The following is a 62,482-nucleotide window of genomic DNA, read 5'->3' as shown; positions in this document are numbered from 1 at the left end:
GTCAAGAAACATGTTAATCAGATTATTTATGTGGAGACTAACTTCAGACTAACATGTTGGTTTGAGCTACAGAAATAATGTACTGGAATGGTCCTTTAACAGCATGGAGAGTGCTCCCTGCCTGTAGAGGGCCAGGAATCCTTCAACTCAATGAAAACACTGCGATCACAGCTATGATAGGCACTTCCATCAATCCACAATCAGAGAGAAAATAGATCAGCTATGTCAGTCACCGGTCACCCGTCCCCCTCCTCAAACACACGGTGCAGATGTGTGTCGTCCTTCATGTTCGGCACAGCTCCCTCCGAGGCACAGAAAGGTCCAGAAGCCAGCGGTGAGAGGAGAACACAGCACTCCTCACGTCAGAATCAAGGAGAAACAATACTTGGACTGTGAAAAAATACACTATGAGCAATGTATACATGCCCACAACCACACATGGGCAACAGAAGGTGGCAGATCAGCCTGTGTTGCCTCTCATTGGTCCACTTTGAAATCCTCTTCCTCATCAGAGTCAATCAGGCTCCCATACAGGAAGCGTCTGAAAGTCACACAGTGTTACTGTGCTGAGGAGACGGCATCACAACTAGTGTGTCTGCAAAAAGGCTAGTGTGTGTGTGTGTGTGTGTGTGTGTGTGTGTGTGTGTATGTGTGGAAAGACATAGAGACCATCACTGTATTTCAATTAACCCCACTGTCTTGATACTGTCTGCTGTCAAATAAAGACAAAAAGGACAAATAAATAAATGAAGTGAACTAAAAGTAGCACAGCAGGGATGACATATTTGAACTGGCCAACCCTAAAGTTAGCATCGCTCTGCTTCCTTTCACAAAGGGGGGTTTTCAGTGGATTTTGGATCGGTGCAGAAACTAAACTCTAAACTAAACTATTTTCATAATAATCTATTAATCTGTAAATTATTATCTCCATTAACTGATTAGTTGTTTGGTCTATAAAATGTCAGAAAATGGTAAAAAATCAATAAGTGCTTCCCAAAGTCCAAGATAATGTTATCAGATGTCTTTTTTGTCCACAATGCAAAGATATTCAGTTTCATCAGAGAGGAGCAAAGAAACCAGAAAGAGAGCTCGACATTTTCCTATTAAAAATGATTAAAAATGATTAACTGATTATCAAAATAGATGTAGATTAATTTAATAATCGATTAATGATTGATTATATTGTTGCAACTCTGTTTTGTGGAAAACAAAAGCTTATGATTCAGACACCACTTTTCTGATTTTTTAAGGTAAATGCAATCACCTGAAGTAATGCTAAAGGTACTGTTAGCTTAAAAACAAGCTGCAGTACAGTCACATGACTTCACTTCACTACCACTATGTGACAAGTGTTTGGTGTGATGACGCTTAACATCCCCGAAAACCCCTCTTGTCTCATTGAACCACTTGTTAGCAATGGCCTTTTTAAAGACCTGTACAGTCTTCTCAGCCAACAAAGACTAGAGGACATGTCCTACCAGTAGAGCCTGCTCCTTCCCTTCCTGTGTCTGATGTGAGATATGACCTCTGGATATTCTTGCATGTACATTGTGCCGCTCACTGATTCCACTGACTGTTCTGTTTTGTTTCTCTCTCTTTAAATGTGAATATTTTCTGGTTTCTTTCTGGTTTCTGAGGATACTTTGGACTCTGGGAAACACTAAGTGACATTTTCACCATTTACTGACATTAGATTGACCAGACAACTAATCAATTTTTCAAGAAAATTATTGACAGATTAATTGATAATGGAAATAATTGTTACAGGAAAGACGTATGTCTGTGTGCTCTAGTAAATTTGGACGTATTTTACAAGTGACAAGATTGTGACAGGATTAAAAGGATAGTTCACCCATACATGAAAATTCAGTCATTCTCATGCGGATTGAAGGTTGGGGTTAGTTTTTTAGTTCCCAAAACACTGTTGGAGTTTCACAGGAAAACAGTTGCAGATTCTCTCAAATAATGGAACTGAATGGTGACCAGTTTTCAAATGTAAAAAAGAACTGGGAAAAAAACAGAAAATGCCTCCATACTGCTCCTCCGGTGTAATCCAAGTCTCCTAAAGCCCCGAAATGCTGTTTGCACACTGTCACACACACACACACACACACACACACACACACACACACACACACACACACACACACACACACACACACACACACACACACTTCAGACAGTGTGCATGTGATAGTGGCTCCAAGCTAAAGATCTACAGTGATGATTCAGGATAAAAACATGATGCAAATAAAACTTTTGTGATCAACTTGGCATGTTGGAGCTTTAGGAGACTTGGATTACACCAGATGAGCAGTATGGAGGCATTTTATGTTGTCATTCTGTTGTTTTCTTTACATTTGAAAATTGGTCACCATTCACTTCCATTGTTTGGGAGATTCTGCAACACTGTTTTCCTGTGAAACTCCAGCAGTGTTTTATGGATTAAAAACTAAACCTGACCTTCAATCAGCATGAGAATGAGTAGATAATGACTGAATTTTCATATTTGAGTTAACTATCCATTCAAATAATTGATTAATCAAGGAAATAATCAACAGATTAATTGACAATGAAAATAATTGTTAGTTGCAGTCCTAATTACATTTTGTGAAAAGTTAAGTCATGGACCAAGAAAAAAGTGATTTATTCTGGAGCAAATCTTTTCAAAATATTTCTTAATATTGTAAGTGCAAAGTGCATTTTTGTTATATTTTCAAGTAGTTGATATGAGCAGTTGAACACAGCAGTTGTTATCCTGTTTGAACTTACTATTATATGGTCGAATTATTTTCATTTGTCCTGTTTTAATCAGCCTGTCTCTATCTGTCTTTTACTGTGATGCATTCAGTTTCTAATCTTTTCACTTCAGTCATTCATGTAATTCATGACATTCAAACTCCAATACAATATGTACTAGGGCAGATATCTTTCCATGAACGTGTGTGTGTTCAGTGATGAGTGGTATGTATAAGTGGGTCAGTAGTATCTTCCAGGACCAGGTATTGGAGGATTTTTAGGCAAATGACTTCTCATTCCAAAAACTCTCTCCCCTGCCCTCTCTGCATCCATCACACACTACATGTGACTCTGTGTGTGTGTGTGTGTGTGTGTGTGTGTGTATTCCTTAGCTGTCCACCACCTGGTGTGGCAGAGTGACTGAGGAGCCGTTGATAAATGAGCCTTGTTTGTCTCTTCCCTTCAGAAAGTATGTGAGCAGTTCTCCTTTCCCCTTCACAAAGATGGGGCCCCTCCTCACGAAACGGAAGCCATACTCCTTCAGGATGTTGTAGCAGTCCTCCACCACCTGGGGGCAACACACACACACAGAGTGCAGGCTTTCAGACTGTTACTCAGAAAAAAAACGTGACATATTTGTTTAGATAGATTCAGGGCACCGAATCCAGATGTTTTCAGTGGGTGCAGCACCCTTCGCACAGCAAAATAGGAAAGAATAAGGAAATACAGGCAGAGGGCTGCAGGGACAGGGATACAGACAGCACACACTGACGGTGGGTCAGAGGTGATGATCAAAAGGGATAATGTTTATATGAGTCTATCCATTGTGTTTAAGGAAAATTTTAAGTTAGATAGTATGCCTAGTATGCCTAGTAGTGGCATTAGAAAAAGTAAAACTGTAATCTACGTGTTTTGGCATTGATATCTGTTGAAAAGTTTTTGGAATTCAGTTCATTCATTCACCAAATCAGTCCTTTAAAATAGAATTTAATTTAAATTCTTGTTTGTATTTATTAAATGATATGCCCGATTTCCAATTAGATTTAAAAAAATGCAGAATATGAATTACCTTAATATAATTAGCAAAGAAATGTATACTTTTATTTTGGAAAAATTAATCCTCTCATACTTTTCAGCTCTTCCCGGACCAGTAATCACAATTCCTACCATTAGAGAGACTCCAGAAAACAATAATTGGGGACATATCTTTCAAGAACTCTTGTCCCCACTGTTTTCTTACTTTTCAAGAGGAGATCAACAACAGACTCAGACATTTTCTGTACTTTTTTTTTAACCTGGACTTCATGGCCTAGAACCTTTATTTATCATTATATCATTATTATCATTATAGACAAGTTTACAGACTTTATAGCACAGCATAAAGTTAACAGGTATTATGAAAGCGATGCAATTACAGTTCCAAGCAGTTTCAAGCACTTTATCCAAAATCCAGACACAACATTAAAATTCAAGTCTGTTCAAGGATTTCTAGCCCCTGTACGCACCCTGTTTACTCCTGTATTTTTAATAGGACAGCTGAAGATATGACAGGACAGGGAGAGAGAGACGGGCGGGGGGATGACATGCAGCAAAGGGACTCAGACTCAGGGAGTCAAATTCATGTCTGCTGCTTTTTTAAACTTGGACTAAACTTGGACACGGTTTATCTGAAACATTATGCTTCACTAAAGCTTTAAAGCCACTCTCATCAGTATTCATTGTGGGGGCTCCCTGGTAGCTCAGCTGGTAGAGCGACCCTTTGCTGCATGTTGTCCCCTTACTAAAGCCCAGTGCTGTACCTGGATGTTTCCCATGACCCCTGTGGACTCCATGCGACTGGCCACGTTCACAGTGTTGCCCCAGATGTCGTAGTGGGGTTTTCTGGCACCGATCACTCCTGCTAACACTCCGCCCTTATTCAGACCTGGAGGAGAGTGTTGACACAAGTGACATGGAAGATTAAGACTACTGTATTACTGTAAGTGAAATTTATGCCTGTTGAGACCATAAATCAGACACACTGCACATATGGGTACTTTGCCAAAATGGAAAGCTGCTCCTTCTTTGGGGGATAAAAAAAAACAAAACAGGGATTCCAATGAAAACAATGCAATTTTACATGTTTTTGAATTACAATTTTGACAAGTTAATATAAATTCATGCTGTGTTAAACACACCTTTGCTTTATAGGCATGTCTAAGAATTATTCTGTGATCTTGCCTGAACCTGAGCGTTCATTATATTTTACAAAATTAAGGCTAACCAGTCAGCCGTCAGGCTGCTTCACTTTTCTCTATTCCAAGTGGATCAATGAGCCAAACACTGTTTATATTGAACTAACAGTTATTATTAGGTTTGAAGGGATAGTTCACCCAAAAATGAAAATCCAGTCATCATCATCATCAATCTACTCACCCTTATGCTGACTGAAGATCAGTTTTAGTTTTTTAGTCCACAAAACACTGGGAGATTGTGCAACACTGTTTTCCTGTGAAGCTCCAGCAAACAATGGAAGTAAATGGTGACCGGTTTTCAATAGTAAAAAAAACAACTGCAAAAAAACCAAACAAACCAAAAAAAAAAAAAACATACTCCATACTGCTCCTCTTGTGCAGTCCAAGTCTCCTGAAGCCCTGACATGCCAAGCTGACTAAAAAAAAATTTACAGATTGTTTTTATCCTCAATCTTCACTGTAGACTTTTAGCCTGGAGCCACAATCACATGCACATACACACTGTCTGAACTGTGTGTGCAAATGGCATGTTGGAACTTTAGGAGACTTGGATTACACCAGATGAGCAGTATGGAGGCATTTTATGTTTGGTTTTTTCATTTGTTTTTTATGTTTGAAAACCGGTCACCATTAACTTCCATTGTTTAGGAGATTCTGCAACACTGATTCCTGTGAAAGTCCAGCAGTGTTTTGTGGACTAACACTAAACCCGACCTACAATCAACATGAGGGTGAGTAAATATTGACTGCATTTACATTTTTGGGTGAACTATCCCTTCAAAGCTTTTTAATTTGTTTTCAAAGCAGTGTTCCTTTGTATTTAATAGTAATGACTTATTGATCACAAAGCAAAATGTGAAGACTAATCTTCCCATCTTCTTTTTAATGCCTCCTGAATCCTCATCTAATGCAGCTCTAAACCTTATTTCTTGTTTCTTATAGTTTTGTTCATCTTTCAGCTCCATTACACTCCGCGGCAGTCAGCAGTTTAACAGCTGAATTTTACAGCTGTGATCTGGAGAGGCAGTAACACCAGCAACCACTGCTTTAACACAAAGTCCACAGAGAAATTAAAGAAACCAAAGGATGTCTTTAACATTTATAAAAACAAATTATGAAGAGTAAAACTTAAGGCTTCAGATCCCAGAATTTCATGGTAAATAGGTGGTAATTACAAAGTAATATATCTGAAATTTCTAAAAAGTTGCCCACAAATGTCATGGTAGGTGTGTGATAATTTGCAAGTGTCATTTTCATACAATGTGGGTGGTAATTACCATTTAATCTCTTTGAACTTTCTTTGAAATTAACTGCAAATTTACCCCAACTTTCATGATAAATATGCAATGACAGCAAGTATAACAGAAATTTCTTTGAAATTATCCCACGTTTGTGAATTATCACATTCATTAAGTCAGTATAATACACATGATGCATTATATCAGATTTGATAAAGGAACTGCCAATTTACCTTGTCAGCTATTATATCATCTTTTTATGGAAACCCTTTTTTGCCACTGAAACAGAAAATATCCCCATGGTTAGTCATAATTATGAGATAAAAAGTTGAAATTATGACTCTTATCTCATGAATTTGACTTTTTTATCTCATAATTATGACTTACCATGGGGATATCTTGTCTTTCAGTGGCAGAAATGGGCTTCTTCACATATCTTTTACTGGGTCTTTTTTCAGGAAATTTAGGATACCTTAATAACACCAGTGGATTTTTACATAAAAATCGTTCAGAAAGCAGATTCAATTGTTGCTCTAATTTTAAAGTCCAAAAATCTAAGTTTAATTCAAACTGTGAAGTGAGTCAACATGCTGAACTAACTTCTGATGAACTGGCCTCACAAATCCTGCCCCATATTTCCATAACTATCAAGTTTTTTCTTTTGATTCTGACAAGTTAGCACATACCGATGCGCAGCATGAAGTTGTTGAATGACTGGTAGTTGATGTTCATGAGTGTGACCTTCATTGCCAGAGCAAAGTCTGCCAGGTCTGCCAGGTGCTGCCAGCGCTCTCTGTCAGACTGCTCCTCCTTCTGTTAATAAAACAAACTGTTCAAACTACACCTCAACACCACTATGATCACCACCCCAGGAAAAAACAGTCAGCCATTCAGACGATCATCTGAGAAAGATGAAGACTGTATTTTCTGGACAGATCATCTCATTCTACTATAATTTAAAATCAGCAGATCAATGCAGAACTATTTTCTTATAGGCTCATAACATTTTCAAATGAGTTTAGTTTAGTCAAATACACATGGTGAAGTCATGTGACCATGCTGACCTTCATGCAGGTGTAGCCGTTGCTGACGTCTGGGGTGACGCCTGATGCTGCCATGTAGGTGCTGCCAATGGTCTTGATTTTTGTGATGCAGCGGAACTGAGGCTCATCCAGCAGCTGACAGGAATACAGGAGAAAGGTTACGTTTACACAGACTGACAGACTCAAACTGTGAACACTTCAAACACAGTAGGTGTGGTGTTTGTCAAAGGGAGATCCTAACAGCCAGCAGACGTTTGACAGGCAGGATAATGAATGACACTGTAATCTGTAACACAAACACACATTACATGATTTTTACATCTGAATGAGTAGGAAACTGTCAAACATGTGGTGCTGTGTTCCGTTTACAGCCTCATGCTGCCCCCAGCGGCTGCAGCTACTGAAACACAGAGAAGGAGAAGAATGAGGAAGGCAGCTTACACTGTCAAAGTCTGAGATGATCTCATTGAGGAAGCGTAAGCACTCAATCCCTCCATTATTGATGCTCTCCTCTGTGTAGAAGTCAGAGAAGTTGGGGATTGAAGCAAACATGACTCCAATCTCATCATAGGACTGGCTGTACAGCTCCTGGAACAGATCAGATTAACAAGCTGTCAGATGAATGTTGATGAGATATTCCCTGAACATTACAGGAGATACTACAGTAGTCTTAGTGTAAGGCCAGTGTATGATAAGAATACTGCAGATATGACTATTTCAGCAGTGTAACAGAGACATGTTTAAACCGACTTGTAGGTTGAAACAAAACGACTGTTGGAATGAGTGATGATTGGTAGATTTCCTTCACACAGAGTGATGTCAGGACTGACCTGGTGTATATGAACGTGAGTATCTTACCTCGTCCCTTTTCTTGGAGCCCAGGAAGTGTCGAGCGACATGTTCAGGCAGCATGTTGGTCACCAGAGCTTCATTCCAGCGTCTCATCTCGTACACCTTCTCCTTCTGCTCGTGTACCTCAATCTTCCACAGGAACAGGGTGCGGGCAAGCTTCTCCACCTGCAGCCAATGACATAGACTGATGTTAACATGTGAACAGTATTTGGATCTAAAAGTGGTTATGGCTGAAATATTTTGTTGCTAATGATACTCTCGGTCCATTAGTCCATTGAGGCCCGATGTGGACAAAATTCTGTCTGAAACTGACCCGAAACCGACCCTCATTAGCATATTTCAACCTGAACCCAATTGCAACTGGACATTGTTCTTAACAAGCATCCCTCTATGTACCAGACAGTAGGAGTTTTCAGTGACAGGGACAATACACGCAGGGAATTGGAGTTGGCATTGACTAAATCCATTCAACCTCAGCAGGTTAAATGGAGTGGCATTTAAGATGCTGAGGCCTGGACTATGCAGGAAGCTCAACACAACCAGGCTTTCTCTTTGCATGAGCTGCTCGACAAAGCCTATAGCCCCAGTCAGAGGGAGTCACAGACTCTCTGCGTGCTCAAATAAAAAGGGTGCATCATTTGACTCTTCTTCTGCACAAAGTGAAGTGATTGTTAGCTGCCCACTTCAGTCAAAATGATCAAGTCGTTATAATGAAGAGCTGCAGAAAATATAAAAAATATATCATGGCAAAAAGCAACACTGTTGCTGCAAATACGGCAGGAGAAGAAGAATGCCGCCAGAAAATGACTGATCAACTGATTGTGATCTTAATACTGCTGTTTATTTCTAACATGACAACTGCACATTAAACAGTTAAACTTCATACAACAGATTTAAACATGATGCTGTCGGTCTGACACTGACCCATGATTACAGAGATGTACAGATCATTTCAGTTTTTAGCCAAATCAAAGTAAAATAAATGGAACTGATTGAAGATTTTCCCTGATCAATAGGTTACCACAGCAGCACGATGCAGACAGTTTGTGCTGATGTTAAATTACATAATGTTACATTTCTACATTATACAACTTTTCATTTTTAACGTCTTCTCTCGGTTTATAGTCTATGTCGCTCATAAAGAACTTTGTTAGGGAAAGACCTGGATAAAGAATGGCACTTTTTTACAGCCGATTTAATCTGAAACTCAGAACATAACCTGCTCCAGATTATGAGCTCAGCATCAGTTACCATGAAGATCTAGTCAGGTTAACCCATGTGACACTAAAAACTTTGACTTTAGACTCAACATACCTTACTAACACACTAATCCTGCTTTGTAGTACACCCCTCTGGTCTCCAGGGATAACTGTAATGCTCCAGAACATAACTGTGCATGAAGGGATCTTACGTGGGTCTTTTCTTTAAATTATACTTAAATTATACTTCACATAAAGCTCTGAATGAAACAGTGAGTTCATACACATATCAAAATACGAGAAAATTGGTGAATGCCACAAGTTCTCTTAAATCACTGTTTATACAAGTGGACAGGAGAGAGGCTCTGTGGTGCCCCGGGATGCACACTTTTTTATTCTTTCAGATTCTGTTAAAGCCTTTCTTCACCATCTGATGTGAAAACATCAGATTTCCCCACAGTCAGAAAAAATCAAAGTGTGTGTACTGTTCATAGGTCAGTTATAAAATCCCAGTGCACCACAGAGCTTCACTGCCGGGCTGCTGACAGTGCAGGTAAAATATGAGACTCACTGTGGGCTGATAGAGGAGTTTTATCACAAGTGGTCACTGAGACACATCTGGAGACACACTGTAAGGCCAGGTGTGAACTTGTACTGATGACACAGTATTGTCAGCTCTAATTTTATTTTGTGTAATAGCTTTGTGTACTTAAACTGCATACAAAATGATTACTTGTTTACCAGTGCAGTAATGGTGTTAAAGTACAGTAAACTTACATGTCGGGAGAAATAATAGAAGCTGACCATCATAATGAAGATCATAATGGTCATTGTGAACTTGGACGGCACCAGGTATGACCTGCAAAGAAGAGCATTGACATGTTGACTATATCTGCTGTGATTTCTGCGCATGATAACAGTAGTTGAGCATGCACCAGCTTTGTCCACCAGTTAGTCCTCAGCCTTTATCTGACATGCTCTACACAGATGACTCACCTGTAGTCCTGGAAGCGGGCCATGTCGTAGCGGTCGAAGATGTCCCTCCAACTGTAGATGTTAACAATGCCAGTGGCCACCGTGATGAGCAGCATCAATGTGAGCTTCACCATGTGACTGACCTGAACCAACATGGTGGTGGCCATCAGTGCCAGCACGGCGATGTAGCTGTAATATTTGGGGTTGTCCAGGCAACCGTCAGGGCCAGACCAGGAGGAGGAGGAGGAGGAGGAAGAGGAAGGAGCCACTGTGGGGCTGCCCGAGTCTGGGACTCGAGGCAGACAACTCAGCTAAACAATGGAGAGACACATGGTCATATTTGAGAATTGCTACAAATCAATATTTTTGTGTTTCAGAGTTCTCTTAATGTTAATCAAAGTACACATTTTTAAACCATAATTCTTATTTAGCTTTGATTTAGGACTGCAGAGTTGACATGTTATGGTTGAGACACATCTGATAGAAATATTATTGAATGAATTTGTCTAAAAATAGAAAGTTTATCAGTGCTTGAACAGTATTCCTGCCTTTTTTAAACCAGGAAGTGAGACAGGGGTCCTTGGGGTATAGCTAACTCTTTTTATGCCTGATTCAATCATGTTTTTGTGAAAATCTGATGGAGCTGATGGAAATCTGGGACACAACTTTAAAGGGCCAACATTTTCAGAAAAAAGATTTTGAAACAAAGATGATTATAACTTCACATATCAGTAGGTATTGTTGGTTTTAATAATAATAAAATTAATAATTTGAAGTTGTGAATTCTTGTCTGGGACAAGGCTGTTTTCTGACACATAGCATAACACATTTGGAAATTATGAAAATGAAAGAAAACCAAAACACGTTTCATGTACATATACAACATCAAGTATTCAGATCATTTTCAGTTTCAGTTTTCTAGCTGTGGTTGTGTGTCATACAGGTACCCTACAGCTGAAAACTACATTTTATTTTACAGACATTTACTCAGAATAAATACACTGATTTAGTATTTTTTTGCAGTTGTAGGGAAGCTCACCATATCCATGATGTCAGCCATGGTGAGGATGAGGATGGCTGCCATGGCCCACGTGTTACGAGCCCAGCGGGTGTGGTCAATCCAGGTGGAGAAAGACACCAGCTTCTTGGGAAAGACCTGACACAAACATTCCAATTAGGAAAACCAACCTGTCATAATTTCATGCCGTAGGTTTGATCACACATCACTGTGAGAAAAAAAAGACACCTGTTTTTTCAGCCTAAGTCAGAGATTTTTTGGAAATAGTACTATCAAACATGCCCGCACATTTGTTTTGTTTCATCTTTTCTAACAGGATTAAGACCATAGACATATTATACAGTGTGTAGACACTACACCGACTACTTCAGCTTGTTGCTACGTTGCAGCGACGTTATGCTGTATTTAACAGGGCAAGACTGAACAAGAACAAATCCATGTAAACAGGTAAGCTGTGGTTTTTCTGGATAAAAAGTAGGGATGCACTCTAAATTCAACAAATCACTGTTGCTCTTTCGTGCTACAAGTGTAACCATGGTTACTGTGCACATTACATTTTTAGGTTATTTGTAGTAAGTTACTTTACTGATTTTGTGGTCCTTATTAAGCTGTGCAGTTTACTGTGTATGTGATATTTCAGTATATATTTTTCACAACATTATTACGTACTTGCAGAATTAAGTTTACTATTATAAATGGTGTTATATATGATAATTATTTCATTATCATTTATGGCATTTTACCCAGTATTTGAATGTAACATTTACATGTGTAGTATTTAAGTTTCTTCTTCATGTCCCTATTGTCGAAGAGCTAATTAGTTCCTACCTGCCATTGTTTAGGGGGGGCAGGTATGAGTGTGGTGCCATGTGTGCATCAGTTTTGTTACCCTGCTGTGGACCACAAAGAGTGAAGACAGGTGTACTGTGCTATCAAGCTGTTTTGGTGGAGATTAAGTACAAAAAGAGAAGTTGTAGCAGCTATCCTTCTTCATCTTCGGATTAATTTACTGAAGCACTGAACTAGTTTACGCCCTCCATGGCCTTATTGAACAGCGGCTGGCTGCAGTCTGCATGTGCACTCTGTGTATTTATTTCAGTTTTACTTTTACTAACTTTATTACAGACAGTTTCCAAAGTCTCTGCGGTCATTAGTGGACAATGTTGAGGACAGTGAAACCCTCACTGATGATGACAGCGTGTCCAAAAAAAGAGGGTAACCATTGGCAAACAACTTGAACGTGTTGGTTCTTTAGATGTTTACTTGTATTGAGCTGCTGCTTTTCCTGATGTGGTATCAGGTATGGGATATCGCAGTAGTTTTACGAGTACAAGTATGAGTATATGAGGACAGTATCGGACCGATACCCATGCATTCCTAATAAAAAGCACTGTAACGATTATTTCTAAACCAATTTCAATGAGCTGTTTTTATATTCAAGGGTTCATGATCTACGTAGAGTGAGATACTTCACTCCACTTACTTCTTGAAGTAATAAATAAAGGAGCATGTAAGCAGGGGTGTTTCACAGCACTGATATGACCCACAAGGAGACTGGCGAGGTATTCCACAATTCAATGTTACGTCAGAATTGTTGCATGTGACATTCCTAAAGGATTTTTTAGAAGTTCCTTGAATTTTTGTGAGGCAATAATACCTAGATTCTTAAATTTGTCCTTCATATTCTTAAAAGGTGATGTGTGCAATAAGAATCTGCCCATTTTTTTGATATAGGCATAAGTTCATTCTTCCTCAGATTTATTTTGTAATGCTTCAGAATGTATTACTCAAATTCCATAGTCTTATGTTCCCAAGGTCTACGTGACAAGACTAAAAAGACATAACAAGACGAAAATGACATGACAAGACGAAAATGACATAACAAGATGAAAACGGCACAACAAGGCAAAAATTACATAAAAAACGATGAAAACAACATAAAAAGATGAAAAAAACACGATTACAAGACAAAAACGGCAAAACAAGATGAAAACAATGTAACAAAACAAAAACGACATAACAAGACGAAAACAACGTAACAAGACAAACACACAAAACAAGATGAAAAGAGCATAAGACAAAAACAAGGTAAAAGATGTATCAAGATGAAAACAAAGTAACAAGCCAAAAACAACTTAACAAGTTGAAAATAATGTAATAAGATGAAAACAACGTATAAGACTTCGCATGGAAACAGGCTGTAGAAATGACCTTCACAGGACAACTTTTTACTTTTACACTTTATGTACATTTCAGAGTCCTTTTTTGCAGGTGTCTGTACTTCTACTTGAGTAACAAATGTGTGTGGAGAAGTATGAAGAAACCGTAGACAAATGGCAAATAGCAAGGAAGCCTTACACCATTCAGAAGTGGGAAACCTAATTAGAATGCAGCCGTTTTACACCTGTACTTGTCCTGCTTTGACATGTCAAAATGTGGCTTACGAAGAAGCTCTGTGGCTGGTCACCTTGCACAGTGAGGATGATCACACTCACACATGTGCCTCTGTTAATGGACTGTGGTGTGTTCATGGACATGATGCCGTGGGCTTATTGCAATGTGATATTTGATGCGATATTGATGAGCACTGAAGAGCCCTGAGCTTTGTTTACAGCTGCTCTGCATTTTATCAGTGCATGGGATTGACTGCCTGACTGTGTGTGTTGCTGACTGACCTGATCTGAGTGCTGCCTGTGACAGCAGCAGTCGATACTGGCCTGCCTGCTGCTAATCAATACATCTGAATTTCCATGACGAGGTGGAATCAAACGTATTGCTACATTACAAACACACACACAGACACACACAGACTTCAAACTTGTCATTCATGACGGCATCACCCAAATGTGTCGAAACAAGTCAAAAACAGAGTGTAAGGTGAGTCCTTCTCCCCACAGCAGATCCAGATTCAGACTGTGCCAAGCAATAACTTAAGATATAGGAGGCTTTATTGCTACAATACTCATTCACACAGAATACGTGAGTTTAAGGGACAGTTCACCCTAAAATCAAATATATATACTTTTCCCCTGGCCTGTAGTGATACTTATCCATCTATACTGTTTTGGTGTGAGTTTCAGAGTTTTGGAGGCATCAGCCAAGGCAATGTCTGCCTTCTCGCCAATATATTTGGACTAAATGGCAATTGAATTGATATTGTGAATTCTTTTTAATAGTATAGTATAAATCTGCTATGCTGACAGTTCTAACAGGAGCACATGAAAGAAGATGAGGGGACTGATATGGAGCACAGGTTTACAGACAGTTTGTGAGTACAGGTTTTGGTTTGGTCTCTGTGGCACAGTGGCACCAAACCTGACAAACTGACTATGATGTCACGACGTGAAGAACACAGTCGTGTTTCCTGGCTCTCTGGAAGGAAACCCTGGAAGGTGCTGTTACCTGGTCCTAACAGGTGGGACCAGGTAAGAGGACAAAACACTGAAATATGAAGGTATAACAGTGTGCTGGGACTCACTCTGGGGAAGATGGCAGCCAGAGAACAGATTGTCAGGATGAGCAGCAGGACTTCTCCCACAGCAAAGGTGATGTAGTTTGCAATCAGCCTGTTCACACAGAAACACAGAGAAAAACATTCAGAGAAACATACAGCACTGCTAGCAGTCAACAAGTTTGGATTCTATGTCCAAGTCCAGACTCTCTAACATCCGTGTTAAGTCACTAACAGCTGTGTGTAGATGGAGAGGAAACAGCACAAGAGAGAACAATAACACAGTGAGCTGGGGTGTGTAGTTGCAGAAATCCAAAGAGTGGAGGATCCATCACGATACAGACTAAATAATTATGAGAATAGGATTATCTTTTGTCTGAGTGTTTCACAAATGAAAGCCTGTGAACTGACCAGGGGTCTATGAGCGCCTCCATGGCTGCGGTGAAGAGCAGGACCACACAGGAGCAGCAGAAGGCAGCTCCACTCTGCTTCTCCTTCTCCACAGAGTATCGAGTCTCAAGTTCTGGATCCACAAACCTCAGGGAGAGCCTGTTGGTGTGTTTCCCCTTCAGACTGATGAGACAGGCCAATATAGGCACTTACATCAGGTGTTAAATACTGACATGACATTCATTACAGTTTACCTGAGATTATAATACACTTTTCAGCAACTGGAAAAACACTTTTTGTCTTTCACAAAGTTATTTACGTAATCAGTATAATTTTGGTTTGGTATCATATCTGCACAATTTGAATTTGAACAATTTCCAACAATCTCCACCTCTCTTAAGTTTGTGGTTCATGAAAAAAATCATCAGAAAAATTTGATCCAAAACTTTTAACTTATGTAAAAGACAGAGAAATAGAAAAATTGCTCAGGAATCAATATGGTGGAGGGTTTTAATTAGGAACTAGAATTACCGCCTTGCAGTTTTATGCCTCAAATAATGCCGGTGACCTTGACCGTTAACCGTTTTGATCATGGTCTCATTTATTAGTGTATGCTGATGTGTCATGATTGACAACAGGGAGAGTGAATGATCCTGGATCAGTGAGTCAATGTGAGGTCCTCTGAGGACCACTAACATGACATCAGCTGATATGAGGACAGCAGTGTCATTATGGTTTCTTTGCATGTAGACAGAATCGCTGCTCTCTGGTTCAGTGAGGGGGTTCACTTACGCCTGCACCGTCTCTCTCTCCAGCAGAGCCTCGTTGAGCAGTTTGTTGAGTTCCTGTTCGTTCTCCTGAGCATCGATCACCCTTTCAGCCAGGTCCCGCAGCCGCAGCCTTCTGCGAGGGTTAGGGAAAGATGGATTCACCACCTGAAGTCCCACAGAGAAAAACATGCAGAATTGAACACCAACATATTTTGCCTCACAATAAGGAAACCTCCTTTCCAGATTTCCCTGATATCAGCTGTGGATGTTCCACTGGTGCTCCTGTCCATCCCAGATTTCTTCTCTATTCAAATCAAATATTTAAATCTAATCAACTAACCGCTCTGACATTTCCTGAGTGTATTGGTGCTCCTCAGAGGATGAACCCTTTCCATTTTGAGCTGCCAATTCATTATCATAGCCTCTAGTGAATAAAATGTTTCAGTGGGTAGTTATTAATCTTTCAGTCAGTCAATCAATCAATCAATCAATCAATCAATCAATCAATCAATCAATCAATCAATCATGCACACAAAAGGAAGGGATAGCTGGACAAACCAACATAAAACACTTATAGCCGCAACAATTAATCTATTATAACTATTAGTTATTACTATTATTATTACTTATTATCTATTAATACTAATGAGGGTTTGTTTTAGGATGACAATATTAATGTTCTTCAAATGTTACACAGTAGTTAGATGTTGGTTGTGACTGTAGACATAAATGGATAATGGAGAAGAGAGAAAACGGACTACCTCCATCACATTTAAGTGATGGAGTACTGTGTAAGATATATTAAAAAATAAACATTAATTGTCATTTTTCATCAGGTTTTCAATATTTTCATGAACAAAGTTCCTTTCTGTTCATATTTTTGATCCACTGTGACACATGGTGGAATCAGTGAATCTCTGTAAGTCTCTGCTCTCAGACAGCAAGTTCACTCTCATAAATGCTGTTGTGACCGAGCCCTGATATGAGCTACTTCATCAGGATTTATGGTCTCTCTATGAAGACCACATCTATAGTGTGTTATGGGGGCATTCATAGTGAATCATAATGCATTCATAATGCTTTATGACTACAGTGTTATCAACAGTCATCACTGTATGTGTTTACCATAAGTTAAGATAAAATGATGAGGTGATGACATTTTATATCCAAAAGGTCAAAGGTCAACTTCACCATGACATCATAATGTTCAGCTCTCTATCAGTCCTCTGTCCTCCTATGTAAAAACAGTCTCTGAGTGAAGACTGGACATTTCTACCTGGAAATGATTCACTGGAATCACACATGTAGAGTGGGAACTTCCATTCTGCCAAAAATAAAATGCACATAATTTATTAAATTCCTTCAAAGTCTTCACTACACACATTATATGAGTGTGGACAGACTTGGATGTAAACTGTAATTTGACTGGTTTGCTGGAGACAAACAACTGTGAGGCAGTGATTCTAGCTCTGACTGACCGTTGACAGCTGACTTCTCACTCTTCTTAACTGGCCACTAGGAGCTGCAAGTGATCAACAACTGCTTCAGTTTGAAATCTTGTTTCAGCTAGAGGCAACGTATGTGGAGGTTGTGTTAATGTTGGCTGAAACTGCAAATCTGCACATCTCTGCTGGTTGCACCAGGCAGTTGTGGTGTCATTGCAGTAGGTGCTTCACCATTTGTTGCCTGGTGGGGACCTGCACTCTACTGATGACATCTTCTAATTATAGCATCAATATGTTTTTAATTTTACTTATCATACACAGAGATAACATATGAGACTACATGAGTCCTGACTACAGTTGATTGTTGAGGTGTGTTTAGGTGAGTATAGGTAGTCATAATGCATTACAAGCCCCATCAAGGGTCACATCTATATTGTTATGCTATATTCATGTTTTTATGTTATAATTCACTATGAATTCTCCCATAATGCACTCCAAATGTGTCTTCATAGAAAGTGTGACCACAAACCCTGCTGCCCTTTAGGGGTCACCAGTGTGCCTCTTGCTTCTGTACATGACATACTGATCTCAGTGATAGTTCTTGTTTACCCTGGTGTCCAGTTCTTCTGGTTCCTCTGGAGTGGTGCAGGCTGTGTTAACACTGCCGTTACACTCTGTGGTGTTGATCAACAGCGGCGAGTTTCCATTGGAAGAAGTTACAGACAGCTTCTAAGAAGAAACAAGCAGAGGACTGAGTGATTATTCCTGAACATATCCATGTATCCTGAAAGCTCAGCAGAAAGTTTCTGACATTTTGTAAGATCAAATCTAGCTGTGAGTAACAAGAAAATTCAAATGTGACTTTGCATGTAACATTCATCAAATCCCCTGTGCATCAGCTACATTTAAATGTCCAAATATTTGCAGTGTGGGTGCGTGGCAGGTTGAACTCACGACACCATTGATGCCGTTCTTCCCCACAGGTCCTTTAGGAACCACCACCAGGTAGGTGTCGATGCCCCTCTCCCTCAGGTAGTCACAGCGCTCACCTCCGTTTCCTGGCTCCACATCGAACTCACCATGAAGACACTCCATGGTGCTCTGGGAGATGTGGACGCGGCTGGTCCACACAGACAGAGGGGTCAAGGATTAGACAGGTCATTTATCTACCAACTACCAGTGAAGTGCTTCTGTAGACTTCATGGAGCCATCAATAGTCCTTAAAACATCATCATTTCCTCATCTTCATAAAATGTGCTGTACTGTAGCTTTATGCATTCAGTCAAAGTCCCCCTAATGAATTTACTGTGATACTAACCAACAGTAGACTAAAATGTGCTTAATGAACACAGTGCAAACACGGCAGCACTAACATTTTAAGAACATTTTAACAGTGGTTAACAAATACAGGTTTTTCAATGGCTGATGCTGATATTTAGACAGCAGGGCAGCCGGTGACCGATATATGATGTTGATCTCAAAACAAATAAAATCATGAATAGTTCTGGTGATATACATTGCTGTTTTAATGGGCAGCCACACCAAGATGTGTTGTTAGAAGCATGTTGCACTAAAAACATTGGGTCTCAAGCAAGAAGTTTCGTATTCTTATCTTGAGCTTCTCTTACTTTTTTTGTACGTAGGGCTTGTACAAACATGCCACATCAGATTCAACAAACGCTCGTGACTTCAGATAACTGTGTAAATGATCCGCCTGTGCATATCTGAGTGTATATGCATGAGACTTTTAAATCAGCAGAATTAACGCCCCAATAATACCATATAAGACTGCGCTTCCAGCTCCATATGTCAGGAAGTGTTCATTCATGAAAATAGCACCAGGGAGAAAAAAGAAGAACTTCATGAGTTTGGAGTTTGACATCCTGCTTTCAGAGATCCATAAAGGAACAGCTTGCATTATAACAGCATCAGTGGTGGAATTAAAAAGCACAGAAATGGGAAAAATGAGTGCTGTTAATGCTGTGTTACCTAAACATTGGACTATCACTGAAATAAAAAAGAAATGTCTCAATATGAAAATGACTTCGGAGGGAAAAAAAACACCTCGCCACAGTAACAGGCAATCAATGTCTGCAGCAAGAGGGTGGGGTCAGGGGAAGTTTTCATCACAGAGATGGAGGACAGAATAAGTGAGGATGTTTGCCTGGACAGAGACTTCATGAACCCACACGTGCAGATACACTGCAAATACACCTGACAGCAGGCAAACAGTGACACTAGCATTTTAGACTGTATCAGAGGCATTTTCTGATACTGGATCATATTGGACCAACCCTATTTACAGCAGCAGATGGAAGTTATTTTCAGTGAAAAAGCTCTGATAAACCCACTGTAGTAGTAGTGGGAGGGGCAGAAAGCGTATGAAAGATTGGTGGCATTAACAGCCGTCTCACTGACAGATCAAACCATAAAGCAGCACCAACATGTCAGCCAACATAAACCAGCAGGTTCTGAACAGACACATTATCAACACTAATAAGACATTAGTGAACAAAAAAAAACATTTGCACTTTGCACAACTTTAATTGGGCTGCAAAGGTTTTTTTTTTTTTGGGGGGGGGGGGCATGTTATGCCTTCAATGACAGGACAGCTGAAGATGTGACAGGAAATGGGGAGAGAGAGTGGGGTAATGACACGCAGCAAAGGGCCATGGGCGGGAGACGAACCCACAGCCACTGCAGAGGACTCACAGCCTCTGTACATGGGGCACACACTACCAACCGAGCTATCCAAGCTCCCCATCAGGCCGGAAAAGATGAGCCCAAAAAGCCCAACGAAATTCTGTCTGAACCCCATCTGAACCCGTCTCTCATTAACATATTTCAGGCCGAACCCAATTACAGCCTGACATTTTTCTTAACAAGCTTAACTCTATGTACCAAACAGTAGGAAAAAGATTACTATTACTACTGCTGATGATAATGATGATAATGATAAGAAGAAGAAGAAGAAGAAGAAGAAGAAGAAGAAGAAGAAGAAGGAGAAGAAGAAGAAGAAGAAGAGGAAGAAGGAGAAGAAGGAGAAGAAGAAGAAGAAGAAGAAGAAGAAGAAGAAGAAGAAGAAGAAGAAGAAGAAGAAGAAGACAGCCCAAACAGGTCCTGTCAGTTCGGGTATTGATCTTAAGCTCTAGCTCCAACAAGTTTGCATATGTGTCATCTACCTGGTCATGGCCATGTTTTATCCTGTATGTCTTTTGTGTAGTGCTTATTCTTTGTGTGTTGCTGTCTTTTACGTTTTGAAACCCTTTTAGTCCCTACCCTCTTGCCAGGCCGCCACTGGAAATGAGAATTTGTTCTTACTGACATGCCTGGTTAAATATAAGTTCAATTCTACCTCTCAAAATAAAATGTTGCTCTGTGCTTTAATGTATATCTTGTCCTATACTGCATGTTTTTTTATCATTTAAACAAAATGACAACATAGAAAGACAGACATATACATTGTACAAACAGTGGGTTAACTTGATTTTAAAAACTTGAGCAGGTACTACATGGAGTTGATCTGTTCTCACCCTGGAATCCCTCCAGCCTCCATTTTGTTGGCCACAGTGACGTCTGTGGACCAGACGTCGTACTGCCAGCGTTTCTGACCCAGCACTCCTCCCAGGACTGTACCACTGTGCACTCCAACCCGCATGTCAACATCTGTCTGGGTTTTCTCTCGCACATACCTATGGTTGATTTACAGAGCAAAAAATGTTAGATAAAAATCAGCAAGAAGCACAGCTAGCTTGTGTTTTTGTCGACTACCACACCACAAATGCATTATCTGTAAAGCCATTCATGCACACTTGTCTGGAGTCTGACCAACATGCTGCATCACAATTGATTTGAGCTTAATGACCTCTCATTGTCAACCAGTGTTCACTTCACTTGATTTCACAGCTGTAGTCCACAGAAGGTCGGTAACAGTCCATCAGAGGATCAATTCCACCCTGTGGACCAAGTGACTGACTCACTGCATCAAATCAGCTGCAGCTGACACTGACTAAGCTTTAACAGGACAACACCGTCCACAGTTATCTGTCCTGAGCCCCTCGTCCCTGAACTCACGAGATAGCCTCCACCATGGCCAGGCCCATCATGATGGAGCAGGCAGCGTGGTCCTCCCTGTAGTCCGGCAGCCCACAGATACAGTAGTAGCAGTCTCCTAGGATCTTGATCCTCAGCTGGTGATATTTCTGACAGGGCAGATAAAGTTCAGTCAGAGACGAACACAAGAACAAGCAAGAGCAAGAATGAAGGAATGGTGACCTTTTAAAAAAAATGGTAATGTTGTTGAGGATGCACAGATGAAGTCTATTGGAATGCGATTGGCCAAACATGAAAACAACAGGTTTTCTGTTCTGCTCCGTTCATTTGTAGTGATAATCCAATGCTGATTAGTTAAGTTACTGCTGTTAGTCATCAGTGATCACCTCCTGCATGAGCGTCATACAGAGCTCATTTTAATTCAAGAGCAAGGGATCTTAAGCATTCAGGCAGAAATTAGCATTAACATCAGCATGATGACTGGCCAACACAACTCCTTGCTGAATGATGTTACATTGCATAATGGCTGAAATTTGAGGTACGTTTTTTTGTTGGACGACTCTGTAATGGTCCCCTGTGTTGGTTTTCTCATTGTGCTGCTGACTTCATTCACATCAGTGACAGGGCAGTTTGTTTGAATGAGATCTTATGGCTTGTTTGCACTACATACTTGAGCACTGCGTGTGTGTTACCTGCTGGTTTTCATTTTGGTACCCATATTAACAGGTCAGAGTGTCCACACAGCTCGCTTGAGCAGCCACACCTGCCACGCTTCATCTAGAGAATCGGAGACTCGCCTATTTTTTCCATGTGACGTGTGTGTGGTTCTTGGCAAAAATACACATAAAAATGATCTGTTCACAGTTATATTGACATTACATCAGCAACAGGACACCTGTGCATCTGTGCAGGATGTCACTGACATGAAAAAAATCAGGTTCAGGGCAGGTTTTTTTTTCTTTCTCTCTTTTGTCCTCTTCCTTTATCCATTCATCTCTCCTTCCCTCTGATTCACTGATTGCATTCAGAAAACATATGTTTTCTTCTCTTCAAACTTGTCTGCAAACTCAATGTAGAAAGCTAAAGTGTTCACAATACCATTCACACCTACCCCACCATACTTAACATTTACTCCACAAACTCCAACATTACTTTGTACTTTGTATCTGTACATTATGGACAAAGCAAACACACTAGAACATAAAAAAAAGACTTGCAACTCAAATGGGACTTTAACACCAATGACTTGTGCTGACTTGGACTTGAGCCTTTTCACTTGAAAATATCTTACACCTTCTGTTATTTAAAAAGCATGAATCCACCAATCAATTCACATTTTGTGTTGAAACCATTTTGCAAGTTTACCTTATTAATTATTAGTTGAGACATCATGCATTTTCTGTTGCTAATTATGCCGATCATGTTGGGATCTCCTCTGGCAAGGTTTTCTTTGTTTACTATCTTGTTCGTTGTTCTGATAGTGATAAATATGAGGATCTTGCATGGCGTGATCATTAATTTGACCAAAGCAAAATATGTTGTGAATTGTTTTGTTTTTAGACATTTTTATTCAGAGACTTTTATTTTGAAATTTGGAAAACTGGAGATTTTATGAATCAATACTGGACCATCGATTTGAATTGTTTCGCTGATTTTTTTTAACCCAGCCCTAATAGTCTGTGTCATCAGACACTCTGACTTTAGGTATGAGGAGAGAACAAGTCAGCCCTTGTTTTAAATATACAAGAACTGATTTAACTGACTGTCTCTGCATGATAATTTAAAATTGTCCCAGATAATCAGAACATTTGATCAATTATTGCAACCCTGATCAGCATGAAAATTCATACATGTATGTAACTGGAACACATCAACGTCATGAAACTCACTGCAGCCAGTTTATCGAAGCGAGCAAAGAGCTCGTTGAGCAGCTTGACCAGCTCCTGTGCACTGCAGGATGACGACAGCTGGGTGAAGCCCACGATGTCCGCAAACAGAATACTGCACAACAAAGAGAGACACAAACAACATTAGTACGAACAACATACATCCTCCATGTACATGTTCATCCATATTGGCCAATAAAGGATTTAAAATCTAATCTAAAATCTAATTTTATAAAATTCGCCTGAAATGAACATTTCCGCAGATATGACAGGCAGATAAGATGATGCTGAAATTATGCACACGTGACACGAGTATGTCTGCAGTATGGCGGTTTTCTTAAGTGTCTGAAACAAAGTTGCTATTTGCAACGATTGCTTAGCAGCGCTCATGTGTGGAGCAGCCAATCACATTCCTTCAACATTGCCAGTTTTATTACCAATCTTGAGAGCCGGCATCCTGTTCATTCCGACGAACTTCAAAGAAAAAAAAAACAGCAGTAGTTTTCTTATTTTTCCCAGCAAATGCATTCATTCTGAAAAGCATTGTATTTATATATGTGTATATCACTGGGCAAAGACTTGATCTTGATGTTCTCTGTAATTTTCTGGAAATAAAATATGTGCAAATCTGCATGGGCAATCAGCCAAAATGAGTTGGTAAATATCAGTATATCAGATATAGGCAGGAATCCAATATTGTGCATTCCTAGAGGCCACTTTGAGAAGCATCTCCCTGCTTACACAATCAAAAGATTCATGTTACCTATGAACACATGGCTGCAAATGAAGCCGTTATGGTGGTTGAACAGACAGACAGACAGACAGACAGACACACAGACACACAGAGTGAGTTACCTGACGTTTTCATGCCTGTACATGTACATGGTGTTGAACTGCTGCATCTCTTTCTGACTGGGCTCCTTCTTCATGTCCTGAAGCATCTCATCGGCTATGTGCTTTGGAAGGATGGATAGCAGCAGACGCTCCTGTGGGGGACAGAGACAGACAAATAGAGGACATCAGACACAGCTGCTGATCATAAACAAGATCTGATCTGGCAAATGATATGTTGGAGTTTTTAGGAGACTTGCATTTTATGTTTTTTTTTCCACTTGTTTTTTACATTTGAAAACTGGTCACCATTCACTTCCATTGTTTGGGAGAATCTGCAACACTGTGAAAATGTTTTGTGGACTAACAAAATAAACCTGACTCTCAATCAGCATGAGGGTGAGTAGATAATGGCTGAATTTTCATTTTTGGGTGAACTATCCCTTTAAGTTGTTAAGGATATATCATACCAGTGCAACATTCTGCAGCTGCTTCTTTTGAACTTCATTCAAAGAGCTTTTACAGACAAAGTAAATGGCTCTTGGACACATTCAAGAACACTGAGCACCACATTCAGAGGTGAGAGAACATAGTTAATATATTCTGGAGCACACAACATAAAAGTGCATATGGTATTTTTAAGCTGAGAGTCAAAAGTATGGCTATGAGAGACTACTGTGCATTTCTGAAGATATTTCCCCTGATTGCCCTTTGTTCCAACCCTCACCTGTGCTAATGAGCATTGTGTAGGGACTGAAAGACTGAGATCAGAGTAGAAACACTGAAAGATGCACCAATCCAACATCACCTCATTCCAGTGCAGATACTTTACTGTTTGTTCTACTCTGCACTGCAAAGAGACTTTTGATGAGGAAGTTTGCAGGATGCCTCCCTGTGGAGGTATGGCTGGTACATCAAACTAGGAGGAGACCATGGGGCAGACCCAGGACATGCCAGAATGATTACATAGCTCCAATGGCATGGGGACACCTCAGGATCACAGCTATACAGAGAGCTTCTGGGCTACTCTGCTTATCCTGTTGTCAGCAACACAAAGACTTGATAAAAAGTGGCAGGAACCTTACTGGTACAAAAGATCTTCCCTGTAATGTGCAGTTCATTACAAACAGAGCTTCAACCCGGTGCACAATGCACATGACTATAAATGAAGCTGCTTAAAAAGGGTGAGAAAAAAAATCATGATTCTTTTTTCAAGTCGATTTTTGGATCCCTCAATCGCTTTTTAATACATTTAATTAATGAGCACTTATTATGTTAGCTCGATACTAACACATTATGGGAATTCCCATTGACCTGCAAACAGAGATTTGCATCACAATCACTGTAATATTAACATAAAAAACAGATCCATTTTATTTAACATGCTTCACACTAAACAACATGTGAGCTCTTTTACTTTGGTGTCAACACACCATGCTGACCAGCTACAGCAGCCTCGATGGTTCAAAACTCAAACTCAAAATTCCCAAAGGGAAACACAGCTACCACTTAGAGGAGATACTGCATGTCAGCAGAGGGCAACACATATTTATTTTCTATTTTATTTATTGTTCACTACCTGATGAGTAGGAACAGCTAGATGCAGCACCTAACTTTAGATTAACTATTTTTTTTATTTCATATTTCATTCTATTGTACAGGATAGTCATTTAAAAGTATCATATTTGTGCTGTCTGCAGTTTTTGGGGCTCCTAACATCTTATTTCATTTTTTATTTTCTTATGGCACTGGCTTGACGAGCAGAAACAGCTAAATGTAGCACTTCACCTCAAAAAGTATTTTAATTACCACTTTTAAATGCAGTATAGCATTGATGCTACTGAAATAAAACTAGGGCTACATGATTTATGATAACAATAACACAATTATTCTGTGTTATTTTTTTCATGGATCTGTACGAAACAAAGATGTTCTCTGAAGTCTAGAGAATGATGTGTTGGGAAGGACACCTCTGCAGGACCACAGTATTTAATTTAAAATGCTATTTTGACACACATTTTGCCCTTAACAAATATTGTGCATCCTGCGATTTGAAAATTGCAGGACATTAATTGTTCAGCCCTAAATAAAACTCAGAAAGACTGACTGACATGTGGTGTGTACTGTGCACATTATCCTGGCATTTACTTTGTCTGCAGGTTTTTTTTTTTTGCTCATCATCTCCTTCATTTTGTTAATTGCAGCAGTATTGGCCTTTTTTTCACGATTACCACTTTATGCTCATATAGTTTAACCTGCAGGGTTTGTTCCACTGCTGAGAAGAAAATTACTAATTTTTTCTTCTTTTTGTGACAACTTTTACTCTTTTCAACAATCAGCTGTTCTGGGTTACTTCTGTTCTCTGTGCAGGCTCACAACGAAGTTTGTTTTAGCCTGGTTTGAGGTAGCGTTGACTACTCCAGGCTAAACTGTCTTAATGAAACAGCTTAAGCCTTGAGTGGAAGTTGAGGTTTTTTCAAACCCAGCTTTTTCCCTTAAGTGCAGACTTAGTATTTATCAGTCTTGATGGAACACCTTTCCATTCTCTTTTTTGTTTTGGAGAAAAAAAGCTGGTTAGCCAAAAATGCGAAAACAATGATTACACAAGAGTTGTATGAGGAACAGAGTATAGAGGCAGTGAATCAAGCTTTCCTCCAACATGCTGAAGGTCCACATGGTGTACACAGCTGTCTTTGTTTACATGGCCTCAAACTGTCAGTCAGTGAGGCTGCAGAGATCCTGCACGCAGTGACCCAGAGCCACAACACACAGCCTCCATTACACACACACACTCAACCTGTAAATACATATTTAAAACAGGCCTTCACACGTGTACACACAGTGTGCATGGAGGGAGGAGGAGGGCTGGGGGGGTTGGGGGGGTCAGTATGGCAGCTTTCAATATTCTTATCAAAAGCTGACAGAGAGGTAGAGCAGCAACAAACGGCTGAGCGGGTTGGCTCTGTGATTACAGCTGACACCATCTCAGGAGGCCGGTTGCCATGGTACCCAGCAGCGACCGGATGCTCCTTGATTGGTTGGCGGGCCCTTGTATCCCAGCAGCCCATGCTTCTCCATTAGTATTCCGGGAGTTTCTTCCACTCATGGTTTTATCAAGCGCTCTCGCTGTCTCTTTCCTCTCCATCATCATGCAACACCTTCTCTCTCCTCTACACACTCCTCCATCACTTCTCACACCTTCACTTTCCTCCATCACCTCTCACACTTTCACTCTCCCCTACACACTCCTCCATCACTTCTCACACCATCACTCTCCTCCATCAACTTGCACACCTTCAGTCTCCTCTACACACTCCTCCATCACTTCTCACACCTTCACACTCCTCCATCACTTCTCACACCTTCACACTCCTCCATCACTTCTCACACCTTGACTCGCCTCCATCACCTCTCACAATTTCATTCTCCTCAACACTCTCCTCCATCACCTCTCACAATTTCACACTCCTCTCACAAAATTGCACTGCGTCATTGCAATCTTTCTCATATTACAGCTAAAGAGTGCACTAAAATATGTTGCCTTGGATGGACCTACTGACTGGATGCAATGTGATACCAGTCAGACCTGCAAAACCTGTGAAATGTGATTTTTCAAATCTGGACCAGTGATACTCCTCTGTCAGTTATCATATAGAGCCCACCCCAAATTAAATAAGCAGTTCTGATCAGCACTATCATGTCCAAGGCTTGTGGGATTCTGTCTGCATGGAAGGGGGGCACGCAAATAAAAACATGAGCTTGGCAGATTCATCTGGTTTCCAGATTTGTCCAAGTATTGAACAAATGAAAATGTTGGTCTGATGATGGTGCACCTATCACCCAAGCCTTTAGTGCTCAATTTTAAGGTGTTCTCGTGGATGAAAAGCTTGTGTGGAAGCAAAAATTGCAAAAATTGCAAAAAAAAAATAAAAACACCCACTGGAATCATCTGTGAAGTGGGTAAAATGATTAACCCTAAGACTTTTCTTACACTTTACTAGAGCCTAATAATTGTAATATTCTCTTGGCCAATGCATTATTTTCATCCTTCAAGCCACTTTTTCTTCTTCAGAAATGGCTCATTAGAGCAGCAACATTTTTTAATTCCAGGACACCCTCTGCCTCACTGTTTTGTAAGCTGAATATTTTGTCCATATTTGACACTAATAGACTTCAATTATGTGAGTTTGTTTACAAAGCTGTTCATAAGAGCTTGCCTAAATTTTTCTGGAATTATTTTCATTTTAACTCAGATCTTCATTCCAATAAGAAAACAGACAGTCATGGTCATAGTCATCTTCACATTCCTCGTGTTAAAACACATTCAGACAGTTTTCTATAAAATATTTAGGACCCATATTGTGGAATGATGTAAATCAGCTTCCAAGTCAGTCCATGTCAGTGATTAAACAACATCTGAAAAACATTATTGATTGATTATTTTGTCTGGATATATCTGTTTTTGTTGTTTTTTCTATCATTTTCTTCTGTTACTTCTTAATTTGTTTAATTTTTTTCTTCTTTTCTGTTCATATTACCTATATGTGTGAGACCTGTGTCATTAAATGGGACTTAAGATTCTGAATTGAAATATTTAGGCTCAAAATCGTAATCAGTAATTGTAATTTCAGTTTGATTTGCTTTGATTTATAATTGGAGGAGAGCCATGATAAGCCTTGTAGGCTTTTAGTTTCCCTTGCAGATTCTTGTTACTATTTATATTGTTTTATATTTTTTTAATATATGCTAAATCAAATCAAAACTGTTGGCACAGTTACTCCACTGCTTGGTTTTTGAACCAAGCAGTGGCATGTGTGCCATGTGTACCAGAATTTGTGCTGTAGTGGACACACTGAGTGGACACACTGAGTTGATACTGACATGTATCTTCTGTTGTGACACTGGGCACAAGTATTTTACCCCAGAGATGAAAATGATCCCCTATACACACACAGAGTGTTGTAGTGTCAGACCTGCTGCTGGCTCTGCTCCTCCAGGTTGAGTTTGACCTCCAGTGACTGCCGCGCCTCCAGAAAGGCCTTCCGATGTTTCCTGTCCGCCATGTAGTATGACATAACGCCCACGGTGATGGCACACACATAGATCACAATGTTGGCCAGCAGCTTGAAAACAAAAAGATGCAGCAGTTAGGGATTAATATTTAATGAACACATGCACAACAAACACGTAACAGGGCACTACTGAAAGTTTTAAAGCATCAGTGTGTCAGATTTAGGGGAATTTATTGGCAGAAAATGGCAGAAATTGGATATAATATTCCTAAGTATGTTTTCAGTGGTGTATTATCACGTGGAAATAAGAATCCTTGTGATTTGTTACCTCAGAATGAGTTTTTATAACAACAGAGGGAGCGGCTCCTCTACCAGGAGTAGCCGAGACCAGACAAACCAAACGCTGTTTCTAGAAAGGGCCTTTCGTGTTTTTTGTGAGTTTGGTGGCTACTGTAGATTCTCCTACACACTTGGAAGGGGAGGGTGAGATGAGGTGCTTGCAATCTGCAGGCTCACTGCTGGATGATGATGATACTACATCCTTAACACTGGTCTTTCAATTTAACAGCAGCAATCTGACTTCTGAAACAAGAAAAACTTTCCTTTATCGGGTTAAAGGGATAGTTCCCCCCGAAATGAAAATTCAGTCATTATCTACTCTCCCTGATATCGATTGAAGGTCAGGTTTAGTTTTTTAGTCTAAAAAAACACTGCTGGAGTTTCACATGAAAACAGCATTGCAGAATCTCCCAAACAATGGAAGTGAATGGTGACCAGTTTTCAAATGTAAAAAAACAACAGAACAAAAACATAAAATGCCTCCATACTGCTTGTCTGGTGTAATCCAAGTCTCCTAAAGCCCCAACGTTGACTAAAAAAATGTTATTGCATGTTTTTACATTTGAAAACTGGTCACCATTCACTTCCATTGTTTGTGAGATTCTGCAACACTGTTTTCATGTGAATCTCCAGCAGTGTTTTATGGACTAACAATAAAACCAACCCTCAGTCAGCATAGGGGTGAGCAGATAATGAATGAATTTTCATTTTTGGGTGAACTATCCCTTTAACGTAATTTTCATGACAAAGTAAAGGAGATAAAAGTAAAACAGGGGTTTTATAATAAAAAAGTACAGAATGCAAACATGTTTTCTGATCATCTTAAAAATGTTACCCTGATTTATAAACGTAATCTGATTACTTGTGTGCATGTAAACATTTTAGTGATTAGTAATTTTGATACTCTGACAGTCAGAAGTTCAGTCCGTCCGTCTGTCTGACCTTTTGCTGAAGAGCCTCTTAAGGATAAAAGTTGCCCAGTGATGAGGCAGACTGACGCCCCTGAACAACCATAAGCCTTGACCACGGTGACTCCTCCACAGATATTGTATAATGGCATGCAAGGACTCAGTGTTTTCTGCTCTTTTTCTGCTCTTCAGCCCTTCTCTGGTGGCTCCTGGTCATTTTGGTGAAAAATTATATGGAAATGAATAGCAATTATATATATTTTTTTAACATTTTAATTTTCATTTATCATTGTTGTAGGTCTGAAAGAGTTGAGATAACTCAAAATTTCAAGGAAACGTAGTGCAATAGAGTTTTGAGCCAAACTCAAAATTCACAGTTTTGAAAAATCTTTTGCTGAGATGTTTGTTGAGAGTTTTAGAAAAAACAAACAAATGTTTAAAAAGTGATAGCCTAAATTCATTCAAGTGAAAGTGAATGAGTTTCTAAAACTCAAAGACTCAAGTTTATCTAAAGAAAAGGTATATTATCTCAACTAAAACTAGGTTGACAAATCTTTTTATAGTTTATTTCAACAGTCAAAAATCTACTGCAGTGCATTGCCTTGACACTCTATGGCATATGGCACATACATCTATGGCTCGGTGCCTTTTCCCCTTTTCCTCTAAATTTTGCCGTTGGCTCGTCTTCTTGACTCTCCACAAGCTAACTAAAAAAGTCTTCAAGAGACAATTTAATAGTTGTGGCTCCAGACAGATTATGTTTTTTCTTTTTTTGTCCAAAAGTGTCTCTTTTGATCCTATAGGTTGCAGACCCCTGACTTAGGCAACAACTCTATGGCAACTCTGTGGGGACACACCACCTCAAATACAGCAGGCCTCTACATCATAATGTTATGATGAGAGAGAACTCAATGGTTGATGACTGTCAAACAATGCGATCGGACCAACCCTAGATCACAGATGCAGAGGCCAGAAGTGAACCACAGCCGTCTCCACAGCCAAACATTTTCAAACTCCCAGCCAATCAAACTGCAGGGCTGTGGGGTTACAGACTAAGTTTTGTTTTTGACACGTTGGAGAGAAAATGATAAGAAGCTGTTGCCACTGTTCATTACACTGTCTCCGTGTCCTGCTTATTATAATTATTACTTTCTTTATTTCTAAACACAACTAAGTTAGCGACATGTGGCACGGAGACAAAGACCCTTTTAAACCCAGCAACAATTTCATCGTCCATCACAATGTTTAAGTGTGGACATTGTCATATATCAATTTGTTAGCCCAAGTTAGCAACATGAAGCTGCTCACAGATCATTTCAAGATAACCATCTCCCTGTCCCTCACCCCACCTCCTGTCCTTTTCTCCCATGCTTACCTGTCTGCCCAGTGCTGCCCCCTGGATGTCTTCCTGCTGCTGCTGGGCGATGGTGACACCCAGCACCAGGGTGTGCACCCCACAGGACACGGTAGTGATGAGCACGATGGGCGTCAGCCTCAGAGGCAGAGTCAGGAAAAAGGAGAAGCTGAAGAAAGCCTGCCAGCCCACAGTGTCGCTGGCCTGGTGGAAGCGAGCGTAGTTCAGCCCCAGGTAGCAGAATATCTGCGCCGCTATGAGCACCCACAGGGCGTATGGCACCACCCGTCTGGAGATGCGGTCCGGCAGCAGCCCGAAGCGGCACAGCAGGTAAAGGATAATATCTGCTGCCAGTCCCACTGAGGCCACTAAAACAGAGGCCAGCTTGTCAGTGGTGTAGACCACCGCACACATGACGATGATGTAGCTGTCGAAGAGGGCGGCGAACACAACCAGCACCAGCAGGGTCTCGTGTCTCTGCCGTCTGAAGTAGGTCTGGTACAGGTTCTCCAGAGACTCGGGCGCAAAGGTGAGGCGCATGAACCGCGGCAGGCAGAGGCAGCATCCTGAGCTCCGGACCGTCACCTCGTGTGTTCGCCCCACCGCCTGACCGGGGTCAGAGGGCAGCGTCACAGAGCAGTCCGCTGAATATTCCGCAGAGTACTCTGGCTCTGAAAAGGCTCGGTTTCGAGGCATGGCCAACACTCAAGATCTTCTCCTTTCTGTCAAAAAAAAAAACAACAGCTGTTTGTCGTCCTCCAGGAGTAGACCAAACGCTGACACAACTCTCAAGTGTACATCATCTGCTGAGGGACCTCCTTTTTGCCCTGAGAGCCCACATATGTGGCATGAATCACAGCAGTGTTGATTGTCAGGACCTCGACATGGGAGAGGCGTCTGCTTACATAGCTGCGTCCACAGTCAGTCCATCCAATGCTGTCGTTTGACTCAGTGAGTCCTGTGTCATATGCACAGATCGAGCACGCCTACTCCTCTTTAGCAACGTGATCCAAACAATGTGCACCTCTCATTTCCTCTTTCACTGTTCCACCAGCTCCTCTCCACCTGTGTACTCCACTGCTGTGCACCATGTCAGAATGGGTGGATTCATTAATGTTGGACCAACTGAGTTCATGTTTGTATGCCTTCTTCTGTCTCCATCAGTCCTCAGGGTTGGACAGCTTTTTGCATTTTGGCCTTCCATAGTCCCACTTCACATGGCCTAAGTAAAGAGGGACACATGAGGAGGAAATTCACCATCTCTCAACACACAGAGCATTTGTTTTGGATTCATAAAAAACCTGATGATCCAGTCCCTACCTCCTGCACCTGGCTGATCTCCTCTCACCAACATCCGTGTCAAAAACTGGTGTTCATTACATGTTTTCAATTCCTGGCAGAATATGACTGAAGACATTTCATGTGGAACAAAAATCAAACTGCAATGGCTAATCGATTAATCAAATAGTCGATCGAAAGAAAATTTGTTGCCAACTAGTTTGATAATTTTTTAATTGTTTCAGTCATTATGCAAGCAGAAATGTAAAACATTTACTGATTCTAGCTTATTTGATGTGAGGATTTTCTTTTCTTGGTCATTTATGACCGTAAATGGTGAGTTTTTGGGTTTTTGGACTGTTGGTTGGACTAAAGTGGCCATTTGAAGACATTACTTTGGGTTCTGGGTATTTTTCACATTGTAGAGACTAAATGATTAATCAGTTCTGACAATAATCACCAAGTTAATCAATAATCAAAACAATGTTAGCTGCAGCCCTAAACACCACCAAACACTGTTTATTTTTCAATCAAATTTGAACCTTGCATCATCACCTTCGTTGATCAAAATATGCCTGCACTCAGGTGGCTGGCAGCTGGTTGAATGAAATTAATTCTAGCTCAACATTTTAAGTTGGTTTGTCATATATATGCCGAATTGAAACACGGCCCCCAAGCCTTGAAAAATCCGTGAGTTATATTTTCCAGGGTTTGTTCTTTGGCCGATAAAGGAAGGCAACGTTAAATAGTCAGATTTTGGCGTGAGGGTCTGTTCACACAGGGGCCAGGCTCTGTGCTGTAGGCCTACCTAGCTACATGTTGCGCTTGGTCAAATTCACAGGCTTTGAAAACACAATGAAAACACTGCGCTCATTTTGTCCAAAGACATTTACACTGTCTCAACAAGCACAGTGTCAAAGCTGAGGACAACACACAGGACCAATATCGTCCAACATACCTGTTTAAACGGCTTCTTTAGCCGAACTCTGTTTATACTGACTGACACTTGTGTGGATGTGATTTTCACTCACTGTCCACTTCCACTGTCTGCTGTCTCATGTCCCTTCGCCTCCCTGCTGGTAGCTGCTGTTTTCTCCCCATTCTTCCAGATGCTGTGAGAATCATGTCCATTATCGACACTGAAGCATCCTGATGCTTACCGTGCATGGAGCGGATTTCTCCTCTGGGTGCTGGTAATGTTAGTCCCTTCAGGCAGATGTGGGTGTCCTCAGGCCGCCTGACAGACAGTCAGAACGCAACAGCCAACACGTTTCAACCTCAGGCTGATGAAACACTGAAAAATGGCTCATGGAAAGTCTCCTCGACGGGTACACAAACCCCCGCTCATCTCTTCTTTGGTCTTGGGTGTTTTCCGCAGAAGACACGGAACAGCTTCACCGTCAAGTCGAGTGCAGTAAACACACCACTTCCGCTCACTTTCAAAATAAATCCTTTATTCGCAAACAAGCCTTTCCAACCTTCTTTGTGAAGCTGTGAGGATTCATCTAAACATATTTTGGAGTGAATCATGGATATACTGTAGACTATAGGATATTTCTAATGAACATACAGTGACCCAATCTTTTATATTACAAATAAAATAAAATTAAAATTTTCATAAATACTTAATGAAAAGTGTAAGTAATGTCTTTCATATTGCAGTATACTATTAAATCAATTAAATCAAATTGCATTTCTGTTGATCTGTGAAGTTCTATGTTCTAGAAACTGACTTTACATTAGTTATTATGCGTTTACCCTTTTTTGCACTGATGATGAAAGTTGATTCTTGCCTTAAAAATTTAAATTATATAAGAGCTTATCTCAAGTTCTCATTACCAGCCTGTTTTATGGCCCCCAGAACTGGGTGGATTTTGCTCAGTTGCATGGTCAAGTTTAGTTTGCTTTTCTTTCAATGACAAACTGTTTATTATTGCTGTAAACATACTGTAATGCACACGACACAAGGCTGCCCAAAGCCTCAAACACCAGTCAGCAGCTGGGAAGAACTTAACATCATAAACAAATACATATCACATAGATGTTGATATTCATTGATGCCTACTAGGATGATTTTATTTTGAAGGTAACTTCCGTATTTATTCTAGCGTTTTCTGTGGAACTTGACGCAGCCACTTCTCCATGTCCACATTTTCTCCCTCAGTATCCCCGCCCCCTGGAAGCATCAGCGCCTCCTTCCGTCCCTCCATCCTCCTGGAGGTGAGGATCTGAATGAGATGCCCAGTCTACAGTGAGGCTCTGAGCACGCTTATAATACATGCATAATAAGACCTGCACATGCTTGTAATACATGCATAATAAGATCTGAATATGTGTATAATGCATGCATAATAACACCTATCCATGTGCATAATATATGCATAAGAGCACCTGTCCATGTGTATAATACGTGCGTAATAACACCTGCCCATGTGTATAATACATGCATAATAACACCTGTCCATGTGTATATTACATACATAATAACATCCATCCATGCACACAATACATGCACAATAATAACTGTTCATGTGTATAATACATGCATAATCACACCTATCCATGTTTATAATACATAACACCTGTCAATGTTTATAATGTATGCATAATTACACCTGTCCATACATAATATAGGTGTTATATGCACAATAATACTGTTCATGTTTATAATGCATGCATAATAACACTTATCCATTTGTTTGACACATGCACAATAATACCTGTCTATGTGTGTAATACATGGTGATGGAGTACTGAAAATCTGCACTCTAGTACCAGTACTGTTACATCACTATAATATTATTGAATTGCAAGTCAAAGTAGTGGTATTAGAAAAATACTTAAGTAAAAGTACAAAGTACTCTTCTCAAAAACAATTACAAGTATTGTACTGTTGATGTATAATCAGTCCTGCCAGGAAATTGCAATGTTGATAGCTCATGCAAATTCAACCAATCACCATGAAATCTCCATGGCCTTGCAATTTTTGTCCAATCACTGCTACTTTTCTGCAAATTTGAGCGATCATTTTAGCTTCTCATGAAATCCACCAATCATAGAAGCTCCCCACACAAATGTCATACATGTTGGTCTCAAGGAACTGACTCAGTGTTTAATCTTTTTTTTTTTTTTTTTTTTAATTTCTTTATTTTGTCACAGGACCTGAAAAGAACACAAGGTTTGACTTATTGACATCAATGCTCAGTGCACTTTTACAGTATATGAGATAGGAATTACATATATCAACAGAAATGAATTTCCAAATTAATCAATTAATATGACTGCTCAGTATGTTTCTGACCCAGCTGAGTCAGTTCTCCAGTTCTCCAGTGGCTGTTCCCAGACTTAAACCTTGGAGTGAAACCTGAGCTTGAAAGACCGTTTGTTGCATGATGCTGTAAAACACTTGCAGTACACTCATGGAGCCTGTCTGACACCAGCTCCTTTCAATGACACCACACTGCTCGTGTGTCTGTATTGAATGTTCCACTGGAGCTCTGCTGTGAACCGCTGATCATTATGCAATCAACCAGAAACTTTTCATCAGCATCACCTCCCAGCTTCACTGTCCCAAACCAGCTATGAAGGTCACAGAGACACACACACACACCTCGTCATGTGCTCATGGATTCACGCCAGGTGACATGAGAGGAACACAGGGAATCATGTTGAGTTAACGTCTGTCTCAGATGTGCTGCAGTCCACAGAGAACGGCTGGGCTTGTGGATGCGTCATCAGTGATTAATTTACCTCTGGATTTCCCTAATGATGTTACTGTGGGACACTGTGGGTTACACAGAGAACAGCTGCACTATAATTAATAAACTGTATGCTTCAGTATGAGGAGCCAAGACTGCTGACAGTGTGTTGGATTAGTATGTGACAGATTGGACAGGTTTGTGTTTGAGGAGAGAAATGCTGGAATAATTGAACATGTTTTCAGGTTTTTCTCTCATTTATTAATTGAGTTAAGTCATATTTCATCATGTTTGTGCTGACATGTGATCAAATCAGAGTGCAGCAGGAAATCAATTCAAACTCGCATTTTAATCCCCACCTGACTCTGGTGGAGCATCCACAATTTAGAGCAACTTAGATTTTTACACTGCCAGAAAGATGTGTGAATAATTCTTCACTTTTACATTAGAGAAAAACTCAGAAGCATTTATGAATGGATTCATACCATGCATTAATACCACCCCTGGAATCTGATGGGCCACCCCAAGTGCCACCCCATATCCTCAAATATGATTGGTCATCTGTGTAGTGAGAGACGGGACCTTAATTTGAACCAAGTGTTTGATGATTACTTAGAAATATGCATTGTTTTTGTTTGTATGTAGCCTACTTTGAATTTTTCACAAGGTTTATTTTACTTTATGGATCATCTTACAACACAGGCTTGTATAATGAGATGTTAGTTGTAGTTCTCTTAATGCTTTTAATCTCTCAATAATAACTCATACAAATAAAATGATCTTTCATGGTGGAATGCTAAGGATAGAGGTACAATGGAGGTGCAATTTATTTTTGAGGACTTAAAGTATCTAAGTTTCATATTGCATTTGTTTGGTGTCAGTGATTGAAAGTACTATATATGAAATACATTTTTCAAATACAAAATTATAAGTATGTGTAAGATATTTTAATATCAGTCATTAAAATCGACATGGTTAATTACTAAAATTTAATACTAATACAACGTCCACACAGGCTCAGGCAGAGGCACAAGTCAGTGCCCCATTTGTGCCACTCCAGTCAAAAAAGTCTGAAAACACCCCTGCTTTTGACTTTGAAATATTTGATGTCCTCCCTGAGCAAAAAGATGCAAAGGTACATTAACCAAAATTAGTGACTTTATTTTTTGTTTTCAGATACGTATTCTCTTCATTAATTGAATAACAGCTGATTAGAAATTTAATCAGGCCTGAAATGTTGAGCCTGAAAAGGCCTTATCTCAATCAAATTCTGTCCGAACCCGACCTGAACCCGTCCTTCATTAACATATTTTAGTCTGAACCTGATTACAGCCCGAGATCTTTCTTAACAAGTTTCCCTCTTTGTACCAAACAGTAGGAGTTGGCAGTGACAGGGACAATACATGGGGGGAATTCGGATTGAGACTAAATTGTAGACTGAATTGGTTAGAAAATTGAAAACAACAAACAAGCAAACAAAAAACTAGACCACTACCGATAATAATAATAATAATAATAATAATAATAATAATAATAATAATAATAATAATAATATAGCCCAAATTTGACATAAGCCCATGAAATATGTGAGAAATGTGGCCTGAGCCGACCAACCCCATCAGGTCCATCGGGTCCCGTTGGGTCCTGTACTTTGCTATGGTCATGCCAATAAAGCCTCTTTGAATTTGAATTTGAATTTGATTTTAAGTGCAAAGTGGCAGACAGACAGCAGATGACATCTCAGATTATCACCTTCAGATGAAAAGGCTCTGCTGTGATCAACACAGACTGCATAGAGATGAAACCATATGAAAATCCTCTACAATTATTTGTCATTATTTGTGAGAGAAGTTATCACGGTTATCACTATTATTGTGGTATTGTTAAAATGTGCTGGAAAATGTTCAGAAAGTACCGATACACACACTGAAATCATTTCAACAACAATTAGAAACAGTTAGAAATGTTATCAAGTTCTCTGTGATGCCATTGTTTTCACTGACTGAAAAAAAATCCCATTTTGCCGCTGCGCCTGATGTCTGTGTCTGAGAGACAGTTGTAAACTTCATGGTAAGAGTGATCGAAATTTTACCCTGGTTCATCATGAAACCGGCAATCGTTTCATCCTGATACTACAACATGAAAAACATTCAGCTACAGAAGACATACCTAATCAGTTTCATTTTTTTAATATGATCAAGCTTTTGAAATGTGATTAATACAATCAAAAAGTAAAAAGAAGGAACACAAAGCACAGGTATTTTTAAAGATTTTCTCCAAACCCTACGTAATCAACTCTGCCATTATTATCTCTTTACTCTTCATCTCTGAAAAACTCCAGTCTTTAACACATGTGATGTTAGCAGTCTATACACACTTAAATACATTTAATATAATGTTCTTTTACTTTTGCTTTGGATACATGAAGTAAAAATATTTTTAAATAGAAGTACTTTATATTCTGATGTAATACTCAGTCTATCAACCATACATTTATGAATATGCCATTTTGATTTTCACCAGGACAAATTCAAAATATGATTTTCTAGTAAGAGTAAAAGAAGTAAAAGTAACACTCAAAGAAAATAAAAACATTTTCCCCAATACGTGATTATTGCAGATACAGTTAACTGATGTATTACCCAAACTCTTGTAATTTTACCATATTACCATTATGGTTAACCAGACATCCGATGCATAAAGGGACCAGTGAAAATGAAGCTTTGCCAAATGACATGGAAACACCAACATTATTAGTATGTGGCTGTTTTGTGGTCTGTGTGGCCTACATGTGGCTTCAGTGTTTTGCATTCATTTGTCAGGTAGCCGACATGTCTGGAGTAAGCAGTGATGAGTTTGGGGAAATTTGACAGTTGCAAATGGAAATTAGGGGAACTCAGAAGAAATTGTTTTTGGTTAAATATAGTTGGAAATATTAGAATAAGTGTTGGGATTTTTTTTAATGTCATCTCTGTACTGATAGCTAATATGGCAAGTAAATAATGATTGTAAGAACTTTCTTTTCTTTTTTCAGATAAGAGAGATTTTGTTCTGCATTACTTTTATTTTATTTAAGAACAATGGTAATATACAAAAGAGAAGATAAGACAGGTCTATTAAATGATCAAATTGCTAAAGTAAAAATACTCAGTAAAGTAACTTTACTTTTACTGTAGATTTACTTTTACTGTTTTTACTTTACTTTTTACTTAAAAGTAAAGGTAGTAATGTTTGCAGAAACCACAAACAGAAGATGGAACAGTCACCAGAATGTTTTGTTCACATGTTGAAATCACAACATTTTCTCTCATCTATTCAGGAGCAGGACAGACGCTCCCAGACCCCCAGAGGACAAAGGACTGGTTTACCAACATGACACCTTTTTCTCCTCTTACGAGTTTGCAGGTCTGTATTTAGTCATCAAAAAATACCAATAAGAATACCATTAAAGTACAACAACAGCAATAAAAATGTTGATTTTCCAAAAAAGGAAACAATAACATGCAAAATATTTCAATTGTAATTAAGTAAAAACACTAATACCACTATGTAAAAATACGTAAGTAAAGAATCTGAGTATTTTTTCCATCACAGCAGGTCAGTGATCAGTGTTTCAGTGACTCTCTGTAGATCAGTGAATAGTGTTTTATTTATGGCGGCCGCCACATTAAAAACATCAGCACCGAGACATGATTTTCTATTTTTGGAGCTGCGCACCTGTTTCGGTCGCGTCTAGAAGGTAACTCTTTATTTGTACAACTATCGCGAGATTTTTCCGTTTTTCCGTTATTATACTAAAATAATCAAACTCGCGCGATCTTTCGCGGATCTAAGGTTCCCTTCCAGACACGACCCTCTATCTCTGTCAAACTACAGACAGCAGACTGTCTGTAAACAGCACAATGTTACACTCTGCAGTGTTTCACACAAAGACTTTATTTGTGTGGACACCCAGGTTTGGTTTGTCACCAAGTTTGGCATTTAAATTTTTTTAATCAGTCCGAGAGAACGACGGTATCAGTGATTGATTAGTGATCAGTCTGTTGTAATAAACTCTCTCTCTCTCTCTCTACATATGTGTATATATATATGTATATATATATATATATATATATATATATATATATATATATATATATATATATATATATATACATATTTTTTTCACAACAGTTATGTTTATATTTACAGTAGTAGTTGTATTTATCTTCACAGCAGCTTTTGTTTGGATTTACAATTTTGGACAGTATTACAGTGTTCACAGAAGTTTTAACTATTTAAACAGATTTTTTAATTGTTAACATCCTTTTACATTTGCATTAAATATGTAATTCATTTTTTCATTTATTTTTTGTACTATCCTGGTACTTTGCAGTTCTGCACAGTCTGTAATGTTGAACTTTTTAGAAAACTTAATGAATAATACAACAACAATGGTAACCTTGAAATTGAAGAAGAGATATATATTTTTTGGAATAGCTGTATTGCTATATTATATGCTATTCAAATATTATTGTTCTTTTGGACACATACAGACATTTTGCCCAGTGTTTCCACGGAAGAATAATTTTATTATTTGTTTCTTAAAGAGGCCAACACACTTTGGCCCTCTTCTGAAAAACACCTTCGGCGTTCTCGCGGTGACGTCATTACGCAGCGTACCCTGCTGACGTGTAGGTAGGGAAGTTGCAGTCGAGCTGTGTTTAGTTGCTAGCTTTTATATTTTCATCCTCATTATAAGCCTTTTTTAGTGATACTCCACTATGAAAACATCCGATTCAGTTCTGAGACACCTGAGACAATAACAGCGTGAGACAAACCGGGACAGTTGCAGAGGTAAGACACTGTTAATGACACCACCGGCAGAGCTAGCAGGCTAACAGGGTGCAGTGCTAACTGAAGCCACTGACATGGCTGTTGACACAGTAGCTGCACTTACCTAGCAGTAACAACATTATTACTTTGTCGTTTCTTCTGTTACTGCTGTAAACAGAAAGGTGTTTAATTGAGGACTGTCACCGTGTGTCTCTGTCTCATGACGGTGGAGACAGCGCTGATCCTGTTCAGCCACAGTGCAGAGCCCAGCGATGCTACAGTTAAATGCAACCAATGCTAACGTTGCACTCATTAACAGTGTAAAGGAAAGAAGACAAGACAGGCCAATCTCTGCATTCACTACACTGACATCTGACATCCTGCAGAGACAGAGACAGAGACACATTGAGACGTCAACAGCCTGTTAATTTTTCTCAATCGCTTTGGCTCAATTCTAGAATAAGAATTACTTTTCCCCAAAACATTAAGGTAAAATGTCGGAACATTTAGCTTGTTGTTCACAGCAGATTGGAATTTCTTGTTAATTCTAGCAAATTGTACACATCTTGGCACATTTGTGCAAAAGAGGAAGTACAGTTGTCCACAGTTTGCACAATAACCACTTGCACATGGCTCAGTGATCAAAACTCATGAGTTGATTCTCACTGAAACTGTCAAGCTTTTCACTGCTTCTAAACATTCTTTCATTGTTTTAGCCGTCATGTGCAAAATGATCCATTCAATGATCACAATCTGTCATACATGTATAATTGACTTGACAAAACAGACATTCTTTTATAGTACATTGTGTCACCAAAAGCGTAGATCAAAACAGAGATTTACACATAAGCAACATTTCCAGGGTTGACTGCCATGGTTAAAAAACAAGAAAAAACATCTAAACATTTTGAGTAATGTGGCAGTACACCAATAACACATGAACAAAATGTTGTATGTGAGTCACTACTTTTTGTAAACATGTCCCATGAAATAGTTGTGACAGTTGCACTTACAGATTAGACAGTTTTGAAAATTGAGCCAAAATGATTGAGAAAAACTGTAGACTGAGGTCATTGTTAAAATCAACACAGTTCATTCACACTGTGTCTCATCATGATCATATTTGTTCAGTTGTCTCTCACAACACGGGGTACAGTGGTTTACTGTTAATAATACACCTGGTTTACCTTACAGTAAAGGCAATAAAATATCATAGAGGCTGTGCTGGAAATGTACAATCAATAATTTATTAGGTATACCAAGCAGGACCAGTTCAGTGGAACACAACAGTCCTACCTTCATAAAGGCTCTCATTTCATTCATCTTAATTTACTGATATGAATATCTTATGATCAAAACACAGCAGCTCATAACTCATTATCTGACTCTGCACTCTTCAGTATAAATATTGGTATCCAGCATGGATCAGGCTCCAATTGAGAACTGTTCCAGTTTGACTTCTCACTTCAGGTCACTGGGACAGTCCTCCTCAACAAGACAACTGACGTGTGATGTTTAGTTTCAGACCCAAATATTGTGTTATCAACACTGGAGAACAGTCTTCTGCTTTTTTATGATTTTTTTCCATTGTCTCCAAAGAGGCTGCAACTAACGATTATTTTCATAGTTGATTAATTATTTTCTCGATTAATCGAGTTTGCCTATAAAATGTCAGAAAATGGTGAGAAACGTTGACCATTTTTTGAATTTACTTTTAGGAAAACTGTCATAGTAGAAAAAAACGCACAAGCATATGCATAATGTTTGAGTTAAAACGTTAACTTTCTATGTAATCACAACAGATAAACTAAATAAGAACATTGCTATTTCACACAAAACACAATATGAACCTGCAATAAATCTTTGCATGCATCAAAATATCCTAATACAGTGTTTTAAGAATCGATACAGTATGACAAAACATAATCTCACAATATTCAATATTTTTTTACATCCCTACCCGTGGAAACTACTTCTCTACAAATTTGGGGATTTTGAATTTTACGGTAAAACTGAAGGATCGAGTGCTCCTTCTTGAGTTAAGACTCTCCACACCATTTACAAAGCCTATGGATAATCTGAAAAATACATACAAAGCTCTCTGAGGTCCTTTGGTGAGGATTTGTACCTGCTGGAATATGGTCATCAGCTAGTCAGTGCCTGTGAAAAGCAACCATTCTAAATCCATTTTGTGTTGTCATTAACCCAACTGGATGGCCGTGTGAACTTGCCGACACTCCTAAACACAGCTGTTCCAGGGGTGTAGTAACCTCACAGCACCCCGAGCAGATGGTGGATGGAAGACAGAGGATGTCACAGGTGAACACTGTCTGTTTTCCTCAGGTGTGCTTGAATGCAGCTCTTTTATGAGAAAGTGTGAGTGACTTGCAGAACGACAATGGGGAAGAAGAGGGTGCCAGATCTGTACAGAGCCCCCTTTCCCTTATACTCCATTAAAGTGGACCCTAAAACAGGACTGGTCATCACAGCAGGAGGAGGGGGGGCATCCAAAACAGGCATCAAGAATGCTGTGGTAAGTAAACTGATGTTTTAATAGAAGCTCACCACACTGCAACTTAAGAAAACACATACTCATAGACAGAACACAAGAAATTGTTGTGTGTTGTTGGTGTATTTAGTGTATGGATGAAATTGTGGCTTTGAGGCAGTCTGTAAAACGGCAGCAGTGTCAGAATTGTGCCTCCTGTGTATTTCAGCACTTCCTGGATCTACAGCTGGTTGGAGAACACCAGTACAGCGCCAGCCTCCTTCACTCTCATGACACAGACACACACGCCACCATGAACATGGCTGTAGGTGACGGTGTGATCGCGGCAGGACAGGACGGGACCTGCTGCCTGATGAGGTTTAAACACAGTGCACAGAAAGAAGGGGGGAAAGCTGCAGCTAAAGATGGTGAGGCTCACTGCTACACTCTGACTTAAGGCCTCCACATACGATCAGTGGTACAAAGCTCTTTGCACTGGCTGTCCCATAGCTTTCCACGGAAAGAGCAGTGGCACCCACCTAAGCGGCACTGCTACTTGGTGTCTCACACAGCTCGGGTCTGCTGTGGACCGCTGTGCCCAAAGTTCAAATTATTTGAACTTTGGCCTTGTTTGCCACTAACCTTTCATAGTGCAACCAGTGAGATAACAGCTGTTTGTGACGATGCAGGCAGAAGAGACCAGAGTTGGTTCGAAGTGATACAAGTAGAGGAGGAGAGACTGATGCTTGAGTCTTGAAAGAAACCCTAGACCTGCAGAAGATCTCACAAATCAAATCAAGGGTTCCCTCCTAGACACTACTGAAGACAAGCGTTTCAGGGTTCCCCCAACTCTATAACCCAATAACATGTTATGTTTGAGACACATCTCATAGAAATGTTATTTGATGAATTTGTCTAAAAATAAGTTAACCAGTGTTTGAGCAGTATTTTTTCCCTTTTTTAACCAAGAAGTGAGATGGGGTCTTAGGGTATAGCTGACCCCTTTTATGCCTGATGAAATCATGTTTTTGTAAAAGTCTGATGGAGTTGAGGGAAATTAACTTTAAAGTGCAAACATTTTTATAAGAAATAGATTTCAAAACAAAGATGATTATAATAGCACATGTGTACACCTACACACATTATCAGTAGATGTTGTTAGTTTTAGATTTTGAAGGCTTTAACACATTTTTTCGTAGTCTGAAGTTGTGAACTCTTGTCTGGGACGAGGTTGTTTTCTGGTACAGAGCACATTTAGAAATTTTAAAAATTAAAGCAAACCAAAACATTTTATAAAAAACATGTTTCATTTATAAAAAATGTTTAAGAAAACATTTTCACTAAAACCTTTTAATTAGTGTCCCAATTTTCAAGAATGTGTGATATACAAGACATAAACATCTAAATGTATGTCTTCACATGAACGTCCTGTGTTTCTCACTCTTGTCATGGTGTCTTGTCCAGTAAACATGTGTGTCATACATGCTTTAGGGAACAGCGTGCAACAGGGGAGTGCCAGGAGACGAGCTGGGAAAGGAGACAAAGGTGGACAGGACGGACCTGCAGCATCTGGAGATAAGTCCGATATGAAGGATGACACTGCTCACATCTCTGTGACCGCTTTGGCTGAAGTGCAGTCGGACCTGAACCCTCAGGACCCACTCCAGAAGGTGGTCAGGTTTAGTCCTGACATGAGCCTCCTGCTGACAGGAGGGACAGACGGACACATCAGAGTCTGGGAGGTAAAACCACTCTACATGTTCTTTTCACTTTAGAGCAGCCATGTTTGGGTGGAGTATTCAGGCTCTGGAGCATGTACTGCTTTAGTTTGATTCATCTGGGAGGTGAGAACTTCTACACTTCAGTATGGATGCAGAGTGGATTTAATCATGGTTCAGCATTCCTTACACCTTAATACCAAAGGCCTACCTGGAGAGAAATGATAAGCTGGTAAATCCATGAGTCATTCTACAGAAAATCAGAGACACTTTTTGATAAGTAATTAATAGCTGATTAAAAATAGTAATTTACAAAGATACAAAGTTATATTAGTTGGTTTATAGCTTGTCAAAAAGATTTGTGACAAAGTAACAGAGAAGTTTAACCATTGGTGCAGCCACCTGAGTAGGCATTTCTCCATTGGCTGTTGCTCTTTTAAAATGAATTGGCACAAAAGGAAATATCAGGTTCCAGTCATTAGTGCAGCCTGAGGAAGGAGGAAGCAGAGCAGCTGCACCAGGAGTTCACTGTTTCAGCATCCCCACTTTTTGATCATACTGTACAACTTAGCTATTTTTAAACACACATGATAGACTGTGAATTAATATAGTTATGAGTCTATGTTTAATTTGGCATTTATCATGTGCCAGCCAACACTTACTTAGTGAGAAATCCTAATTTTTGAAATGGCTCACCCCTCATTTTCACAGTCTTCTCCCACCATAATACCACAGCTAACTAACAGGGGTAGGTGAGTGGAGGTGATAAAATCTAGTTTGTACAGAAATAGAGATTGTTTTTATGGATTATATTGGCAAATTGACAAGATGACTGTCAACATACAATATGACATGCTTTATCTTGTGTTTCTGGAGTTGGTTTTGTTAATATGTCATATTTCTTAAGGGGAGTTTGGTGTAATAATTTAGTTGGAGAGCACACACAGCTTTAAATGAATTCAGACTGCTAATCTGTTTATTTGTAATATTTTGTCACAATTGTAGAACCACTAGGTAACTGCTCGATGTTGACTGCTCTTAGTTGTTGGTTCAATTATGTGTATATTGATTACTGATATTGGCTGAGTGATGAGGCCAGTTGTACTCAGATTCTAATGGCAGAAACCAGTAAATGGCCCTTATTGTTCGCCAACAAGGCCATCTGATCACAAACAGGCCAATGAAAACAAACAAAAAAAACTTGCAGCAGAAGTTTGGAGAAATTTAAGCTGAAGATTTTTTTAGAAGGATACATTGTACTTTTACTAAAATAATTGTTGTTTGTTTTTTTTTTTTTTTTTTTTTTTTTTTTACATTAGTTGTTTTTCTTGATTTTTCTTGAATTTGTTGGACTGTGCTGTAACAATCATTTTAACGTTGTCTGATGTTGTTTTCCTTAATAAGCAGGTATCTACTGTATAACAGACGTATGCACTGATGTCTTGACTCTTGTCCAGTTTCCATCCCTGAAGAAGAAGTTTGACTTCAAAGCACATGAAGGGGAGATAGAAGATCTGGATATGAGTCCGGGGAACAAGGTGAAACATTGAAACTTTTTTTGTATTTTTAATGGCAATAATTACAGTGGTATTGATTCATGAGTAATGTTCAACATGTCGTGTTGTGTTCTCCAGCAGCACTTGGTGACTGTTGGCCGGGACTTTGCCTGCAGTGTTTGGAGTGGTAACCAATTGGCTATGGGTCTTAACTGGCTTGAGACAAGGCCTCAGATAGCTGAGAAGACCTATCGATATATGGGCTGCAGGTAAAATAAATAAATAAATAAATAAACACAAGTTTCTTCTTGTGTGAAGGAGCCTGACAGCTGTTCGTATCCACCTGGATGATGTGACAGTGACTGGTTGTATTTTCATGTATTTCAGGTTTGGAAAGGTGGAAGACCAAAAAGACGCCCTGAGGCTTTACACAGTCCAGATCCCTCATAAACGAGACAGAAAACCTCCTCCTTGCTACCTCACCAAGTGGGACGGCAAGAGCTTCCTGCCCATGCTGACGGCTCCCTGTGGCACTGAGGTCATCTCCAGTCTGGCTGTCAGGTAACAGAGCTTCATATTGTACCATGTTACCATGGAGGCTGAGGCTCACCTGAGACTCGAGGAGGGGAAGGTTTGAGTCTCACTACTACACTACCCTTTTCCATGCACAGAGCTGGCCAGGCTTGACTTGGTTGGACTTGGCTCGTCAGTCCACCACGGCAGGGTTTTGCATTTCCATTACAATAGGGCTGCCTGCTTGAGGGTGTGTCTATTACCTGAAGACGAGCTCGAGAAGGCACGAGTTGAACGGCAGTAAAGCTATGGATAAACCGTTTATGTATGTCTCTAGGATAAACACATAGTTTCCTTAAATTCTTCACAATTAAAGTCCTGTGTTGCTTTGTTTTTAAACACTTTTACTATGAAGCAGCACGAACAGGAAGTATTTTCATTCGGGGGTTTCATCAGCAGTAACTTAACACGACTCCAACACAGCTGAAAGCAAATATGAAACGATAAAAGATACCTGAAAGTAGAAACAGCGACAGAGGAGAGAAACTACATAAAGTTTCTGTTAAAAGCAGAGTAAGTATTCATGTGTTGTGGGTTGCTAAAATTAACCTTTGACATGCTGCAATTGAATGTTTTTACCAAGCCACAGGCTAGGTAGCTACATTTTGTTAGTGTTTCAGCCCTTGGTTGTGTATTGACACCGTTTGTTCTGCCCTCAGGTGGGCGTGCATTTTATGTGGTTTCTGTGTGGCAGTTGATTTAGATAGAGCGCTAAACTGAACTGAAACCACTGGGCCCCAGGAAGATAGGAAAACACATGTAAAAATGACAGTGCTACTAGGATAATGGAATGGAAACATGTCAGTTATGCAAGTTGTAACTGCATTTAATAGGTTAAATGCGTAAAACCACTGCAGTCGTCCTTTCTCTGAGGTTTCTGATGATGATCTGGGCATACTGTATACACTGGTCATACATTGTACTGTAGCATATCTCGGTTTGTTTGGAGAAGATAATCAGACTCTTTAGGATAACACTGCTTCCTTTTTTTTGGCCTTTAATTTAGTTAATTTATAGGACAGCTGAAGTTACGACAGGAGAGGGGGAGATAGAATGGGGGAATGACATGCAACAAAGGGCCGTAGGCAGGAATCAAACCCACAGCTGCTGCAGAGGACTCACAGCCTCATTTCATGGGGCAAATGCTCTAACAACTGAACTACCAGGTCACATGAGCATGTGAACTTGAGCAGGTGAAGCGAGGAGCTATGTTGGAGTGATATCTGCCTTTGCAAATGAGTGTCTAAGTTATTAATTCATAACTGAGGTAATTTTCTTAAGTCAGACTTGTTTTTATATAGTTGGGGGAGAGTTTACTTAGTTGTAACTCCCAACAGCTCACTGTTTTTCTTCCTTTTGATGATATCCTTACAAAAAGGTTTTGTGGATCATGTAAGATGTGCAGCTTCTCAAACTTGTAAAATTCTGAACTAAAGAACTTCAGCATGAGAAAATATGTTAGAGGTGAAAAAGTGTGTGTAACTTTGCGCTGTTTAGCCTTTCTGTTGACACATGGAGCAGGTATGGACATCTTCTTTGGGAAAAAGTGAAACAGGAAGTGATGCAAATGAGCAAGACTGTCATCACTTCCATTTAATGTCTCACAGCATCAAAATGATAAATTGAACCCTGTCTTTGACAGTGACTCTGGAACGTTTCTTGGCCTTGGAACTGTGACAGGATCAGTGGCTATCTACATCACTTTCTCCCTACAGGTAAAGACATACATGTCAAACTAACAGGTTCAGCAGCCCCGCTGTGTGATGATAACCTGGGCTTCCTCTGTTGGTGTGTGTGTAGAAGCTGTATTATGTCCAGGAGTCTCATGGCATCGTGGTGACGGACCTCGCCTTCCTGCCTGACTCACTGAAAGGCAAAAATATCAAAGGGAATAATGAAACAGCCATGCTGAGTGTCGCTGTGGACAGCCGCTGTCAAGTGCATGCTGTCCCCAACAGAAGTGAGTCCTGCAGCATCACCCGGTCAACACACTTAGGACATGTCTCCTAACCACAGAACCTCTCACCTCATCTTGTCCCTCTGTTTCCTCTAGGTTCCTTTCCCATCTGGCTGGTGCTCTTCTTCTGTGGCCTCATGGTGGTGGCAATTGTCCTCCTCCTACAGTACCTCTTTCCAGGATTTATTTGAATCATGCGAGTCTTGTCACGGGTCAGCATTGATGGAGCATGGACACAACCTCATATTGCCACTGTCAACATCAGCAGTCATCAGTTTAACATCCAGACCTCCTGCCAGTGCTCCCAGCTGAGCCTGTGAAGGCTGCTCCAGCAGCAGTGCTGACTGACTCTGAACACCCTGACGTCGCCCCAACCCACAACCCTCAGCTCTTACTCAGGGCAGTACACCCAGTGGACTCAAACCAGGGCAGGCTGTGGGGTTTTATTTGCTTTGATCTCTCTCCATTCTTCTTAATCTTTGTTGGATTCATGTTGAAGGGCTCAGGGTCATGAAGGGTTAAAAGGTGGGATTTTTTTATTGACATATTTAAGGAAAAATGTAAAAATACATCAATGGCACATAATGTGTCTGATCCTGTTTTGTGTTTACACATAAACACTTTGAATTAGCTATTCTCTTTGAATAACTGCTTCTGCTGCTTTTTGATGTTTTTCCATTTTATATCCACTTGAGGGCAGCAGAGAGCAGATAGTTTACTGTCCTTGGGGAAAGAGCTGCCAGTGAAGATGAAATGTTAAAACATCTATAGAGAGGCAAAGTCACTGAGATCCCACTTGAACTGTGCCATGAGTTACATGTTGTTGTTTGCCAGTTTTAAAAGACAATTTTACAAGTCAACAAAGTCACAGTTTGTAGTAGGTTTGTCATAGTTTAGTTTAGATTTGTGTGAAACCACTCAGTAAACTACATCTGGGGTTTCCAACAATATATGTCATCAACACCAACAACAACCCTTCTAACCCTGATGTGTTTTATCCAGAAGCTCCTGGTCCTTTTATCAGTCAGGAAGAGAAAGAACAAGTAAGACCTGTTGTTGTGTGACTACATCCTGGTACGAAAACACACAGATAGCTTCAGTGGCAAACGCTAGCCTTTGGAGGGAGAAAGTCCTGATATGCCTTCTGGGTGTGTAGTCTTTCTAACTGCGTATCTTCACAGTCTGATACTTCAGCTTTATTGACTTGTAAAATTGTCTCTTAAATTGACAAACATATGTGTAATTCATGGCAGAATTCAAATGGAATCAAAAAAATAATTTGTCTCTCACCATTGACTACAGTTCATATTCTTTCTGACGTTAGGTCCTGTGGTAGTCCACTGGAAGGGGTGTAACTTCACCTCTCTATTAGTCTCAATACATTAGATTTTGAAATCAGACATTGCCCAGTGTTAAATATTTCAACACAAAGTTGCAACATCTTCTACAAATGGAGAATCAATTGACATTATTACAAGAAAACAGATGTGGGAGAATGAGAGTGGAGTTCCTTGAAGCATGTGAGAAGCAGTGGGTCTGTGTCAATGTAATGAAGATGTTATTTTTACTGGAGCGAAAGCTTGATATTCCCTTCTTTTATGGAAAGCATTGTCACCTTTGATTTTATTTAAACATTCTGACTGCAAATATGTTGGCCAGCAGATGTACAAAAATGTGAATTAATTTTTTAAATGATGCCCATATTATTGTAACTAACTTGGTGAAATGATAGAAGAAATAAAATATTAATAAGAAAGTTAGCTACAAAATACGATTGACCTCTTTATGTGTCATGAACTTGACAGAGTCTCTGGTCTGTAAACTTTACGTAGACAAATGAGAAATGTTTGTTTATACATCAAAATAGAGACTGAATGTACATGTATTTTTTTTTTAATTTGCCATTGGACAGTCTGAAGAGATGCAATGCATTTTGGGGTGGTTGAGTATGTTCAGTAAGCTCACAGCAATTAATCAGGGAGTCTTGCTAATCTAGTTTTGTGTTTTTCTCACATACACAAAATCCACATTCTTTGCAGCTGGAATGCACGTCACAATTTTTTGTGTCATCAGGACAAGAGAATTTCTTTTTTTGATGCAATACCTTGAGAAATATTGATATTTTATACCACTTTCAATACCACAGAGAAAAATTGAGGGTGCAAAATTTTAGAGTTTTATTAAAAAATAAATGCAATAAAGCTATTATATAGCAGTGAATATCCAAAGTGAAAGGAGGCAGTACTATGTGGGCACTGCAGAAGGTTGTGTGTCAACTCACTGTCAGAGAGAAGAGAGAGTGAGAAAGTGCAGCTGTACTGGAGTATCGATACTAAAAAAAACTGTATTGAAAGCATTTCAAATATTCAGTAGCAATATTTGTCAATATGTCTATTTTTGACAACACTACTTACTATGAATAGTATGTTAGTGTTAGTTCCCAAGCTCTAAACTGGAAGTATGTTAAAGCAGTGTTTCTCAAACTTTTTACACCATGTACTACCTCAGAAAATATTGGGCTCTCTAATTATCACCGTTATAACCGTTAAAATTCAGTAGAGTAGGCGTACTCTATTCAGCTATATACAGTTCATGCAGGAAGCAGGTTTATTTCCAGCTTCAACTGAACCCAGTCATATCTCCCTACAGTTTTGGTGCCAACAGCTAGTGTGGACTCACCACTGGCATGTCTCAAGGAAGCAAATGGAAATAGTCTCTCCCTGAGCTGCACTTGTTTTTGTAACAGCTCACTTATGAAGCCATGATTGCAGTGCATTTGAACCATTAATTGCCAGTCTCTATATTTTACCTCTGCTTACTATCTCACAGTTCATCTTGTAACTACCAGTAATCATTCATATTACATATGCATGTGCCATATGCATGATTGTGATATGTAGCAGCCTGATATTATATAAGATAAGATAAAACTTATTTTAAATTGCAGTTATATGATGTCTTTTATGTATTTACATTTGAAATTTTTGTAGTGTTTTGATAGTGTTTTATAGTTTTATGTAATTATGTAATAAATTAAATAGCTACACTCATTTTTAACAATATTTCAGACATTCTTCTGTGTACCACTAGAGGGAGCTCACATACCACAGTTTGAGAATCTAGGTGCTAGATAATACAAAGTAACCACATACAGGAATACATTCTTATACTTTCATTTCCCACCAGGTGGCACCATGTGTCATGTGTTCCAGAGAGATGAGATATGATGAAGTTGCTGTCTATGTGTTGATTTAACCTACACTGATCCACATTATGACAACCTGCCTAATATTGTGTTGGTCCCCCTTTTGCTGCCAAAACAGCCCTGACTCGTCAAGGCATGGACTCCACTAGACCCCTGAAGTCTGACACCTGTGGTATCTGGCACCGAGATGTTAGCAGCAGATCCTTAAAGTCCTGTAAGTTGCAAGGATGCTTGATTGGATTGAGATCTGGGAAATTTGGAGGCCAAGTCAACACCTCCAATTCGTCGTTGTGCTCCTCAAACCATTCCTGAACCATTTTTGCTTTGTGGCACAGTGCATGGCCCAAAGCATCACACTGCCTCTGCCGGCTTGCCTTCTTCCCATAGTGCATCTTGGTGCCATGTATTCCCCAGGTAAGTGAGGCACACCCACCCGGCGATCCACGTGATGTAAAAGAAAATGTGATTCATCAGACCAGGCCACCCTCTTCCATTGCTCTGTGGTCCAGTTCTGATGCTCACGTGCCCATTGTTGGTGCTTTCGGTGGAGCACAGGAGTGGACAGCATGGACACCCTGACTGGTCTGCAGCTATGCAGCCCCATACACAACAAACTGAGATGCACTGTGTATTCTGACACCTTTCTATCAGAACCAGCATTAACTTCTTCAGCATTTTGAGCAACAGTAGTTCGTCTGTTGGATCGGACCACACAGGCCAGCCTTCACTCCCCATGTGCATAGAGATGCTCTGATCCAGTTGTCAAGCTATCACAGTTTGACCCTTGTCAAACTCGCTCAAATCCTTACACTTGCCCATTTTTCCTGCTTCTAACACATCAACTCTGAGAACAAAATGTTCACTTGCTGCCTAATATATCCCACCCACTAAGGTGCCATGATGAAGAGATAATCAGTGTTATTCACTTCACCTGTCAGTGCTCATAATGTTATGCCTGATCGGTGTATGTAAGTTCAGTGACAGCACATCCAACACCATGTGGACTACGTCTGAGCTCGAACACTGGACTCTAGACTGAGACATAATGACTGTCAGTGTCCTGGTTGGGTTAACCTCATTTCATGTGTGTGAGAATACTCGTGATACTGGCTTGGCCATATGTTATGTACATGCAGACGCACTTCCACTTGTCACCAAACTGTGAGGCAGACATTCAGCAAATACACCCCAACCTGATCTGCCCTCATCAACAAGCCATTGTATCAGTCGACATGAGAACTGAGTATGAACCAGCTGCCTACAACCAGCCCCACCAGAGGAAAGTAACTACTGTCATGCTTTGGAAAATTGACAGGAAGAAGAGCTTGCATGGAAGAGAGACTTTGATCTAGAGGATAAGGACGTATCTTGGGACAATGTAAGGAAAAATACCTTTTGTGCCGCTAAGAATTTGAATCACCAAATTATCCATTTTAAGCTTTGTCACAGACTTTACTATACACCTGTGACCAGGTTTCACATGAGACACATACAGAGTCCAATGTGTAATAATGTATGTAATGTGTGCCGACTTAATTTAAGAGGATATAAACAATTTTTGGGGCCAGGTTTCCAAAGTTTTGTCTGAATTGGGTGGTAAAACCATAATACACAATCCAACTCTACATCTTTTTAGTGATGATTCTCAGTCAGGACTGAGTGAAAGACAGCACAAGTTGCTGCTGGGAGATCTTACAGCCACCAAAAAACTTCTAGTCCATGGATAGCTGCCATCTCATGATTTTAGCAGACATTGTGTTACACGAGCTGTCTACTGCCCAAATGAATAAAAGTTTTTAAATCCTCCACTTTGGAGATGTGATCACATTTAGAAACACAAAAAAAGAATAAGATCCTTGTGTCTTGAAGAGAGGAACACTGCACACCTTTGTGAAGTAATTGAGGTTGAACAGTCCATGGGAGAGCCCGGGGTGTGGGACCAGGGATTTATTTGTGAAATCCTTTAATTATTTGTATGTCATACACTTGCCCTGGTTGCAAATAAGTATTTGTTCAAAAAAAAAAAAAAAAAAACCTTGACAAAACAAGGAGCCAAGCTGTCTTTCACAGGTGTGACAAGTCAGCAAAGGTCACTTGGAAACTGGCTGTGCACAGTTGAGAGCATAAAAATAAGGATTAAAAGAGAGAAGCCACAAGACATTAATTGTAGCTTCAGAACAAAGTTGGAATCCAGCCATCATGTTCACGAGCTCAAGAACCAAAAGCTGTATGGCAATTAGTTTGAATTAGTTTGTGGTAGTTTGTGGACTTGTTGGTCCTGTGATTATCTGGTGACCTGTCCAGGTGAACCCTGCCTGTTGCCCATCGTCACAACCCCCAAAAGGAAAAGAGGTTGTATTGGATGGATGGATGGATGAATATAGCTACAGTTTGTTTTATAGTGTGCTACACTATTGTAAACTGAATATGAGGGTAGGTCCTTCATTTTGACCTGATGTTGAGACCCTGACTTGTGTAGGGGCTTACTGCAAACTCTTATCATTTCAGTTTATATTATTCTCACATGATGCATATTCCAATAAATCAAAACTCCCAACACACACTGCACATACTGTGTGTTAAGAGTAATGTTGCAGGTTCATTGCATGTCATAGAGCTAACATGGGAGGAGGCAGAGTCTGAAGACTCAGGGGAAGCCTCACCCGTATCACTGGCAGAGATTGCAGAGGTTGTCAAGAAGCTCCTGGGTGTGGATGAGAATCGCCCTGAGATGCTGAAGATTCTGGACTTTGTTGAGCTGTCTTGGCTAACACCTCGTCAGTGGTGTCAGTGCTCAACTCCCCTGAGAAAGTCTACTCCAAAGGGCCGGAAAGGAGGCTTGGACCGATTGTTGAACTACAAATCATGGAGGAGCAATGTGGATTCTGTCCTGGCCGTGGAACAGTGGAACAGCTCTTTACTCTTGGAACCATCATGTCTATGGGGTATGGGGTACCAGGGCTGTCACTTCAAGCCATCAGGTCCTTGTATTTAACCAAAGTTAGAGCTATGTCCGTATTGTACACACAAAGTCAAACACAGTGGGTGTTGGCATCCACCTCTGTTGCCCCTTGTCTTCAGTCGTCTTTGGTATGTCCATGGACAGGATCTCAAGATGCAGCACAGCATCCCTGCCCTCAACTTTAGTCACTCTAGGATGATATTTATTTCTGCCAGTAGATGGCAGTAGTGGCTTTGTAATGTCAGTGATTGGCTGATAGGAGCAAATGACCCCAGTCTGGATGTGAACAGTCAAGATAGCAGGGTGTAACATGGCCTGTATTCATCTAAAACTTATTTTGCTGTATTTGCAGTTATTAAAATTAGTAGGCACCTAATTCAACATAGTCTTTATTTAGCAAGTGTGACACTCCTGTGTCACTGCTGGACAATAACGTCTTAATAATAAGACAAGACAGCAGACGTCACTAGAGTGATGAGCAAGAAATACAAAAACATACACTGAGTTGACAAGATGACAACACTATTACCACCATGAGGTTGCAGTCTCTGAATCTACTGTAAGCACTGGTTTCCCACAAGAGCATCACATCCCCTGAAGTCCTGGTGAGGTACAGCTGCTGTGGCAGACACGGCAACACAGCAACATCCAGGAGGCATGTATGGAGAGGAAGGATGCCAGGAGAGGAGACAGAAATTACTTAAAAGGATGTTCCTTCTTCAACCAGTTGGTAGAACTGCATTTATGGTTGGAGACCTGGGGGTAAGTGGAAAAATGTGTTTTCATAATTTGGGTGAAATGGCCTTTTTTCTTTTCTTTTTTTTTCCTATTTGCCTTTTTTCCTGGACCATCAGCACCGACTCTTCCCAAGGACAAGAGGTTCCATGTGCCAAAGACAATGACTGCAAACATCTACACCTGCATCAACTGAGTCCATCCTCACTTCCTCTATCACCGACTGGTATGCCTCTGCCACTGCCAATGGCAGACTACAGCAGATCTTTTACTCTACTGAGAAGGTGATTGGCTGCCATCTGCCATCCCTCTAGGACCTGTACAACTCCAAGACATTGAGTCGAGCAGGTAAGATTGTAGCTGACCCCTCCCACCCCAAACACAAACTCTTTGAAACACTCCATTGACACAAAGTTGTGTTCCATCAGGACCAAAACGTCAGGTCACAAGAACAGTTTCTGTCCAACTGCAGCTGGCCTCATCTACAAGCCTCCACATGGCTCTGACTGTCATCCCCCTACTCAGTCAAAGTCACTCCTCTCATCCCAGGTCATCAAATACATGTTTGTCACGCTCCTTGGTGTATGTATGAAAAGCTTTTTAGCATGTAGCTAATGTCGTGGAACAGGCGCAGATTGGTTAGGTTTAGGCCCCATAACTACTTGGTTTGGTTTAACCTGCAGAACTGCTTGGTTGAGTTCAGGGCTCAAACCTACATGATTAGGTTTAAACACTGAAATTACTTTCTTTAGGTACCAAAACTAGTTTGGTTTGGTTTAAGCACAAAAATTACTTTATTTAGACACCAAAACTACTTAGCTAGGTTTAGGCACTAAAATTATTTTGTTTAGGCATTAAAACAACTTGGATAGGTTTAGGAAAAGGTGAAGGTTTGGGTTAAAGTAAGTATGTCACCTGATGCGGGATGGTTTACATTGAAGTCACTTGAAAGCTTAATGTAGCTCCTACAAATCAGTATGAGATGTAAAGTGTGTGACAAATTATTTGATGACCTGGGAATAAGAATGGGTTGTCAGTCACTACACATTATATTAATGCATAGTCTGTGCCACCTGATGCAGTGCATTACATTAACACACATCTTTTGGATTACTTGTGCATTGTAAATATTCTTTGAAATATTCTACTTGATTCCCTGCCCATTCCCTGGTAAATAATTTGTGCATTCTTGCATAAAACTGTACAGCCCTTTGACATGTCAAATGACTGAATGCTGCTGTTGGCCTGTTAACATGGAATCTGATCTGACAGACCTAAATTTGTCCTCATCTCTAACCAGTTGTACTTGCTACACCATCATGCAAACTGATGAACTACATATTATGGCATTTCTCCTCCACTGCAAAAAAAAACATCTGTTTCATGCCCCTGCTCACCTCAAATGTGAAAACATAGCTGGCCAATTGAATACAGTGCTGCTATCAGAATGCTTTTCAAAGGTGTGATAGAAATTATGAAGCATGCATGTTTCCACTATAAATCCAGCCCTCTCCTGTTGCTGCTTCACTTGTGCTGAAGATCAAGCATTTCAAATTAGAGAGAAAAACTGCTTTCACTCAGATGAAAAACGTGTCCTGGGGTCAAAAGCATATAAAATACCAAATGCCTATTAAAGGCAGTTCGGTTAAGTGAGCATCAAGGGTAATATGAAACAGACAAGCAAGGCAGACATCACCTGCCAGCATTACGCTGTCAGCAATTCCACTGAACACAGTCCATAATACATGGAAAGCAAAAAGATGGGTTTTTTACTTCAGAGTTATTGGCCTCAATCAAGTCAGACTTTGTGATATCAACAGGGATGTTATTCCAGAGGAGAGGGGTTGGTCCTGCAGTCAGCTCACTTCTTTTTAGCTTCATTCTGAGATGGGATGTAAGATTGAAAGAGATCAGACAGGTATGAAGGTGCAAGACCATTTATCACCGTTTTATAAGTCACAGGGAGCACCTTAAAATGTGATCTGACATGGACAGGGAAGCAATGAAATCAAGCTAAAATTAATGTAATATGGTGAATCCAGAGCCTTAAGACTTTTTTGTAGCTCAAAACACTGCAGTTCTCAAATCTGGTCAAAGGTGTAGAACATGCATGTAATAGCTTCTGTTCCTGCCTGAACTACCACCAAAGTCAAAGTCCATGTTCAGCAAGACAGTGTTTGTGCTCCAACCAGTAGCTCTGATGTCTCTGTTGGTCTTTAAAACAGAAGGTATAAATCCTTTTGGAAGACAAAAAAAATCTAATATCTAATAGTACTAATAGTCTGCAACAGTCAACAGTCTGCCTCTTTGGACATTTGGCTCCATATATGAACCACATGTCAATGCAAAGTTTTGAATCTTGAATGAGACAGTGTACCCCTGGGTACATTCATATGACCATCCTTCCTACATAGAAAGACACCAAGACTGAGACACAAAACCACACAGTGGCTCCATTGTTCAGAGTCATATTCTCCAGGTGAGCATAACTCTTAGAGACATTTCATTGTCATCTCTTTGTGGTCATTTTACATTGCATTGTGGTCGACTCGTGTGTCTTTGTTGTCTTTTTGTGTCTCTTTGTTTTGTTTGTGTGTTTTTGTATTTGTTTTATGTCTCTTTGTGGTTGTTTGACACCTGTTTGTGGTCATCTCATGTCTCTTTGTGATTGTTTTGCATGTTTTTGTGTCATTTTGCATCACTTTGTGATTGTTTTGCCTCTTTGTGTTTGTTTCCCTGTCTCTTTGTGTTGTTTTGCATCTGTTTGTGGTCATTTTCCATCTTTCTGTGTTTGTTTCATGTGTTTTTATGGTCATTTCACAACTCTTTGTTTGTATCCATGTCTCTGTGTTGTTTTATGTCTCTTTCTGTCTCTTTGTGGTCATTTTGTGTCTCTTTGTGGTCAGTTCGTGACCGTGGTTGTACTGCATTTCTGTGCAATTGTTCTTTGTGGTAGTTTTGTGTCCCTTTGTAGTCTCCATTACTGTAAGAATAGTTGAATATTTTGGAAAACAGCCTTATTTATTTAGCCTGTAACTTCTATAATAACTGTAAAGCTTTTGATTAACATTCTTTGTTTGTTTATTCTGTACACACGGTTCCTTATGAAACATCTGGAGGAAAAATGTGTTCAAAATGGAAAAAGTTCAACCTCTGGTGAGCCTGATAAATGTCATGGCACCTGCCCTTTACACTGTGATGTTGCGTGTATAAAAGTGGTAATTATAGCGGTGTTGAAAGAAAGTCGAACAAAAACACAAAACACATGGCAGTTAGCCTACAGTATAACTGACTTGTGGTGTTGGTTGGTGTCTGATGATCTCTGATTGCTGGTCACATTTGATCTACATCACCACATACAGTACCCAGGAGGCTGAGTTGAAAAATAAATGTCCTTTTTATCTGTGGAATTTACAGCTCAGTGTGTGAGCCTCCCAGAGCAAACTGATTGCAGTGGGAGTGGGAGAAGAAGAAAGTTTGGGCTTAAACAGGTTGAAGCAATAATAATCTCTAATGTGTTCCATCTCCCATAAAGAATTGTACCTGGTGCCACTCTGGCTGCCCCTCCACCACTTCACAGAGCATAGCTCCCCCGCACACACACGCTCATACACTCCCTGAAAATCCCTTATGGAACACCACTCTCACCGTGATGAGATCATGAATGCCAGGTTGATATGTGTGACCTCTGTGGTCACTAGTCTGCTTCCCAAGTGGTCTTAAAGAGAACAGCCCTCTCATGAGAGAAGTGTAAAGATGCATGGTTGCAGCTTCAGATGGACTGTGTGCCTGATGTTGCATGGACAATCAATCATAGCCCAGCTGTGCTATCTCTCCCAGATGTTCCATCCAGCTCTCAACTCTCACTCATACTGCACTCAGATGTAATGCAGAGTTCTGACAGAGAATCTCAAACTTCATTCTTTGTTCATTCTTGCTTTTCCTCTGCCCTCCTCCTTTGTGTTTGTTGCATTTAGTGCTGCTTCTGCACTTGTGACATACAGATTTAATTTCAGTATATACAATATTACTCATTATACAAAATTTGCATATTTATTAGGGATGTGCACAATTGGTTGACTTAAACGTCACCGCCCTCACTAGTCAGCACCAGAAACAGTAGTTGATTAAACTGTTTATCAATATTTCATTCAGGTACAATTCCAGTTAACTGCTGCCTCTAAGGTTTTAGGCTGCCACTATTTGGGGCTGCAGCCCCATCCTCTTGCCCAGCGTGTATACCCCGATGGCCCAGCCAACACTGAATGTTTTTATCAGCAAAGTTGGACCAATGATAGCTTGTAATATCAGTGCAGTTTGCAGGTTTTTAATATGGATAGTTAAAATAAGATTGAATGTAGGCTGTGACATAATAAGCTGGTATATAACCATTTGACTGGAGCAACATGTGACCACATTCAGCACAGACATGGACATGAACCTGCAAGCAGAGCAGCTACTGCTGCTAGCACTGCTAACGTTAGCTGCACTGTGTGTCAGGATGGCGGCTAACATCTGCTCCAGGTAATCAATGTCATTTAGCCCCCATTCTGTCATCCTTTTCGGTCTGAAAGCTTGAGGCATTTAGTGAGTTATTTGTCATGTTTTGCAGGTTAATGTGCAATGTTTCTATTGCACAGCACAAGGTGGCAAACATTTCAGCAGCATTTAAAATATGATTTGGTGATTGTAGACTGTGATTAAAGGCTTTAAATTGCTCTTAATACACAGTATTTTTTGGACAGTGTTTAACACTATCAGTTAATAAATTCTGCTCAATTTCAGCTGCTTGCTGAGCTTGCTCTTACTGTTAGACAAGTTGACTAGTCTAAATTAAAATTTGCATTTGATCAACAGGGAAATTAGTTGCCAGGAACATTCCTATTATTTACTAAAAATACAAAATACATTCACCCATGTCTCCTCTTTCCATTTCATTAAATGAAAGTTGTTTTCACCTGTTTAACACCATTAGCATCACATTTGATACATGAGTTTCTGAGATGTCTACAATATCAATATAATCAATATTCTACTCAAAAACCTGTTGTATGCAATCTGACTCCCTGCCCTCTGGTGGAGTATCAGAGTACTGCAGGCAGCAGCTGGCCTGTGAGTGCAAAATCCAACACGGCTGCTTCACATAGTGACTTGTACATTTTTGACAGGCCAATCTTTGCAAAGTTACTATAACAATAACAGTAATATTCTTTATTATTAATATTTCACTATGAATATTTACTTAATTATGTTAAAACTGTGTGTATCAAATCTGATACAGCCATTTCATAAGATATTTTGTCTGTGTGGTTTGTCAAAATGTCCGATAAACACCTCAATTTTTTTTTTAACTACAATTTGTGTCAGACTTTACATGGTTAAAAACTGGTAATCTGGTAAATTGTCCAAGTTTGATTGGAATGTGGTTGAAAGCTTTGTTAAAAAAAGAAACAAAAAAACAGCTGGTAAGTAGACCTGCTGGATCTGAGCTTTATGTTGCAGGTGAGACCAGTGCAGACATGATAAATACATTTTTGTCCGTCAGCCTCGCTGGAATGAACTTCTTGAAACTGACCCAGATACTTTGAGGGGAGTGTAATTGCAGGGCCCCCTAATCTGCTGTGATTCAGCCCTCCTGCCTGTGACACACACTGTCCTTAAACATGGAGCCGCCTTCAGCTGTACTCACCACTGCCCTGCCGCCATGCTCTGTTTCTTCTCATCTGCCCATTGTTTAAACACAGCTGACCCATCTTGCCAAGCACAGGCTAGTAGGCACACACACACACACACACACACACACACACACACACACACACA

At 39.9% G+C, this 62,482-nt stretch overlaps 2 protein-coding genes across 3 annotated transcripts; one reads left to right on the top strand and one right to left on the bottom strand.

Annotated features, from left to right (window-relative positions):
* Nucleotides 1–2,813: 2,813 nt before the first annotated feature.
* Nucleotides 2,814–33,194, bottom strand: adcy3a (adenylate cyclase 3a). The gene is made up of 20 exons (XM_084725606.1): nucleotides 31,759–33,194; nucleotides 29,098–29,247; nucleotides 24,149–24,279; nucleotides 23,297–23,408; nucleotides 21,429–21,556; nucleotides 20,888–21,046; nucleotides 18,309–18,474; nucleotides 17,964–18,083; nucleotides 15,932–16,074; nucleotides 15,161–15,322; nucleotides 14,777–14,864; nucleotides 11,320–11,436; nucleotides 10,302–10,591; nucleotides 10,083–10,164; nucleotides 8,113–8,271; nucleotides 7,696–7,842; nucleotides 7,276–7,389; nucleotides 6,898–7,024; nucleotides 4,539–4,663; nucleotides 2,814–3,307 (listed from the first exon to the last, which is right to left on the bottom strand). The coding sequence occupies exons 1-20, from the start codon at nucleotides 32,431–32,433 to the stop codon at nucleotides 3,128–3,130; spliced, it is 3,375 nt and encodes a 1,124-aa protein (XP_084581732.1). The 5' UTR covers nucleotides 32,434–33,194; the 3' UTR covers nucleotides 2,814–3,127.
* An 8,180-nt stretch (nucleotides 33,195–41,374) lies between these two features.
* Nucleotides 41,375–50,546, top strand: preb (prolactin regulatory element binding). 2 transcript variants are annotated; one of them, XM_084726006.1, is made up of 10 exons: nucleotides 41,375–41,549; nucleotides 43,872–44,061; nucleotides 44,246–44,444; nucleotides 45,508–45,758; nucleotides 47,192–47,272; nucleotides 47,372–47,499; nucleotides 47,618–47,791; nucleotides 49,446–49,518; nucleotides 49,604–49,763; nucleotides 49,857–50,546. In XM_084726006.1, exons 2-10 carry the CDS (start codon nucleotides 43,927–43,929, stop codon nucleotides 49,949–49,951), a joined length of 1,296 nt encoding a protein of 431 aa, XP_084582132.1. In that variant the 5' UTR covers nucleotides 41,375–41,549; nucleotides 43,872–43,926; the 3' UTR covers nucleotides 49,952–50,546. The 2 variants fall into 2 exon arrangements, with proteins under 2 accessions (XP_084582132.1, XP_084582131.1); XM_084726005.1 differs by having other exon boundaries at nucleotides 47,369–47,499.
* The last annotated feature ends 11,936 nt before the right edge of the window (nucleotides 50,547–62,482 follow it).

The sequence above is a fragment of the Lutjanus erythropterus genome, chromosome 9 (genome assembly GCF_056507025.1).
Source record: "Lutjanus erythropterus isolate fLutEry1 chromosome 9, fLutEry1.hap2, whole genome shotgun sequence".
Taxonomy (NCBI): Eukaryota; Metazoa; Chordata; class Actinopteri; order Lutjaniformes; family Lutjanidae; genus Lutjanus; species Lutjanus erythropterus.
Note: the sequence above shows the minus strand (reverse complement) of the source record. Positions and strands in the feature narration are given on the sequence as shown.

Bases quoted from the DNA above. Each gene is read 5' to 3' on its own strand.
- adcy3a (XM_084725606.1), bottom strand. From the start codon at position 32,433: ATGCCTCGAAACCGAGCCTTTTCAGAGCCAGAGTACTCTGCGGAATAT. The intron at 16,075-17,963 runs GTAAACAAGAAC...GTGGGACTTCAG, and splicing joins CAGAAGAACTGGACACCAGG to GTGGTGAATCCATCTTTCCC. The intron at 4,664-6,897 runs GTATGTGCTAAC...ACTCTCCTCCAG, and splicing joins CAACTTCATGCTGCGCATCG to GTCTGAATAAGGGCGGAGTG.
- preb (XM_084726005.1), top strand. From the start codon at position 43,927: ATGGGGAAGAAGAGGGTGCCAGATCTGTACAGAGCCCCCTTTCCCTTA. The intron at 44,445-45,507 runs GTGAGGCTCACT...TACATGCTTTAG, and splicing joins GAAAGCTGCAGCTAAAGATG to GGAACAGCGTGCAACAGGGG. The intron at 49,519-49,603 runs GTAAAGACATAC...GTGTGTGTGTAG, and splicing joins ACATCACTTTCTCCCTACAG to AAGCTGTATTATGTCCAGGA.